Genomic DNA, 72,089 nt, shown 5'->3' on the forward strand with positions numbered 1-72,089 from the left:
AAGAAGAGAACCAACAAATTGGACATACCCTCATTTTATGCTTAGAACTTTGAACTGGAACTGTTCGTAATTTTCCATCAAAATTTTAAGAGAAGATAATTTAAAAAACAGTGCCGTCCCTCAGTTTCATCATTTTATGTCTTAAAACTAATCACTCAATATCGGATAGCAACAGTATCTATCTCAAAGTCATGAGTATACCTTGGTTATTAAGATAATTCAAATTAGCCCTTCCAGTGAAGTTGACATCACTTTTACTGTTTTTAGAAACTTTGAAACTTAAGAAAATGAGTTGCCTCCTCACTGCTACACTTCCACGTTCTGCACCAAGCCTTGGGCTTGCCCTTAGGCTTTCCTTTTTAGAATGTTCGTTTTCTGTGAGGCAGGCCTTTTCTGTTACTCTCCATGCAATGCGTTAGTTGTGGCTTTAAAGAGAAAAATTAGCTCCCAGTTTCTCCAGAGCTACAAGTTACCTGGTAAGAAAGAAAAGTCAAAAAGTGAAATAGTCTCAGAATTTGGAGTTTCTGTATGAATATTCCATAGGTTTCTTAAACATTAGGAAAAGATAAAAAGACAAGCAGCCAGGGGAGGTGAAATTGGTAACAGAATGAGAGGAGCAAAGCATGCTAACTTAGTAAATAAAACACTTGAATAACTTTGCCAAATCAGAGCAGGTATTTCTATATCTGCATGCTCACGAGTTTTTAGAAAAGGCTAATGAAATTGCTCTCCAGATGGGAGTTGATGTCAAGTCTTACGGCAGGTGACAATGCTTTCGGCATTATCACAATATCATGTCACTTCACCTAAAAGGTGAAGAATCTACAATAACTCTGTTTGCTGAAGATCTTGAAAGTAGGAAGTGAAATCTCAATAGACGTACCCTGGGGCACATCTACTACACCTCTGTAATCTGCAACCAAACCAGAGGCATTCTCTGACAGAAAAATATTTCTTTGGACAAAAATAAATATATAAAGAGAGTTGGGTCATCAGCCTTCTTTCTTTTGCCAGAGTGCTGAGAAGAACGAGAAATTTAAATCACCTATATGAAGAATTTAAAATTTCCTTTATATACACAATTTAACTGTGTGCATATAAAATTAACAAAAATGCACTGATATCTAGCAGGTTGTTTAGGGAATGGCTCCCATAATTAGAGAGAAAAATGGCTTGCCAGAACGTGAACACTCTATTACCAATAGCTGCACATAGTCATTGAAGGTTTAAATCAAACACATCTGTGGCCTTTAAAAAATTTTTTTGCCTGCCAGCACCATGGCTGCAAGCAGCTATTAAACTGAGATATAATAAATAATCAAAATGTGGATGCTGGAAGTGCTTGACACATTATGAGAAGCAGTGTTCCTATCACAGATATAAAGAAATGGCATGTTCTTGATGTAATGAGAAATCTTACTACTATGTGGAACACAGACACCTCAGAAGTAATTAGCTGGGGGTGGTGGCACGTGCCTGTAGTCCCAGCTACTAGGGAGATTGAGGCGGGAAGATCGCTTGAGCCCAGGAATTCAAGGCTGCAGTGAGCTGTGATCGTGCCACTGCACTCCAGCCTAGGCAACAGAGCCAGACCTCGTCTCAAAGAAAAAAAAGAAAAAAAATAATTATTCACAACTGCTTTGCAAAAGTTCATGTTAGAATCACAGATGGCTCAGATGAACAGAGGAAGATATGTGACGACTCTAACTGGAATAAGCTGCAACGAAAAATATGTCCCATACTCAAATGTCAATTATTTTATAGCTATTGATAATGTGTTAGCTCCCTCTACTGATTGTGAATTTCAAACGAGAACAGGTATCCTTGATGTAGGTCTGTTTTGAGCATAGTATAAGAGGAAGAAAAGTTGCCTAAGTCCAAACATCCAGGAGAAAAGAAGCATGAACAGCAATGGCAATCAGTAATACACTGCAATCATGTGATTTTGATTCAAAAGCAACAGAATCACTAGATTTGTTTGTAAACCACAAAATAACACATCACATGAAGCTGGAAGCCATTATCATCACCAAACTAATGCAGGAACAGAAAATCAAACACTGCATGTTCTCACTTGTAAGTGGGAGCTAAACAATGCGAACACATAGACACAGGGAAGAGAACAACACACACTGGGGCCTGTCGGGGTGGGGTTGGGGGAGGGAGAGCATCAGGAAAAATAGCTAATGCATGCTGGGCTTAATACCTAGGTGATGGGTTGATAGGTGCAGCAAATTACCATGGCACACGTTTACCTGTGTAACAAACCTGCACATCCTGCACATGTACCCCAGAACTTAAAATAAAAATAAGTAGGTTAGAGGACAAACTGCTAAATCTAAGATGCATATTTGCAGCACTGCCTAGCATAGTAATAATTTAGAACATCTGGCAGCCCTTTAAAAGTCAACAGACTGCTTTCATCTCTGTTATCTCATCTGATCGTCCTAGGGCTTGGTGGATAGAATTATCTCCATTTTACAGGGGAGAAAACTAAGGCTCCAAGATTTAGTAACTTACTTCAGTCCCATCAAGGGAGAACAGGATCAGATTCCGGATCCAATTGCCAGGAGGCAAACCCTGATCCAATTGCTAGGATCCAATCTTGATCCAATTGCCAGGAGGCAAATATTTCTGCTGTCCCACTGGAATATAGGGCTTTCCTGGCCTGCCCTTCTAGGGTCTGCATTTGCCAGCCCCAGGATGAACACTTATACAGGAGCTATTTCTAAATGTCTAGATAGCCATGTTTATCAGTGCCCCACCATTCACTACGGTAACCCTAGATGCTGAAAATAACCATATTAAGGAAATTAGCCTGTGTACATTCACTCTCGTCGTCATCTTCGTTTTGGTGGGTTTTGGCGGGCTTCTTTACCGCAATCTGTTTTATCAGCAAGGTCTTTATGACCTGTATCTTGTGCTGACCTCCTGTCTCATCCTGCTACTTAGAATGCCTTAACTGTCCGGGAATGCAGCCCAGTAGGTCTCAGCCTTATTTTACCCAGCTCCTATTCAAGATAAAGTTGTTCTGGTTCACATACCTCTGACAGGGAGGCCTCAGGAAACTTACAATCATGGTGGAAGGCAAAGGGGAAGCAGGCACATCTTACATGGCCAGATAATTACACTACAAATTTTAGGGTATAAATAAGATTACTTTAGGAGAGAATATGGAGTAACAGGGGGCTTTGCTAGAGTCCTGAAAGCTCTAAAGAGGCAATATTTAGAGTTCACACAGCTTAGTAACTCAGATCTCTCTGACTCTAAAACTCATTCTTTTTCTAAGATACTATGCTGCCTCTTAAAGAATAGATATTGAATACAATATAATTAAGTTAATATTAATACCAAATGCGAATCTTTGCAAAGGGGGAGATAAAGCAAGGGGAATGACTAAGATCACCAGGAAGAGTGTGAAGAGTAAGAAGAGAAGATGGCACACGGCAGAACCCTATGGAATGTGAACACTTCTAAAGAAAATGAAGAGCTGCCACAGAGGTGGGAGGAGAACCAGGAGGGTGTAGTGTCTTGGAAAGAGCTAAGAGAATAAAGGGGTTCAAAAAGGAGGGACTAAGGGCCATGTGCGGTGGCTCATGCCTGTAATCCCAGTACTTTGGAAGACCGAGGCGGGTGGATCATGAGGTCAGGAGTTCGAGACCAGCCTGGCCAATATGGTGAAACCCCGTCTCTACTAAAAATATAAAAAATTAGCTGCCTGTGGTGGTGCGTGCCTGTAGTCCTAGCTACTCGGGAGACTGAGGCAGGAGAATCGCTTGAACCCGGGAGGCGGAGCTTGCAGTGAGCCGAGATCGTGGCACTGCACTCCAGCCTGGGCAACAGAGTGAGATTCCATCTAAAAAAAAAAAAAAAAAAAAGGAATAATCAAAGTAAAGTCCTGCAGAGTTGAAATATGGTAATGGCTGAAAAGTATCTATTTGTTTTAGCAACACTGTTGAGAATTTTGTCTGTAAAGGAGAGGTGAGAGAGAGATCACTAGCTTATCTGTGTTTGGTCTGTGTTTGGTGAGGGGGCTTGGGGTTAAGAAAGGTGACTTTGGAATGTTTTAGATGAGAGAAATTTTGACAGCCTTTAAGTCCTGATAGTAAAGAGCGAGTTAGCAGAGAGCCGTTGAGGAGTCATGCAAGGAAGGGTTCATCAGAGGAGCTTGACTCTGAGTTGGCAACAGGGAATAGGGATGGAAGAGGGCTGGCTTAGATCAAAGGAGAGTAGTCGTTTATTATTATTATTATTGCAAAAAGAATAGGAGAAAGGATTGGTGAGGGGTACAAGAAAATTAGAAAATTTCATGGCGAAAGTAGAGGCAGTTCCTCTCAGATGAATTCTATTTTGTCTGTGAGGAAACAGGCGACGCTGCCTACTGAGACTAAGCAGGAGAGACGGGGCAAGCTTGGCTCTTCGTTTATGCCGCCTACTCGTTGCTGGTAGATTTTTTTTTTTGGGGGGGGTTAATAATACATTTATTGCACTTGCTTTATCACTAAAATATCAGGTCCACAGTTAGATGGATTTTCTAAGTATAACTTAGTATTTGCTTACCAGCAAGAAGTGGGCAACCCTAGGGAGGTATATTTCTTTTTTTTTTTTTAATTATAATTTAGGTTTTAGGGTACATGTGCACAATGTGCAGGTTTGTTACATATGTATCCATGTGCCGTGTTGATTTCCTGTACCCATTAACTTGTCATTTAGCATTAGGTATATCTCCTAATGCTGTCCCTCCCCCCTCCCCCTACCCCACAACAGTCCCCGGAGTGTGATGTTCCCCTTCCTGTGTCCATGAGTTCTCATTGTTCAATTCCCACCTATGAGTGAGAACATGCGGTGTTTGGTTTTTTGTCCTTGCGACAGTTTACTGAGAATGATGGTTTCCAGTTTCATCCCTGTCCCTACAAAGGACCCAAACTCATCCTTTTTTATGGCTGCATAGTATTCCATGGTGTATATGTGCCACATTTTCTTAATCCAGTCTATCGTTGTTGGACATTTGGGTTGGTTCCAACTCTTTGCTATTGTGAATAGTGCCGCAATAAACACACGTGTGCATGTGTCTTTATAGCAGCATGATTTATAGTCCTTTGGGTATATACCCAGTAATGGGATGGCTGGGTCAAATGGCATTTCTAGTTCTAGATCCCTGAGGAATCGCCACACTGACTCTGCATCCTCTCATTTTCCTGGATCCCTATAGGGCATTTGACGCTGTTTTACCACAAGAGCTGTCGAACGAACGTGAGACGCTCAGCGATACTCCAGTCGGAACTACTACTCCCAGAATGCAGTACGGCTCCTGGGAAGCGCGGGGGGTGCTGGGAACGCAGCAGGTCTAGCCCTGTCGCCCGCTGCCATTGGAGGAGCGCACCCACTCCCAAGAGGCCACGCGTAGGCGGGGCGCTTCATGCGGAAGTCAGCGGCTTCCGGTCCCAGCCTCCTCTGGGAGCTGGCAGTTGGCGACTCTGCGCTGACCCGCGCCCCTTCCGTCCCGAGCCCGCGCGCCCTCAGAGGGTGCCCGGACAGGTAAATAGAGTGTGGGGCGCGCCCTGCGGGAGGCGGGGAGAGAACTGCGGAGGGAGGGAGGGAGGGCGGAGGTGTCGACGGAAAGGTGCCGGGGTGGAGCGAGGAGGCAGTGCCAGGGGTGACTTGGTCTTCTCTGGTGTCGGGACAGTTCCAGTTGTCGGGACAGTTCCAGTTGTCGGGCAGGACCAGTTGTGGCAAGGTGCGTCTTAGGCCACTGGAAAGGCCTTGAGTTAAAGAGTGTCAGAATGCGTCACTGAAGCTGTCATTACAGGAGGAGAAAAAAAAATGTTAACTTTCTCTCAGTTTGCATTCTACAAGACCTTTCTGTAGCATTTAAATCTCTTGAGATCGCCCGAGTCTTCTAAAAACTCTCTGCGTCCTTATTCGATGACGTCACTTTCTGCTTCACCTTCTACTTCTGGCTGTTTATGCTCTTTCGTGGGTTCCTAGCCCCTTATTCGCCCTTCTTCCACTGCTCAGGATTGACAGTCCCCTTCTTCCTCTGTTCAGGAGCTGTATTTCTGCCTAGACCCGTTTCCTCAGCTTCAGACCTGTCTGGTGTTTTCATTGATGGCCAATGTTTATCAAATTCTGACCGCGTACTTTGGTAAATGCTTTACATCTCCCTCTCCCATAACTCTCACAAAGAGACGATACAGTCATGTTTGGGATATTAATTCCCTTTGAATACCTGTGGCTGAGAGCAGATCCATTCATATATTTAACACATATTTATTGAACGGCTGGTATATGCTTGACACTCTTTTAAGTGCGGGGGATACAGCTGTAAACAAGACTTAGGAGGTTGCTACTCTCAGGAACTTACATGTTTGTGCCTAGAGGGGAAAACAGGAATAATCAGGATTATGTTATATATTGGTTAATGCAGAATAAAACAGGTGGTTGACTTGAAAGGGTGGGATCCTATCCTAAGAAAGTAAGAGGGATCGGACTCGGTCTCAGGGCATCGTCCAGAAAGAATAGTTGTAAGACCAACAGGAGTAATCTTGATCTGTAACATGACTTTTCGTAAACACCTCTTCTTTCCCCCTGTCTAAGCAGTGTTTATTCTTCATTCTTCTATCTCCTCCAAGGTTATTGCATCAGAATTCGTGGTTTATCTGTAGTTGGTTTATTCCTTCTAAGACCCAGAGAGAAGACTGGGGGTTTGGATTACTATTAGCTCAACTGCTTTATCTTACTTAGAAAGATAGTTTGGTTGTGAAAATATTATTCTTACCAGGTCCTTCTGAATATAAAGTTATCTACCACTTATAGTATATTTAAAACCAAAATATGCTCAATGTTCACTCATTTATTCAACAAATATTTGAGGGAATATTAGATGGTAGGCACTGTGCTGAGCACTGGGAAAATAGGGTAAAATAGACACTTTGACCTCTCTTCCAAGGAGAAATAATCCTAACAATATACTGAGGAAATTCCTAAGGCATAGGCTGACACCTGCATTCCTGTTCTTCATCCGAGGTGAGATCATCACAAAACATTAAGACATTTCCTGAGCAATTGTGGACATTCTTAGATTATTCACTTATTATACTTTATTGCATTTATTTATATCTGTCTTCCCCATTGTTCTATGGCTCCCTCAAGTATAGGAGTCCCTTCTTCCTTAACTTTATACCTCTAGTGTCTATTTTGACTGTCATATAGTAACCCGCCAGTACATACGTGTTGAACTGAAATAGAAAGACTCCCTATTTGATCAAGTTTAAATGACATGATTTGTACAAGGCCTTCTTTATGTAAGGCCATCAGCCTTATTCCTCAACCTTCTCATTCACCAAAGGTGGACCATTCCATCTTATCAGGCTAGCTTATGTACCTTCTTTACCTTGTTCTCACCTCTATACCTTCTCTTCTTCCATCTATCCCTCCTAAAAGGATCTCCCATCTCTTCCCAAGCACCTTGTGTACCTCCTTCCATTAATTTAGTGGGCCAGTTAATTTAATAATCTCATGATACAGGGGTGGAAATTAATTTCCTTTTTATATTTTCTATGAAACATTCTGCCAATGAACTCTTGCAAGAATTAACATAATAGATCCTCCTGCAATAATATAAATAATGATACAGAATACTTTAAAAATTTTACATTGACTATCACCATGTGCTATGTAATGAGTTAATTCTACTACTTTATTTGAACAGTTGTATAACCTCTGTTCACACAGCGTGTTTTGGTATCATTTGGTTTCTACTTGGTAGAAACACATCTTTTTTTTTTTTTTTTTTTTTTTTTTGAGACGGAGTCTCACTCTGTCGCCCGGGCTGGAGTGCAGCGGCACGGTCTCGGCTCACTGCAACCTCCGCCTCCCAGGTTCAAGCAGTTCTCCTGCCTCAGCCCCCCGAGTAGCTGGGATTACAGGCGCGCACCCTAATTTTTTTTTTTGTATTTTTATTAGAGACGGGGTTTCACCATTTTTGGTCAGGCTGGTCTCGAACTCCTGACCTCAGGTGATCCACCTCGGCCTCCCAAAGTGCTGGGATTACAGGCATGAGCCACCATGCCCGGCCAAGAAACACATCTTTGAGTATTACTTTCTCCTTAGCCTGAGGTAATTTAAGTGGTAATGTTATTCTGCCACATTGTCATTTTCAGGATGTCAGATAAAAGCCTCAAATATTAAAATTAAAGTTTTTTTTTTTGTTTGTTTGTTTTTTGAGACAGAGTTTTGCTCTTGTTGCCTAGCCTGGAGTGCAATGGCGTGATCTTGGCTCACCTCAGCCTTCACCTCCTGGGTTCAAGTGATTCTCCTGCCTCAGCCTCCCGAGTAGCTGGAATTACAGGCGTGCGCCACCACACCTGGCTAATTTTGTATTTTTAGTAGAAACGGGGTTTCTCCATGTTGGTCAGGCTGGTCTCAAACTCCCGACCTTGGGTGATCTGCCCGCCTCAGCCTCCCAAAGTGCTGGGATTACAGGCATGAACCACTGCGCCCAGCCAAAATTAAAGTCTTATTCCATGCAGATGTCTTTAAATTGTGAATCATTACTGCAAAAGACAAATTTTGTCTTTATAACTGATTAAAAACAGCAGCAGTACAAGAGTGCTTGAGTCACGACGGCCATGAATTTAGGATGTGCCAACCTAAGATCAGCCAGATGCTTCTAAGATGTAAACATTAAGCATTGTCATTTTAGGTGATTTATTGACACCTATTTCTTTATAGACAGGAATGCAAGTGCAGTACTGAATTGTGTGCCATTGCTCATTTATAAGATACACATGTAGATGATCCAGAATATTCTTAAACATTTTTCAGTGTTATCAAAATACAAATGCAGAATTAAAAGATTTCTCAAAACACATAGACTTGGCCTTTCCCCTTACTCGGTTACCTGAAACTGTCTTCAGCCTCTACTTGAAGATGCTTCTGCTGAGGAGGAGCATTTTCATCATTGCTGTTCTATTTTATTACCAAATTTTTTTATACAGGCAATTTCTTACTTACAAATGGATATATACTAAAAGTACTGTTGTAAGCTTATTGTTTGGAACGCTGGATGCATTTTCTTCTATAAATAATGCTATCCATGATATTTACATTGTTATGCCAACCGGTATCATTTTATTAACTTTTAATTTAGTGGACTCGAAGACCTTCCCCACAATTTACAATAATTCCTCTATTAAAAAACTGCATTTATAATTCTCATTTGAATTCCCTTATAGCATATCTTTTTTTTTAGAAACCCAACAACTAGAACAAAAATATCTTTTCTTTAGTCCCTTAACATAGTAAAAACAGGCTTTTCTAAGTCCAGGCTGTTGTGGGTGACCCTTCTAGCCCTTAGCTCTAAGGACAGTCCTCCAATATGAGCAAGGAAAAAGAAGGGACAGAGGTTTTAGAGAGGGAGGCAAGTTGGGTGATATGAGTATCTGTAAAGGGAAGGGTAGGATTTATTTGGGATGAACAGTGAGTTTCTAAAATGGAAGTTTGCATTGCTTGTCAGCCGTTTGGCTAAGATCAGGTATAGTGTCAGTTTAAAATGGGGGTTTATTGTGGGTTGAATTGTGTCATCCAGAAAGCTGTGTTGAAGTCCTAACCCGTGGTACCCGTGAATGGGATCTTATTTAGAAATAGGATCTTTGCCAATGTAATTAAGATGTAATTGAAAAGGAGGTCATACTGGAGTAGAGTGGGCCCTTGATCCAATATGACTGGCATCCATATAAAAGAAGAGAAGAGAGACAGAGAGAATGCAGTGTGAAGACACAGATACAGAGAACACCATGTGACTGCAGAGGTAAAGATTGAAGTGCTGCACCTCCAAGCCAAGGAACACCAAGGATTGCCACCAAACTATCAGAAGCTAGAAAGAGATAAGGAAAGCTTCTCTCCTACAGGTTTCAGAGGGAGCATAGCCCTGCCAACATCTTGATTTTGGACTTTTAACCCTCAGAACTGGTAGGCGATACATTTCTGTTGTTTTAAGCAACCAAGTTTTTGGTACTTTATTACTGCAGCTACGGGAAACTAATACACAGGATTCTTAGCAGGAATGAAGTAGAATTGGGATGATGGCTGTGGGACCAAGTGAGGAGTGAATAGGAGAACAAAGAGGAACAGTGTTGATATGGGGCTTTCCTTTATGTTGCATTATCTTTTTTTCTTCCCTTCTCTCTCTGGCTTATCTTTTCATTCTTTTTCTTCTTGGATCTTACCTTTATATAGCACCTTATGGTTTATTGGGCATTTACATACTGCTAATAATTAGCAGAGCCAGGTTTTCTAACTTCAAGTGCAGTGTTCATTGTGCCACAATTGTTTCTGTTATCCCAATACTCATCAAGACGTTATGGATTCTATTACAAGACACTTACAATGGGGGCAGGTAAGACTTCATAGGTGGGATTTTTAGCAGTATAGGAGAGAGGAAGGAATTCCTGTTAGTGACATCTAGAAGGAAAGTAAAGTTTCTGTTGCTATGTACCCACTGTTTAACAGTCATTTTTAAGTTGGGGACTGCTTTTATTGAACAAAACACTACTTGCCTATAACTTATATCCATTGTTCTAGTTATATTCCGAATAATGTGCTCCCTGTTGCAGGTGACTGTACTTTATATAAACTCAAAAACTATGGTCATGTTCCCTCCAAGTCCTCTCTTTCTCATAGTCTTCAGATGACACAATCTCCGTGTCTCTCACCCATAGTGCCTCCCTTTTGTCCAGTCGTTAAATATTCTACCCAGAATTGAATTCAGTATTTTACATATGTTCTAACCAGCACAGAGTGTAATGGGACTAGTACTTAAACAGGTCAGGACACCCTATTTCTTAGTGTACTTTGAGATTATGTAAGCATTTTTAAGCAATATTGCATACCGTTGGTTCATAATGAACTTACGGTCCACTGAAACACTAGATCTTTTTGTATTAATTGTTGCCAAGCTCAGTTTTCTTCTTGAACCTGCACAGGGACTGAGGCTGCTACTTTTTCATCTCTCTGTTCCAGAGACCATATGATTTCTTATCTATGTTTCTCTTTGTGTTTTTGTTCCTCTCTACTGTGTCTCTTTGACCCTAAGCAATGACCTCCTTCCTTGTTATGAAATTTCACTGGTTGTTTTACAGTCTTCATTCTCTTTCTTTCCTTTCGGCTTCTGGGCCACCACACTTTTGGCTTTCCCATTTGGTCCTCCTCAGTCTTTGTGAGTCTCTACTTATCTACCATTCCCTCAACTGTTGGTTGTGCTTTGGGTTTTATCTTTGGCACTATTCTTTTTTTTCTGTATGCAATATATCTTCAGCAAATAAATCATGTTTAAAATGGCAGATCTAACTGAGCTAATCTAGGAATAAAAGGGCACAGAATCAGTCCTGGAGGAAAGTCAACATTTAGAGGTCAGGTAGAGGAGGAAGAGTCAGCAAGAAGACAGAAAGAGCAGCCGGAGATGTAGGAGCATTTCAAGAAGGAGGGTTGGTCAGCAGTGTTGACTGTGCCTGAGAGATCAAGTAAGGTAAGAATAGAGAAGCAACCACTGTATTTTGCAATATAGAGGCTGTTGGTGACCTTAGGAAGCATGGTTTTCTGGAGTTCTAAGGGCAAAAGCCAGATTATAGTAAATAGAAGAGTTAAAAGGAGTCAGAGGAGCAGAGATAATGCATAACAATGCTTTGAAGAAACAGGACAGGGCCAGGCACTGTGGCTCACACCTGTAATCCCAGCACTTTGGGAGGCCAAGGCAGGTGGATCGCTTGAGCCCAGGAGTTCAAGACCAGCCTGGGTGACATGGTGAAACCCTGTCTGTACAAAAAAATACAAAAATAGCCAGGCATGGTGGCACACACCTGTAGTCCCAGATACTCTGGAGGCTGAGGTAGGAGGATCACTTGAGCCTGAGAAGTGGAGGCTGTAGTGAGCCAAGATTGTGCCACTGCACTCTAGCCTGGAGCTTGGGTGACAGAGCAAGACCCTGTCTCAAAAAAAAAAAAAAAAAAATGAAAAGAAACAGAACAGTAGAACCCACAGTTGGGGAGGCTTTAGGATCAAGGGAGATAAAGTATAAGACAGCAATTTGGAAACTATAACTTATTATGTATGTGTAAGGAGAATTCTAGAAAGAAGATGGCTGGGGAACAACTTCAATTAGAGAGTAGGAATGAAAAAGAGACCCCCAAAAGACACTCAGCCCAAGAGACAGATGAGCACCTTCTGCTCTGTGTGCTGTCCTTCCATGCTGGGATTGCAATAAGGAATCTGCACATTCCTTGATCTCAAGCAGTTTATAGTTTGCTATTGTGTTTCACAAAGTATGTTTGTGTGAGTCACCTGCATCCAGACAGACTTGTATTAAATACAGATTCCAGGGCCCTACCTCAGGCCTACGGAATCAGAATTTCGGGAAGTGATGTCAAGAGTTTGAATTTTTAGCAAGTGACTCATACTCTGCCACACAAGACGATTTGTATTCCCACTACAGTTTGATAACCACTGGTATGTTGGGTACTGAGCATGTTAACAAATAAGAGTAGGTTTAACAGTTAATTGAAGACTAGTAAAGGATTTGTTCATCTCTTTTTATGTTTATGCCATTAAATAAGAGAAGCTGGGTTTGTTAGGTGGGAAATAATAGCACATATTCATAGGCAGACATAAGGAAAATAATCTTAAACTCATGCCATGTCGTTTTAGTAATGTTTTGTTTATGAAGGGTCTTACCATTCCTTTCTTGTGGAAGCGTTGAGTTATTTTCACTTTGTTTCTATTATGGATAATGCCTTTCTACTGGCAGTGTACAGTAAAAGGCTAAGATTATGAGCTCTAGAACCGTACTGCCTAGGTTTAAATTGCAGCTCCACACTTACTAGCTCTGTAATTTGGGGGAAAGTATTTAAGTCATCTGTGCTTCAGTTTTCTCAACTATAATAGAAGTATCATAATAGTGTATAATCTCATTGAGTTATGAGGATTAAATGGATTAATCATTATAAAGTACTTTAAATGGTACCTGGCACATAGTAAACAATAAATATAGGCTATCTTTATTGTTAATAGTTATCTTTGTGAATCTAGAGTCTTGACTTCTGTTGAACCATTTCTCTAGGATAAATTTTCAGGATGGAATTTCTACATTAAAGAATGAAGACAGCTTTATGTCCCTTTGCTATCTATAGTCATTGCTTTTCAAAAGGGTGATATCTGTTTGTGCTGTAATAATTTGTAAATGCAATCTATCAATGGTGTGTGTGTGTATATGTGTTTTGTATGTCTCTTTATATGAATGTATACAAGCATGGCTTAGGTTATAAGTTTGTAGAAAACTTTGACCTTCTTTTTAAGCCTGCTCTTAACTCTGTTGTTAAGTTTCATGTTATAGTGCCTCGTTAGATACTATCTCCAGGTAGTATGTTGATAAATGATAGTAAGTTACTTTTGAAAGATTATGTCAAAGAAACATTCTAAATCTGTGTCTTTTTCCTTTTGATAGACTGAAGCCATGGCGATTCTTTTTGCTGTTGTTGCCAGGGGGACCACTATTCTTGCCAAACATGCTTGGTGTGGAGGAAACTTCCTGGAGGTGACAGAGCAGATTCTGGCTAAGATACCTTCTGAAAATAACAAACTAACGTACTCACATGGCAAGTGAGTTCTGTTCTGCATGTGGTAAGGGATGAAAGAAGGGAATTCTGTTACTCTAATCAGAATGGTAGAAAAGTAGAAAACAAGCTTCTAGGTACATAATTTGAATAAGCTGACAGAATAGTAACCTTCACCAACTTAGAAAATATATCTGGTTTTGTTACTTATAAATTTAACTTGTAATTATTTTATTCTATTATTGAAGTGATATTTTGAAGAAAGATATGAAAATGTTAAATGTAAAAATGACTTTGCTCTAGAGCTGTGTGATATGTGAAATAATTCAGATAAGATAGATAATGTTCCTTTGTTCATTCTTTCAGTAAATATTTACTGAGCACTTAACTATTGCCAGGCACTTTGCTTGGTGCTGGGGATATAACAAGATATGTCGTATTTGCCCTCATAAGGGTTATAGTTTAATGAGGGAGAAAGTCAAATCCACGATGTCAAGGGTTGGTGGGGGTGGGAAGTAGTAGATAGGAGGATGGTATTCCAAGTAGAAGGAACAGCAGGTAGAGAAGTATGGAGGCCAGAGATCATAGGGCGGGCATATTTAGGGAACTGCAGACCATTCTCTGTGACTGGTGCCCAGGATGGTGAAAATAAAGCTAGAGAGATGGGTAGAAGAAAAGTCATGTAGGGCCTTGTAGGCCATATTAAGAGCTTGGACTTTACCCTGTGGGCAGTGGGAAGGCATTGAAGATTTTCAGCCAGGGTGTGGCACATTCAAGTTTTATTTATTTATTTATTTATTTAGAGGCAGAGTCTCACTCTGTCACCCAGGCTGAGAGTGCAGTGGTGTGATCTTGGCTCACTGCAACCTCCATCTCCCAGGTTCAGATGATTCTCGTGCCTTAGCCTCCTGAGTAGCTGGGATTACAGGCGTGCACCACCATGCCCAGCTAATTTTTGTATTTTTAGTAGAGATGGGGCTTCCCCATGTTGGCCAGGCTGGTCTCAAGCTCCTGACCTGAGGTGATTCGCCTGCCTTGGCCTCCCAAAGTGTTGGGATTATAGTCATGAGCCACCGCGCCTGACCCACAGTTTTTGCTTTAGAAAGATCACTCTGGTGGCTTATTAGAGTGGCCATAGATGGGAAATCTTAGTAATTAGTTTTGAAAAGTGCCTCAACCTTCCCCATTGGCACTTAAAAATCTTTTCTTACTTAACCCAGCCTTACTTCCTTAGTTCTTATCTCAGAATGAGGTCCTTATTACTTTCTATGGCTAACCCGTTATACAGTTTAAGGTCCACTCTAAGCTACTATGAGAGAGACCCCCAAGATACAGTATTAATTTTAATGAGATAGTCCAGAGATGAGTGGTTTGGGATGTTGGGGTGGCTCTGCCGTTTCCAGTTCCCTAATTCCCAAAGCAATTAGTGCTTTCCACTTCTGGCCAAGGCAGCTCCTTTGGTGCTTGTTATATCCCAGTGCTTGCCCAGTAATTTTAAAGGCAGGGCCCAGAAGTGGCCTGATATTGTTGAGAAGTTTCCACTTATGTCTTACTGTTCACTACACAGTCATGTAGCTAGCATAGCTAGAAGGGAGGCCAGGAATTGTCATCTCTGGCTATGCAGTCGTAGGCTCAACTAAAACACTGTTACTCTGGAGGAAGTTATAGGATATCAGGAGATGACTTGCAGCCTTCCAGTCTACTGTTCTGGCCACCCAGATATTTCAGTGAACCTTTCTTCCCAAACATAGAATACGTCTCTTCTCTGAGAGAGGTAGCTCCAAAGACCTATCTAGTCACTGTGTTTGGCTCCAAGTCCAGCATGTCTAGGTGGTACACAGTCCTCTCCATCAGGCCCTGGTGTGGCTCCTGTGGTCCACTGACCATAAAGTAAAAGTTAAGTCGTATGTTTTCCCTGTTTTCCCAGCCTAACCCAGTAGACAATGGTGAAATAAGAAAAGGATCATCACAGTGAGAGTTACAAACTCCCATTTGGAAAAGGGAAGAATGAGAAACATGTAGAAGTCGTTGCTTTCCAGTAATGATCAAATAATTGCCTCACACAATTTCAAAGACTCCCTATTCTGACCAGGAAGTGGTTAGTGGTTCTGCTTTCTTGGAGGAACTCCCTCACCTTTTTTCCCTGACTCCTGGCTTTGTTCTCCAGGAAGTTCTTCCTTTCTGGTCACATCCAAAATGGTAGTTAGAGAGTATATCATCTTTGAGAATTGTACACATTTTGTAGTCCTCTTGCTGCCAGCATAGGTTTGTGGGCCTAGAGGTTAGGGGGTTAAATAATCTTATCCTCTTATGATTTTGGCTTTATACTTTCTCTAAAAATGTATTAGACTTACAATCTGTGTGTTTCTAGGCAGTTCCTGGGAAAATGTCCAGGGAAAGCACATGTAGTCGTCCTTTTAGAGGCAAGACTGGGAAATAGGGCATATATCTTCCACTCATGTATTATGAGCCAGAATTTAGTCACAGCCATATGTAGCTTTAAGAGAGTATAGAACATGGAATCCAATTAAAATGCAGTTATAGTAAAAGGAGATGTTATCTGTCTGCCATGCCTCTGCCTTTGTCTCTGATCTAGCTGTGTTATTTCGAGCTTTGGTACCTTTGTTTCATGCTTTTGTTATCTTCTAGGAATGCTGTTCTCCTCCTAAGCCTCCTTGTAAACTTTTGCGCACTTGACAGGTCCCAAGTGAAATACTTTCTTAATTTGTACTTTAATGCCTCTAAAAGGGCAGTTCTGATCATGTTCCTTCCTTTGACAGATACTGTCTGCCCTCAAGGTAAAATTCCTTAACAGGACTTGGAATATTATTCAAGATCTGCCGCTTTTTCCTTCTCTGGACACATCTTTTACTACTTTAGTCCTCAGTTTTGCTTTCCAGCCATACTTCATACTTAGCCATTTACAGTTCAATGCTAGGTTCTTTCTCTCTTCCTAGCCTTTGCAATAGCTGTTACCTTTTACTGGAATATATTTATCTACTTAATTTTTTAAAAATCTCACTTTGTGTTCCTGAGCTTAGATGTTTCCTTTTCCGGAAACCCCTGAACATTAACACTGAGTCAGTAGCATCTAGTTTGTTCATATTGTAACACTTTTCACACTGTATTATTATTATTATTATTATTATTAATTATTGAGATGGAGTTTCGCTCTTGTTGCCCAGGCTGGAGTGCAATGGCGTGATCTCAGCTCACCGCAACCTCCACTTCCTGGGTTCAAATGATTATCCTGCCTTAGCCTCCCGAGTAACTGGGATGACAGGCACACGCCACCACGCCTGGCTAATTTTTGTATTTTTAATAGAAATGGTGTTTCACCATGTTGGCCAGGCAGGTCTCGAACTCTTGACCTCAGGCGATCCGCCCACCTCGGCCTCCCAAAGTGCTGGGATTACAGGCATGAGCCACCGTGCCTGGCCTCAGACTGTATTATAGTTGAAATGATTGTTTATTTCTATACCCTGACTGTAGGCTTCTTGATGGCAGGGATCATACCTTTTGTGGCCTGTGCACCAAGTGACTCACAAGTCTGGTTTAGGAGAAACAAATTTTATGGGGAAAGTGATGACTTTCATTTTGGGCATGTCATGTTTAAGCTGTCTATGGTATGTCCAGTTGGATATGTCTAGTAGACAGTAGTGTAGGTAGTCCTGGAGCTCAGGAGATAGGTCAGATGTAGATTTGGGAATCATTAGCATAATTGTGGTAGCTGAAAACAAACTACAACAAAACATGAGAGTGCATGCTGCCCTCCAGAGAGTAAGTGTGAAAAAAGCAGGAGGCTAAGGAAGCTAGAAAACATTAGTGTAGAGGGAAAGGGACTATGATATAAACCAGGTATATTAGCCTGCTTGGGCTGCTATAACAAAATACCATAGACTGAGTGGCTTGAACAACAGATACTTGTTTCTCACAGTTCTGGAAACTGGGTGAGGTGCCCGCTAATTCAGTTCTTGATGAGGGCCTTCTTCCTGGCTGGCAGATGGCCAGCTTCTTGCTGTGTTCTCAGGTGGTGGAAAGAGAGTGATCTCTTTCTTCCTCTTTTAAAGCCACTAATCCCATCATGAGGACCCCACCCTCATGACCTCATCTAATCTTAAGTGCCTCCCAAAGGCCTTGTCTCCAAATATAGTCACACTGTAACATGAATTTCAAAAGGACACGGTTCAGTCTATAGCACCAGGCAAGCCTGATGTCAAGAAATCTAGGGAAGATAAAACATTTTCCAAAAGGAAGTGGTCAACACTATCCTATATTTCAGAGAGAGCCACTGGATATGGCAATGTGGAAGTCATTGGTGGAAATGGTGCAAATAGTTTTAGAGGATTGGAGGAAAAGATTTTGCCTGAGTTCCTATATCTCCTTGTAATTCATGTCAGTCCTCTGTGAACATTAATATAATTCAACAGGTACCCCTATCTATCCACTTGCCCAAGGTACAAATGTGGGAGGCAAAATTCAGTTAACCTGTCTCGTGCCAGTCACCAAGTTCTATAAATGCTACCTCCTATCTCTCTTCTCTGTCCCTTTTTCTTTATTACCCATTCTACTTAGTTTATTTCCCTCCTCATTTCTTACCCGGTATACTGCAGTAGTCTCCTGTCTGGTCCCCCTTTGAGTCAGTTTTCCACACTCTAGCCAATGTGTCCTTTTTTTTTTTAATGTGTCCTTTTTAAAGTGCAAATCTGATCACGCCCTCTGTATGCTAAAACCTTTGGATGTTTATTCATTATTCTTAGGATAATGCACAGTGTGGTTTATAAAGTCTTGTATAACCTGGTTTTTGCTTACTTCTCTAGCCTCGTCTGTCCAGATAATTTACTTTTTCTTCACATTCTGTACTCTAGTCATGTGAGCCAATTTTACTTTCCTAAATCTATTACGTGCTGTTTTACCTCTAGGCCCTTATGTTTGCTGCTTCCTTTCTGGAAAAACTCTTAGCTCACTTTTTTTGTTTGTTTGTTTTTTTTTTTTTTTTTTTGAAACAAGGTCTCACTTTGTTACCCAGGCTGGAGTGCAGTGGTGCAATCTCAGCTTACTACAGCCTCAACCTCCTGGGTTCCAGCGATCCTCCTGCCTCAGCCTCCCAAGTAGCTGGGACTATAGGCGTGCGCCACCACACCTGGCTAATTTTTGTATTTTGTGTAGAGACGGGGTTTTGCCATGTTGCCCAGGCTGGTCTTGAACTCCTGAGCTCAAGCAATCTGCCTGCCTCAGCCTCTCAAAGTGCTAGGATTACAGGCATGAGCCACCACGCCTGGCCTTTCGCTCACTCTTTACCTTGCCATCTGTTACTTATTCTTCAGGTCTTAAATCAGACATCACTTGTTCTGGGAAGTCTTTCTGGTTACCCTTTGGCAAATCTCCATTTCGTGCCTCGTCTGTTAATATGTCCCCAGAGCACCATGTACTGCCTTTAACTTTCCTGTCATCCTGTTTGCCATGCTGCACTGTAATTCCTTACACTGTGATCCCTGTGAAGACTGGGACTTGGTGGTTTTGCTTTTTTGTATCCTCAGCATCCAGCACAGTAACTAACTCAAAGTGGATACTCAAATGTTGAGAATTTGGTAGAAAAGATGTTTGCTTTAAGAACTTAGGAAAAAGCAAAAACCATATGGCCTATTGGGAGTTAATCTTAATTACATGCTCCTCCTAAGATGTCATCTCTTGTTCATGCTTTAAGAGTCCAATTATGCTTTTGCAGCTATCATTCTAATGGGTAATACACATGCTGTTGTGCTATGTAGCTAGAATAGAGATCTTCTTTTTATTTCTTACGTACTTCTATCAGTTTGACTTGAAAGAAACAGGTATATTGGGAAGGGGAAGAGGGAGAATAGACTGTATCCATAAGTAATATGGTGACATTGGCAGTACTGAACGTGCTTATACGTAGATAGAAGATAGAAGTAAAAGTGATGTTGCTTATAACCACAGTAAGTTTTATATCTTTTATTCTACAGTTATTTGTTTCATTACATCTGCCAAGACAGGATTGTATATCTTTGTATCACTGATGATGTAAGTAACTTGAAGACATATTGCTATTTAACTATGTGTACTATTAATACAGCCAGTTCTTAATTATACCAGGGGTCCCCAACCCCCAGGCTGCAGACCGGTACAGGTCTGTGGCTTGTTAGGAACCAGGCCACATAGCAGGAGGTGAGCGGCCTATGAGCATTACCACCTGAGTTCCGCCTCCTGTCAGATCAGCAGCAGCATTAGATTCTCATATGAGTGCGAACCCTGTTGTGAACTATGCATCCGAGGGATCTAGATTGCATGCTCCTTATGAGAATCTAACTAATGCCTGATGATCTGAGGTGGAACAGTTTAATCCCGAAACCATTCCCCCTCCCCCAGTCCTTGGAAAAATTGTCTTCTACAAAACCGGTCCCTGGTGCCAAAAAGGTTGGGGACTGCTGATCTGTACCTGTGATGGGCAAAGGTGATGCGAACTCTACATAGCTGGAATTGTTAATATTTTGCATTTGTCATATACAGCAGCAAATGTTAAGAAAACTTGATACTGGGGTATGTGCAAATCAACTCAATTTTGGTAGAGTTTTAGCTTAGCCTCTTGCAACTTCTATATTTATTCTATTTTGTAGTGAGAATTGATGTTCATAATTATAATTCTTTGATATCAAAACCTCTCAAAAATTGTTTACCTGGAATGTTAAATTAGATAATGTCATTCCTTCTATCAGTAGTTAATGAATTCTTTAATGTATGTGAACTTTGGAAAAACAAAATTACAATACATTATGATCAGGTATATAAACCTGTAGTTTACATTGGTTAGGTATGACTATTTTTCGGCTCTCAGCCCAAAATTCTCAGTAACTTAATGATGTCATTAAGGTCCTTTCTCTTCTCTGCTTTCCTCCGTGTCTCCTTCTTCCCAGACAGGTTGCCATTATGGTTACGTAGAGCTACATACTTATTTATTCATGTCCAGAGAAGAGGGACTGTGTCTTCTTGAGTGTCTTATTGTAGGAATGAGGAAGCTTTTCCCAGCTGCATGCCCTCCCCTCCCCCTGCTTTCAAAGTGAACTTCCTTTCATGTCTTATTGGCTGCATGCTCATTTCTAAACTGCCTACTGACAAAGAGACTTGGAATTGGCATGGTTGCCATAGATCAGGGTTCCTAATCTTTATTGTATCACAGACTCATCACTTGTGGGACACTCCCAGAATGTTTTTGTTTTCTTTTTTTAATTTTCCTTTTCCAGAATGCCTTTAAATGTATAAAACACAATTCTAACAAAGCCAATTATATTGAAATATATATATATAGTATTCAAAATATTTTAAAAACTTGATGTAGTAATATATATGATTCTTTATGAACTCATTAACAACATCTAGTCATGGGTCTAATAACTAATAATCTTGATGTGATGGGTGTTGACAATATTTTGAGATATCTATAACTGTGATGGTATATGAAAAAAGATTTCTGTTGGTGACAGTTACAGGTACTGTTTAATACTACCTCGATTATGAATATACTACCTATATTCACAATTGAAATATAAGTTAACGATTGATAAAAATAATGATGTGATTTTCTTTTTTTCTATCCAAGTTCAAAGGCCCCTTGAATTTGGACCATTGACCCCAATTTAAGAACCCTTGGCTTAGACTAAACATCTTGGGTGAAAGGGAAATGACTGTCAACCATAGTGAGCATCACAATGACTTTTATCTCTGGCTTCACAATATTTTCCAAAAGTATGAAAAAATCCAGCTATATGTGAAATGACTGATGTGAAAGAGCTTGGAGTAGAAGAAAAATAATAATGAAATCTGGGATAGAGCCGAGCCTCATATTTCTCGAGCTATAATTTGATACACACATACACATATATACATAAACACACATACACATTCATTTTTTTCCTCTAAGGTATTCTTCTAGAGAACACACATACTTTTTGGGTGGCTGGGATTAGACATGAGTATGTCACTTGATCTTTTCAAATATACCACCACTATTGAAAAAATTCAATTTGAAGTTAATATCAGTAGTATTAGCTGTATGTGTGAAAGACTCTATGATTATTATGGGATTTATTAAACATATTCTTGTGCTGGGCCTTCTAATAGATCCTATGAAATATATGGAGGAAGTAAAATCCAATTCCTGATGTCAAGAAGTTGATAACCTAGGTATCATTATCTTCAGTTGTCAATGACCAGATACATCTGGATTCACTCTCAGTTCTTTCATTTACTGGTCGTTGGACCATTGGACAAGTTAGTTACTTTTTCAGAGCCTTCCTTTACTTATCTTTAAGATAGGATCAATGCTAGTTCCTCCTCAGAGAATCATTGCTCAGTAAATGTTAGCTGTTTTTTATTGTTGTTCTTAATCACTCACATCATCTTTGTTTAGTTTCTAAATGTGAGTTCTGTGTTGATCTCTTTTCAGGATTTTGAACGTTCCCGAGCCTTTAATTTTCTGAATGAGATAAAGAAGAGGTTCCAGACTACTTATGGCTCAAGAGCACAGACAGCACTTCCATATGCCATGAATAGCGAGTTCTCAAGTGTCTTGGCTGCACAGCTGGTAAGATCTTTCTCAGGATAAGGTATTTTGATTTATATCTTCTTTATTACCTTCAAACACTATGAATCTAGGGGGCCCTGACCTGCAATATAGTTTTCTGATTGTGTCACTGTAAGTCAACATAATAAAACTTCCCTGATTAAAAAAAAATGTAAAGGGGCCATTTTAGGGTAGAAAACAGTGATATTCTTTATTATCTCTGTATTCTCTATTAATAGTGGTCACAGTGTCTCACGATTGGAAGAGCATTAAAGATCATCTAGTTCAACTACCCATCTGATGCGTAAATGTGTTCAACATGCCAAATGATCTTTTAACCTGTACATAAACCTTCTACCCTTCTATGAGGGAAATTTAATTTTCTGACAACCCAAATTAATAATTTGAAACTCTCTTCATCCGTATGAATCCCTAATTGTCAGCTTAGTGAGGTTTTACATGTGTATATACCTGTGAAATACCACTGTACTCAAGAGAGCATTTTAATCACCCTAAAAATTCCCTCATATCCCTTATCAGTTGGTCCCCTCCCCCACACTTTGCCCCAGGCAACCACTGATCTGTTTTCTATCACTACAAATTAGTTTTGTCTTTTATAGAACTTTCTGTAAATAGAATCAAAAAGTATGTACTTTTTTGTGTCTTGCTTGTTTCAGTCAGTGTAAGGCTGTTGATACTCTTCCATGTTGTATAAATCAGTAGTTTTTTCCCCTTTTTGCTAAGCAGTAGTATATGCATATACCACAATTTGATTATCCATTCACCTGTTGCTGGATATTTGGGTTGCTTCCAGTTTTCAGCTATCATGAATAAAGCTGCTGTTAACCTCCATGTATAAGTCTTTGTGTGGACATATGTTTTTATTTCTCTTTGATAAATACCTAGGAATGGAATTGCTGGGTCATATGGTAGGTGATGTGTAATTGAAAAAAAAAAAAAATCACCACTTTTTTTTCCAAAGTGTTTGTAACATTTTATATTCTCATCAGCAGTTCCAGTGTCTCTGCATCCTTGCCAATACTTGATGTGGTCTTAAATTTTGCCATTCCAGCTGATGTGAAATGGTATCTCATTGTGGTTTTAATTTATGTTTTCATGATGTCAGACACCTTTCAAAATGCTTCCCTTTTATCCATGAAACTGAGTATTAAGACCTAAGCTCTAGCTATGATTCTGTTGTGAGTTAAAAAAAAGCTGTATTGTAATTGAATACTTTCACTTCTCCTGTGTTTTTAATACTCTGGGTATTACATTTCTAAATTTGACACACACACACACACACACACACATACTCTTCTGGCAATAAAGTCCCTTTAAATTGGTTACTTATAAACCTTTATTATTCAAACAGTTGGTTTGTTTCATACTCCCCACTAGGAAATGTTCATCTATGTAAAACTGTATAAAACACTACCAACAACAAAAATACCAGTACTTAGTCAAAAGTAAATAGGGTCAGCTAGAAACAAAACTTTCAAATTAACCAATTTATCATTAGCTCCAGATCTGTGTGACCTTCTGAACAAAATCTGTACCTGTTCTTTCATCTGTAAATAGAGATAATAATAGCATCGTTTCATAGAGTTTTGGGGTGGATTAAATAATATCCCGTTTAAAGCACTTAACACAATGAAATGACTGGAACATTGTGTATTAAGCAGCCCATAATTTCTAGCTATGGATAAATAATTTCAAAATATATATTATCAGTGTCTTAGATTCTAGATCCTATGAGAAGCCAATAAAAATAGTTTATATGCTGTGATCCTGGCAGATACAAGAACAGATGCTGAGAAGCTGGGCCAGCCCCTACCTCATCATACTCAAGAAGTGGGGAACAGTTTTGCAGCATTCTTCCCCTACTGCCGCAACTACAGTCTTCTTTTTCTCCTTTCTTCTTTGTCTGAGCACAGATTATATATCTCCCCCAATCTCTGCCCCACAAGTCACATGTATGTTTGATATAATGTTTATTTTTATTTAAAATAAGGTAATTTTTAGACTACATACTTATAGTTTGTATAGAAGCATTTTTTATGCTGCCCATATTTTTTCCTGGGTATTGTAACATTTTTCCAGTGAAGTGACATGTATCTTTTATATCAATAGAGACATAATTTTATAGCATTCCTCAGTGTAAATTGTCATTCCCCTTATTTTTGTTTTCCTATTGTAAATAATGTCTGGGTACCATAAGTTAAAACTTATTTTCTTATAGAAGCATCACTCTGAGAATAAGGGCCTAGACAAAGTGATGGAGACTCAAGCCCAAGTGGATGAACTGAAAGGAATCATGGTCAGAAACATAGGTATGTTTCATGCATGTGGGCAAAAATGATAAAGATTACTTGACTGGGGTCAAATTATTCTAGAGAAGCCAAAATAGCACTTCCTTATTCTTACCATTGGAAGTTAATTGTCAGCTGAGACACCTATGATACTGTCTGCTTGTGCAAATGGTTTCTTCTTTGTCCTTGCAACTATTCTTCATTCTAAATTTACTAGTTTGCTTAGCAAGACTAATTTCTAAGAACCTTATGATAATTCAGCAGTTTAGAATAATTTGGTCAGTTTGATCGTACAGTGTTTCACTGAGTTAATGTATCACGGGTTACCTAACCTTGCCTGAATTTTGGACGCATAGGTTATTTAGCACAGTGTTACTCAGAGTGCTGTTTTGCAACCAGATAAGGAGCTTGCTGAAGAATGTCAATGTTGTGCTTCCTTCACTGAGGCCCTCTTGCTATGAAAATGTCAGTTGGACTGAACAGTATGCTTAGAGACTTAGTCAACCAGTTGCGAACACTCTTAAGTAGGACTGGTTTAGAAGTTTATCCTACAGTAACAGTACTGTTATGTTTTTGTGCCTATTATGTTTTTCTTATTTTCTTGAGATCAATTATCAGGAATGGGATTAATAATCAAAATGCGCAAACATTTTCATGGTTCTTGATATGTACGTCTCAGCTATTTAAAGTGATTTCCTTTGATTGATTTTAGTTTTAATTATATATCTAGATAGAGACTAGAGAATCTGTTGAGACAACTACTATTTATTTTTACTCTTTTTTTGTCACCAAATGTATTTATTTTGCCCGAAAGTGGAGGCAGACAATTGCTACAATATTATTTATTGCAGATGCATAGTTTCCAGAAAAATCAACATTTTTAATCGACTCCTTTTAAATGACTTATTTATTTTTAGAGTTATAGAAACAGCAAATTTAAAATGTGACAAGAACATTCCCAGTTAATTCCCTTTAATTTTTTTAAAAGCTTAATTGAAATATAATTCACATATCATATAATTCACCCATTTAAAGTATACAGTCAGTGGTTACTATATTCACAGAATTGTACAACCATTGCTGCAATCAATTTTGTAACATTTTTATCATCCCTAAATGAAACCCTGTACCCATTTGCAGTTGCTCCTCATTTCTCCTCAACTCTCAGACCTAAACAACAATTAATTCCCTTTTCATCTTCATAAATTTGCCTATTCTGGACATTTTGTATAAATGGAATCTTGTAATATGTGGCCTTTTGTGTCTTTGTTCACTTAGCGTAATGATTGTGAGGTTCATTCATGTCGTAGCATAAATCAATACTTAATTCTTTTTTACGACTAATAATTCCAATGCATTAATGCATTTTATGTGTCTACTCATTAGTTCATGGTCTGGTTATTGTAAATAATGCTGCTATGAACATTTGTGTACTAGTGAAATGGTACTTTATTGTTATTTTGATTTGCATTTCCCTGATGACTAATGATGTTGAGCATTTTTTCATGTGCTTATAGGCCATTTGTATATTTTCTTTACCTTTGGAGAAATGTCTATTTAAAAATACTTTGTTGTTTTTAAGTGGGTTGTCTTTTTATGGTTGAGCTATAACAGTACTTCATATATTCTGGATACTAGACCCTTATCAGATACATGATTTTCAAATATTTTGCTCTATTCTGTGAGTTGTCTTTTCATTTTCTTGATGGTGTTCTTTGAAGCACAACAGTTTTTATGAAGTCCGATTTATTTTTTTCTTTAGTTGTTTGTGCTTTGAGTATCATATCTAAGAAATCGTCGCCTAACCCAAGATCACGAAGATTTACTCCTCTGTTTTCTTCTAAGACTAGTTTTAGCTCTTACATTTCTATCTATGATCTATTTTGAGTTAATGTTTGTGTATGGAATAAAGAAGAGATCCAACTTATGTCTGTTGAATATGTATATACAGTTGTTCCAGAACCATTTGCTGAAAACGCTTTTCTTTCCCTGTTGAATGATCTTCGCATTCTTATCAAAAATTAGTTATCAATGGATGTATGGCTTTGTTTCTGGACCTTCAGTTCTGTTCAATTTATCTTTATGCCAGTACCAGACTGTCATGATTATTATAGCTTTGTAGTAGGTTTTAAAATCAGGAAATATTCATCTTCCAACTTTATTCTTTCTCAAAATTGCTTTGACTATTCTGGGTACCTTTCATTTTCATGAACTTTAGGATGAGCTTGTCAATTTCTGCAAAAAAAGCTATCTGGGATTTTGATAGGGATTGTGTTGAATCTGTAGATCAATTAGGGGAGCCATTTTAACAATATTAAACTTCTGATCCATGAACATGGGCTTTCTTTCTATTCATTTAGGTTTTCTTTAATTTTTTCCAACCATGTTATGTAGTTTTCAGTGTGCAAGTCTTACATGACAAAGACTCTGCTTCAGCAAATTTTAGACAAGCTCCTCTGAGCACTCTGTTAAACTAGGTCTCATCCTTGGGCTCTGTCCTTGGCCTGCCTAAGGAAGTCTTAGCAAAGAATCCTGCTAATACCCCACCCTTGATCAAGTTCCTCGTCCCCTATATTTGATATATAAGTCCAGCCAGCTTTTAGCAGGAATCCTGTTAGGCCAGTTTAGAGAGAATCCCCTTGCCCTTGATGTCTCCTCTTAGTAATTTTCCATCCTCTGACCCCCTCTGTTCATTGGCCACAAATCCCCACTGGTCTTGGTCGCATTAGGAGTTGAGCTCAATCTCTCCCCTCAATTGTGATAGCCTTGACCCCTATTGCAGTAATCTCAAAATCTGCCTTACCATTTTTTAACCAGCGTCAGAATAATTTTTCTTTAACAATATCTCTTCTAACATCCTTCTTGCCTTGTTCCTAAGTATTTTTTATGCTATTGTAAATGGAATTTTTCTCTTTCATTTTTGGATTGTTCAGTACTAATATATAGAAATTTTATTGATTTTTATAAATTGGTGTTGTATTATGCAACCTTGTTCTCATTTATGAGTTCTAATAGCTTTTTAATAGTTTCGTTAGGATTTTCTCTATATAGAATCATGCTACTTGCAAATATAGTTTTAATTCTTCCTTTTCAATCTGGATGCTTTTCATTTCTTTTTATTGCTTAATTGCCCTAGCTAGAACCTCTAGTATAATGTTGAATAGAAGTGGTAAGAGTAGACACCATTGTCTTATTCCTGCTCTTAGGGAGATCTTGAAGAATCTTCCACAATGAAGTATGAGGTTAGCTGTGCGTTTTTCATAGATGTCCTTTATCAGGTTGAGGAAGTTTCTTTTTCTTGTTTGTTGAGTGGTTTTATCATTAAACAGTGTTGGATTTTGTCAATTTTTTTTACATCTATTGAAATGATGGTTTTTGTTCTTTAGTAATATGATGTATTATAATAATTGATTTTCAGATATTAAATCAGCCTTGTGTTTCTGAAATGAATCCCACTGCATCATGGTGTATAGTCCTTTTTGCATATTATTGGATTCATCCTGCCAGTAGTCTGTTGAGGATTTGTTAAATGTCTGTATTTTTAAGAGTTGTTGGTCTATCATTTTCTTTTCTTGTGATGTCTTTGTTTGGTTTTGATACCAGGGTAATGCCGGGCTCATGGAATGAGTCAAGAAGTGTTCCCCCTTTCTTCTATTTTGGAAAGATTTGTGAAAGTTTTATATTAATTCTTCTTGAAATGTTTGGTAGAATTCACCTTTGAAGCCACCTGGGCTTGGGCTTTTCTTTGTGTGAAGCTTTTTTGGTTCTGTTTTTGTTTTTTGAGATGGGGTCTGTCTGTCACCCAGGCTGGAGTGCAGTGACACGATCCTCTCTAATTCCTCTTTCATTCCCTTGGTGGGAGGGTTACCTGCAGCCTTGACCTCCTGGGCTCAGGCAATCTTCCCACCTCAGCCTTCCAAGCAGCTGGGACTGCAGGCATGTGCCAGCACGCCTGGCTAATTTTTGTTTTTCAGTTTTTTTGTAGAGACAAGGTCTTGCCATGTTGCCCAGGCTAGTCTCAAACTCCTGGGCTTAAGCCATCCACTTGCCTCAGCCTACCAAAGTGCTAGGATTACAGGCATGAGCCTCCATGCCTGGCCTGAAGTTTTAAAATTATTGATTTAGTCTCTATACTTGCTGTAGCTCTATTCAGATTTTTTAATTTCTTCTTGAGTCTGTTTAGCAGTTTGTATCTTTCTAGGAATTTGTGCGTTTCATCTAAGTTACCTAATTTATTTACATATTCCTGTTGATAGAATTCCCCTAAGATCCTTTTCATTTTGTAAGTTTGGTGGTGATATCTCCTCTTTCATTCCTGATTTTAGTAATGTAAGTTTTTTCTCTGTTTTACTTGGTCATTCTACGTAAGGGTTTGTCAATTTTATTGATCTTTCTAAAGAACCAACTTCTGGTTTCATAGATTTTTTTGTCTATAGTTTTTCTGTTCTCTATTTAATTTGTTCACCCTAATATTTATTTCCTTCCCACTGCTAGCTTCAGATTTAGTTTACCCTTCTTTTCTAGATCCATAAGGTGAAAAGTTAAGTTGTTAGGTTATTAATTTGAGATCATTTGTCTTAGCTCAGGCTGCCATAACAAAATTCCATAGACGTAGTGGCTTAAACAACAGAAGTTTATTTTCTCACATTTCTGGAGGCTAGAAGTCCAAGATCACGGTGCCAATTCTGGTAAGGGCTCTCTTCCTGGCTTGCAGACAGCATCTTCTCTCTCTGTTCTCCCATAGGGCAAGGAAAAGAGAGCTAGCTGTCTAGTGTCTTTTATTTAATTGATACATAATATTTGTACACATTTATGGGGTACGTGTGATACTTTGTTACATGCAAAGGCTGTGTAATGATCAAGTCAGGATATTTGGGGTGTCCATCAGCTCGAGAATTTATTTCTCTGTCATGGGAACATTTCAAATTCTCTCTTCTAGCTATTTTGAAATATATAATACACTATTGTTAACTTTAGTCACCCTACGCTGCTATCAAACATTAGAACTTATTCCTTCTATCTAACCATATGTTTGTACCTATTAACCATCCTCTCATATTCCCTGCTCCGCCCCACATACCCACACTCTTCGTAGCCTCTGGTATCTATTTCGCTATTGTCTATCTCCATGAGATCAACTGTTTTAGTTCCCACATGTGAGTAAGAACATGTAATATTTGTCTTTCCATGCCTGCCTTATATCACTAAACATAATAACCTCCAGTTACATCCATGTTGCTGTAAATGACATGACTTCATTCTTTTTCATGGTCAAATAGTATTCCATTGTGTTTATAGACCACATTTTCTTTATCCATTCATCCATTCATGGACACTTAGGTTGACTCCATATCTTTGCTATTGTGAATAGGGATGCAATAAATATGCAAGTGCAGATATCCCTTTTATACACTGATTTTTCCTTTGCATAAATACCCAGCAGTAGGATTGCTGGATCATATGGTAGTTTAATTTTTAGTTTTTGGAGTAATCTCCACACTGGTTTCCATAGTAGCTGCACTAGTTTACTTTCCCACCAACAGTGTGTAAGTGTTTTTTTTTTTTTTTTTTCCTTATCCTAGCCAGCATCTGTTATTTTGTATCTTTTTAGTAACCATTCTAACTGGGGTAACATGATATCTCATTTTGGCTTTTATTTGCATTTCTATGATGTTGAGCATTTTTTTCATATACCTTTTGGCCATTTGTGTGTCTTCTTCTGAGAAATGGCTATTCATGTCCTCTGCCCACTTTTTAAGGGGATTATTTGTATATCTCCTGTTGAGTTCATTATATATGCTGGATATTATTCCCTTATCAAATGAATAGTTTGCAACTATTTTCTCCCATTCAACTGGTTGTCTCTTCACTCTGTTGATTATTTCCTTTGCTGTGCAAAAGCTTTTTTGTTTAATATAGTCCTATTTGTCTATTTTTCTTTTTGTTACCTGTCCTTTTGAGGCGTTAGCCATAAAATCTTTTCCTAGAGCAGTGTTCTGAAGTGTTTCCCCTATGTTTTTTTCTAGTAGGTTTATAGTTCTGGGTCTGAAATTTAAGTCTTTAATCTACCTTGGTTGATTTTTGTATGTGATGAGAGACAGAGGTCCAGTTTAATTATTCCACATACGGATATCCAGTTTTCCCAATACCATTTGTTGAAGACAGTGTCCTTTCCCCAGTGTACATTCTTGGCACCTTTGTTGAAAATCAGTTGCCTATATATGTGTGGCTATACATACGTGGATCAATGTCTGGCTTTTCTATTCCATTCCATCGACCTTGTGTCTATTTTTATACCAAATCATGCTGTTTTTGTTACTGTAGCCTTGTAATATGTTTTGAAGTCAGGTAGTGTGATGCCTCCAGCTTTGTTCATTTTGCTCAGGATTGCTTTGGCTATTTGGACTCTTTTTTGGTTCCTGAAATACTAATTTTAGGATTGTTTTTTCTGTTTCTGTGAAAAATGACATTGGTACTTTGATAGAGATTGCATTGAATCTGTAGATTGCTTTGGGCTTATGGTCATTTTAATAATATACATTCTTATGATCCATGACCATAAGATGTCTTTCTGTATCTTTGTGTCATCTTCAGTTTTTTTCATCAGTGTTTTGTAGTTTTACTTGTAGGAGTCTTTCACCTCCTTGTTAAATTTATTCTTCAATATTTTATATGTTCATAACTATTATAAATGGGATTGCCTTCTTGATTTCATAAAGTTTTATTTCACCAAGTTCATTATTGATGCATAGAAACATTACAGATATTTGTATGTTGATTCTGTATCCTGCAACTTTGCTGAATATATTTATCAGATCTAGGAGTTTTTTGGTGGAGTCTTTGGGTCTTTTAGACATAAGATCATATCATCTGCAAAGAGGGATAATTTGACTTCCTCTTTTTCAATTTGGATGCCCTTTATTTCTTTCTCTTGCCTGATTGTTCTGGCTAGGACTTCCAGTATTGCGTTGAATAGGAGTAGTGAAACTGGGCATCCTTCCAGTACTGTGTTGAATAGGAGTGGTGAGAGTTTTCCAGTTCTTAGAGGAAAGGCTTTTAGTTTTTCCCATTCAGTATGTTGTTAGCTGTGGGTTTGTCATAAATGGCCTTTATCATGTTGAGGGATATTCCTTCTATGCCTAGTTTTTTGAGAGTTTTTATCATGAAGAGATGTTGAATTTTTTTTGATACCTCGAACTATATATTTTTATTTGAATATATAAAAGTAGAATATCCTATTTTCCTTTTGAGCTGTGTCATCATACTGCTAAAATTATGGATGAAAATGGAAATACTTCAACCTGACCCATTGCAATTTCTATGTCACACATTTGCACTTTTTTTTATTATACTTTAAGTTCTGGGATACATGTGCAGAATGTGCAGCTTTGTTACATAGGTATACACGTGCCATGGTGCTTTGCTGCACCCATTAACCCATCATCTACATTAGGTATTTCTCCTAATGCTATTTCTCCCCTAGCCCCCCCACCCCCCAACAGGCCCCAGTGTGTGATGTTCCCCACCCTGTGTCCATGTGTTCTCATTGTTCAACTCCCACTTATGAGTGAGAACATGCGGTGTTTGGTTTTCTGTTCCTTTCTTACCTTGCTGAGAATGATGGTTTCTAGCTTCATCCATGTCCCTGCAAAGGACATGAACTCCTCCTTTTTTATGGCTGCATAGTATTCCATTGTGTATATGTGCCACATTTTCTTTATCCAGTCTATCATTGATGGGCATTTGGGTTGGTTCCAAGTCTTTGCTATTGTGAACAGTGCTCCAGTAAACATACGTGTGCATGTGTCTTGATAGCAGCATGATTTATAATCCTTTGGGTATATACCCAGTAATGGGATTGCTGGGTCAAATGGTATTTCTGGTTCTAGATCCTTGAGGAATCGCCACACTGTCTTCGACAATGGTTGAACTAATTTACACTTCCACCAACAGTGTAAAAGCATTCCTATTGCTCCACATCCTCTCCAGCATCTGTTGTTTCCTGACTTTTTAATGATTGCCATTTAATGATCACCATTCTTACTGGTGTGAGAGGGTATCTCATTATGGTTTTGATTTGCATCTCTCTAATGACCAGTGATGATGAGCTTTTTTTCATATGTTTGTTGGCCACATAAATGTCTTCTTTTGAGAAGTGTCTTTTCATATCCTTCACACACTTTTTGATGGGGTTGTTTTTTTCTTGTAAATTTGTTTAAGTTCCTTGTAGATTCTGGATATTAGCCCTTTGTCAGATGGATAGATTGCAAATTTTTTCCCATTCTGTAGGTTGCCTGTTCACTCTGATGATAGTTTCTTTTGCTATGCAAAAACTCTTTAATTAGATCCCATTTGTCAATTTTGGCTTTTGTTGCCATTGCTTTTGGTGTTTTAGTCATGAAGTCTTTGCCCATGCCTGTGTCCTGAATGGTATTGCCTAGGTTTTCTTCTAGGCATTTTATGGTTTTAGGTCTTACGTTTAAGTCTTTAATCCATCTTGAAGTAATTTTTGTATAAGGTGTAAGGAAGGGGGCCAGTTTCGGTTTTCTGCATGTGGCTAGCCAGTTTTCCCAACACCATTTATTAAATAGGGAATCCTTTCCCCATTGCTTGTTTTTGTCAGGTTTGTCAAAGATCAGATGGTTGTAGATGTGTGGCGTTATTTCTGAGGCCTCTGTTCTGTTCCATTGGTCTATGTATCTGTTTTGGTACCAGTACCATGCTGTTTTGTTTACTGTAGCCTTGTAGTATAGTTTGAAGTCAGGTAGCGTGATGTCTCCAGCTTTGTTCTTCTTGCTTAGGATTGTCTTGGCTATATGGGCTCTTTTTTGGTTCCAAATGAAATTTAAAGTAATTTTTTCTAATTCTGTGAAGAAAGTCAGTGGTAGCTGGATGGGGATAGCATTGAATCTATAAATTACTTTGGGCAGTTTGGCCATATTCTTCCTATCCATGAGCATGGAATGTTTTTCCATTCATTTGTGTCCTCTCTTATTTCCTTGAGCAGTGGTTTGTAGTTCTCCTTGAAGAGGTCCTTCACATCCCTTGTAAGTTGTATTTCTAGGTATTTTATTCTCTTTGTAGCAATTGTGAATGGGAGTTCACTCATGATTTGGCTGTTTGTCTTTTATTGGTATATAGGAATGCTTGTGATTTTTGCACATTGATTTTGCATTCTGATACTTTGCTGAAGTTGCTTATCAGCTTAAGGAGATTTGGGGCTGAGACAATGGGGTTTTCTAAATATACGATCATGTCATCTGCAAAGAGAGACAATTTGACTTCCTCTCCTCCTGTTTGAATACGCTTTGTTTCTTTCTCTTGCCTGATTGCCCTGGACAGAACTTCCAATACTATGTTGAATAGGAGTGGTGAGAGAGGGCATCCTTGTCTTGTGCTGGTTTTCAAAGGGAATGCTTCCAGCTTTTGCCCATTCAGTATGATATTGGCTGTGGGTTTGTCATAAATAGTTCTTATTATTTTGAGATACGTTCCATCAATACCTAGTTTATTGAGAGTTTTTAGCATAAAGTGGTGTTGAATTTTATCAAAGGCCTTTTCTGCATCTATTGAGATAATCATGTGGTTTTTGTCATTGGTTCTTTTTATGTGATGGATTACGTTTATTGATTTGCGTATGTTGAACCAGTCTTGCGTCCCAGTGTTGAAGCTGACCTGATCGTGGTGGATAAGCTTTTTGATGTGCTGATGGGTTCGGTTTGCCAGTATTTTATTGAGGATTTTCGCATCAGTGTTCATCAGGGATATTCGCCTGAAATTTTCTTTTTTGGTTGTGTCTCTGCCAGGTTTTGGTATCAGGATGATGCTGGCCTCATAAAATGAGTTAGGGAGGAGTCCCTCTTTTTCTGTTGTTTGGAATAGTTTCAGAAGGAGTGGTACCAGCTCCTCTTTATACCTCTGGTGGAATTCGGCTGTGAATCCTTCTGATCCTGGACCTTTTTCGTTTGGTAGGCTATTAATTACTGCCTCAAGTTCAGAACTTGTTATTGTTGTATTCAGGGATTTGACTTCTTCCTGGTTCAGTCTTGGGAGGGTGTATGTGTCCAGGAATTTATGCATTTCTTCCAGATTTTCTAGTTTACTTGCATAGAGATGTTTATAGTATTCTCTGATGGTAGTTTGTATTTCTGTGGGATCAGTGGTGATATCCCCTTTATTATTTTTTATTGTGTCTGTTTGATTCTTCTCTCTTTTCTTATTAGTCTCGCTAGCAGTCTATCTATTTTGTTAATCTTTTCAAAAAACCAGCTCCTGGATTCATTGATTCTTTTTGAAGGGTTCTTCATGTCTCTTTCTCCTTCAGTTCTGCTCTGATCTTAGTTATTTCTTGTCTTCTGCTAGCTTTGAATTTGTTTGCTCTTGCTTCTCTAGTTCTTTTAATTGTGATATTAGGGTGTCTATTTTAAATCTTTCCCACTTATTGCTGTGGGCATTTAGTGCTATAAATTTCCCTCTAAATACTGCTTTAGCTATGTCCCAAAGATTCTGGTACGTTGTGTCTTTGTTCTCATTGGTTTCAAAAAACTTATTTATTTCTGCCTTAATTTCGTTATTTACCCAGTAGTCATTCAGGAACAGGTTGTTCATTTTCCATGTAGTTGTGCAGTTTTGAGTGAGTTTCTTAATCCTGAGTTCTACTTTGATTGCACTGTGGTCTGAGAGACTGTTGGTTATGATTTCCATTTTTCGCATTTGCTGAGGAGTGTTTTACTTCCAATTATGTGATCAACTTTAGAATAAGGGCGATGTGGTGCTGAGAAGAATGTATATTCTGTTGATTTGGCTTGGAGAGTTCTGTAGATGTCTATTAGGTCCTCTTGGTCCAGAGCTGAGTTCAAGCCCTGAATATCCTTGTTAATTTTCTGTCTCGATCTAATATTGACAGTGCGGTGTTGAAGTCTCCTATTATTGTGTGGGAGTCTGAGTCTCTTTGTAGGTCTCTAAGAACTTGCTTTATGAATCTGGGTGCTCCTGTATTGGATGCATGTATATTTAGGATAGTTAGCTCTTCTTGTTGCATTGATCCCTTTACCATTATGTAATGCCCTTCTTTGTCTTTTTTGATCTTTGTTGGTTTAAAGTCTGTTTTATCAGAGACTAGGATTGCAACCACTGCTTTTTTTTTTGTTTTCCATTTGCTTCGTAAACAATCCTCTATCCCTTTATTTTGAGACTGTGTGTGTCTTTGCACATGAGATGGGTCTCCTGAATGCAGCACACAGGTGGGTCTTGATTCTTTATTCAATTTGCCAGTCTGTGTCTTTTATTTGGGGCATTTACCCTATTTACATTTAAGGTGAATATTGTTATGTGTGAATTTGATCCTGTCATTATAATGCTAGTTGGTTATTTTGCTTGTTAGTTGATGCAGTTTCTTCATAGTGCCGATGGTCTTTACAGTTTGATATGTTTTTGCAGTGGCTGGTACTCGTTTTTCCTTTCCATATTTAGTGCTTCCTTCAGGACCTCTTGTAAGGCAGGCCTGGTGGTGACAAAATCTCTCAGCGTTTGCATGTCTATAAGGATTTTATTTCTCCTTTGCTTATAAAACTTAGTTTGGTTGAATATGAAATTCTGGGTTGAAAATTCTTTTCTTTAAGAATGTTGAATATTGGCCCCCCACTCTCTTCTGGCTTATAGGGTTTCTGTCGAGAGATCCACTGTTAGTCTGATGGGCTTCCCTTTGTGGGTAGCCTGACCTTTCTGGCTGCCCTTAACATTTTTTCCTTCATTTCATCCTTGGTGAATCTGACGATTATGTGTCTTGGGGTTGCTCTTCTCGAGGAGTATCTTTGTGGTGGTCTCTGTATTTCCCAAATTTGGATGTTGACCTGTCTTGCTAGGCTGGGGAAGTTCTCCTGAATAATATCCTAAAGAATGTTTTCCAACTTGGTTCCATTCTCCCTGTCACTTTCAAGTACACCAATCAAACATAGGTTTGGTCTTTTCATATAGTCCCATATGTCTTGGAGCCTTTGTTATTCCTTATTCATTATTTTTTCTCTAGTCTTGTCTTCACACTTTATTTCATTAAGTTGATCTTCAATCTCTGATATCCTTTCTTCCACCTGATCAGTTCGGCTATTGATACTTGTGTATGCTTCACAAAGTTCTTGTGCCGTGTTTTTCAGTCCCGTCAGGTCATTTATGTTCTTCTCTAAACTGGTTATTCTAGTTAGCAATTCCTCTAACCTTTTTTCAAGGTTCTTAGTTTCCTTGCATGGGGTTAGAACATTCTCCTTTAGCTTGGAAGAGTTTGTTATTATCCACCTTCTGAAGCCTGCTTCTGTCAATTTGTCAAACTCATTCTCTGTCCAGTTTGTTCTCTTGGAATTTTCAGCCTTTTTGCACTGGTTTTTCCTCATCTTCGTGGATTTATCTGCCTTTAGTCTTTGATGTTGGTGACCGTCGGATGGGGTTTCTATGTGGATGTCCTTTTTGTTGATGTTGATGCTATTCCTTTCTGTTTGTTAGTTTTCCTTCTAACAGGCCCCTCTGCTGCAGGTCTGCTGGAGTTTGTTGGAGGTCCACTCCAGACCCTGTTTGCCTGGGTATCACCAGCGGAGGCTGCAGAACAGCAAAGATTGCTGCCTGTTCCTTCCTCTGGAAGCTTCGTCCCAGAGGGGCACCTTCCAGATGCCAGCCGGAGCGCTCCTGTATGAGATGTCTGTTGACCCCTGCTGGGAGGTATCTCCCAGTCAGGAGGCATGGAGCTCAGGGACCCACTTGAGGAGGCAGTCTATACTGTAACAGAGCTCCAGCACTGTGCTAGAAGAGCCACTGCTCCCTTCAGAACTGGCAGGCAGGAACGTTTAAGTCTGCTGAAGCTGAGCCCACAGCCACCCCTTCCCCCAGGTGCTCGGTCCCAAGGAGATAGGAGTTTTATCTATAAGCCCCTGGCTGGGGCTGCTGCCTTTCTTTCAGAGATGCGCTGCCCAGAGAGGAGGAATCTAGAGAGGCAGTCTGACTACAGGGACTTTGCGGAGTTGCAGGTTCAAACTTCCTGGCCGCTTTGTTTACACAGTGAGGGGAAAACTGCCTACTCAAGCCTCAGTAATGGCAGACGCCCCTCCCTCCACCAAGCTCAAGTGTCCCAGGTCGACTTCAGACTGCTGTGCTGGCAGTGAGAATTTCAAGCCAGTGGATCTTAGCTTGCTGGGCTCCGTGGAGGTGGAATATACTGAGCTAGACCACTTGCCTCCCTGGCTTCAGCCCCCTTTCCAGGGGAGTGAACAGTTATGTCTCACTGGCATTCCAGGCACCACTGGGGTATGAAAAAAAAACTCCTGCAGCTAGCTCGGTGTCTGCCCAAACGGCCGCCCAGTTTTGTGCTTGAAACCCAGGGCCCTGGTGGCATAGGCACCCAAGGGAATCTCCTGGTCTGCAGATTGCGAAGACTGTGGGAAAAGCATAGTATCTGGGCCAGAGTGCACCATTCCTCACGGCACAGTCCCTCAAGGCTTCCCTTGGTTAGGGGAGGGAGTTCCCCGACCCCTTGTGCTTCCTGGATGAGGCAACGCCCCACCCTGCTTTGGCTCACCCTCCGTGGGCTGCACCCACTGTCTAACCAGTCCCAATGAGATGAGCCAGGTACCTCAGTTGGAAATGCAGAAATTACCCATCTTCTGCATTGATTTCACTGGGAGGTGCAGACCAGAGCTGTTTCTATTTGGTCATCTTGCCAACCACCCTGAGATGTTGAATTTTATCAAATGCTTTTTTTTATCAGATGCTTTCTCTGCATCTATTAAGGTGGTCATGTGGCTTTTGTTCTTTATTCTATTGATGGAATGTTTCATGTTTATTGATTTGCATGCATTGAATCATCATTGCATCCCTGGGATAAATCCCACTTGATCATGGTGTATTATCTTTTTGATGTGATGTTTGATTTGGTTTGCTAGTATTTCGTTGAGGATTTTGCATCTGTGATCATCAGGGATGTTGGCCTGCAGTTTTGTTTTTTTGTTGAGTCCTTATCAAGTTTTGGTATCAGGATAATGCTGGCCTTATAGAATGAGTAGGGAGAATTCCCTCCTCTTGAATTTTTTGGCATAGTTTGAGAAGTGATATTAGTTCTTCTCTGTAAGTTTCCTGGAGTTCTGCAGTGAAGCCAGCTGATTCTGGGCATTGTTTTGGTTTTGTTGGGAGACTTTATTACTGATTATACTTTATTACTGATTCAATCCCATTACTCATTACTGGCCTGTTCAGGTTTTCTATTTCTTCCTGATTCAGTCTTGGTAGGTTGCATGTGTCCTGGGATTTATCCATTTCTTCTGGGTATTCCAGTTTATTAGCATATAGTTGTTAATAATATTTCTGTGGTCACTTCTTCCAATTTTTAGATTTGCTTTAATATGCAAGGACTTTTTCTTGAGGATGTATCTATGGTGTTGGTTGGGCAGGGCACTTTGACTTTGATTACGGGTACATTCAGTAGTGTAGTCTGTATAATTTCTTCAGCTATAAACAGCATCAACCATGTCTGTATTTTTCTTAGTGGCTTAGGGTGTAGTTGTTATGGAGGCTGTGGTGAAGTTTTGATGGGCATGGGGACTCCAGGCGGGCTAGTCCTTGTTTTCGAGTGGTGTCACCAGTGGGTGAAACATGCCTGTCCTTTGGCCCCAGGACAGTGTATTCGTTAAGTTATATTACTTTTTTTAAAAAAGTTTATTTTATTCTACAATGTAAAACTTGACCTTTTCTATTTTTCCAATATTTTCAGATCTGGTAGCTCAGCGAGGAGAAAGATTGGAATTATTGATTGACAAAACAGAAAATCTTGTGGATTCTGTAAGTATAGAATCTGATAATATGGAATCTGATGTAAAGTGGAGAAACTATGGATGATGGCTAACATAATTGGGAAATACCTTAAATTCAAAAAATTGGTGGTTTTTTTTCCTTTCTCATTTCCATTATGTGATTACTTTGTAATAATGAGGATAACAATGAGGCATAGAAAAAAAACATCATCCCCTAATAGCCATTAAGGTAGCTTTGGTTTGGAAAACATACTCAGTATACAGAAACAATTTTCTAAAGCTTTGTATTGAGGCCTGTATAATTTAGCACCTCAACTGCACGTACCAGTCTGTTCACTTTACAAATTTGTAAAACATGAAACAAATGTGAAAGCCGTTTGTGACCCAGTATGAATCCTGAAAACTGGACAATTCACTTTCTTGCTTACACTGATAGTTTCATCTTGCCTTGTATCAATCAAGAGACATGGATTGGAAAGGGCCAATAAGCCTTAAAGGAGACAGTGTGTCCTTGTGAGCTGCTTATACTATGGTTCCGTATGTCCTCACATTTTCAATGCAGTTACTGTGGATGAAAGTTTTAAAGAAAGATGACAGATACATGGTGAAGCGAAGGAGGGCAGAGATCAGCTACAATTTGGGTCTACACAATTATAAATTTAAATGTACAGTACAGGTTTACACCTTGAAACAAAACAGTGATGATTGATTATGTTCGTTGTGACTGACAGCTGGATTGTAGTGGTTAAGAACACAGGCTCTAATATCAGGTTGCCTGGATTTGAATCCCACCTCTGCTACTTACTAGTTTTGTGACCTTAGGCAGATGACTTAACCTCTTTGTGCCTCAGTCATCATCTTCTGTAAAATGAAGATGTAACCACTTCAGAGCATTTTAAGGATTAAATCAGATAATGCATGTAAAGTGCCTAACACAGTATTTGATACATAGTAAGAGCTATTTAAATGTTCATCATTATTGTTAATTTTACAGGGACATCTATTAGCAGCAGGTTTTACGATATACAGTCTACTATCAGGTTTTCTAGGAGTTTATAAACAGTTTTTTCATCAAAGCATGTGGTAATTGGAGGAAGGATACTACCATACAGGAAGTCAAAACACCTGGGTTCTAGATCTCACTTTGTGACCCATTGCTGGGGAGCAAAGAAAACAGAGAAGTATCTGATTACAAATCTGCAGACCAATGTCTTTGATACTTCCAGGCTGTCTCTTAGTTATTCTTAATTCTTGAGGATTACCCTGCTTAGCTGGAATGGTCTGTCTTTGACCAATAGTAGTATAATCTGATAATCTGTACTTTCCAAATAAATGTCTTAATTTTGTTGACTTCATGACTGAAAATAGAAGGTACTAACGAACTAACAGGTATCCCTCTTTATGGTAGAATAACATACGTGCAGCAAATTGTATCAAGTGTACTACTTTTAAGTGTATAGCTCAATTATTTTTTATGTATATCTATACCCATGTAACCACCACGCAGATCTAGATAGAAAACATTACCAACACCCCAGAAGGCTGCCTTATACCCCTTCCAGTTAATAATCCCCAATAGGTGTAATTATGTCTCTGACTTACATCACCATAGATAGTGTTTTGCCTGTTCTTAAAATTTATTTGTGTCTGGCGTCTTTCACTCACTATTATGCCTGGGAAATTCATCCACGTTTTTTATTATAGTAATCACTTATCTTTTTTATTGTTTTGTATTATTCCGTTATACAAATCTACCACAATTTGTTTATCCGTTCTTCTCTGTGGGGCTTTATTTCTGGATTCTCTATTTTGTTCCACTGGTCAGTTTGTCTGCCTTTATGCCAGTACCACACTGTGTTGATTAGTATAACTTAATAGAATTCTTGAAAGTAAGTAGTGTAAGTCTTCCAACTATATTCTCGTTGTCCAATATTGTCTTCACTCTTTTAGGTGCTTTGCATTTCCATATATGTTTTAGAATAAGCTTGTTTTCCATCTCTTAACCCCACAACAATGTGTATCTTTGTGACTGCATTTAATATATAGGTCAGTTTAGGGAACATTGGTATCTTGACAGTATAGAGTTTTTCGGTCCATGAACATGACATATCTCTGCTTTTGCTTAGGATTTAAAAAATTTTTCTCAGCAGTGTTTTTTAGTTTTTGGTGTATAGGTCTTGCACATATTTGTTAAATTTACCCTTGAGAATACCATGCTTTTGTATTGTGTAACAAATTTTTTAATTTTGTTTCTAATTCTTTATTGCTAGTATATGGAAATAAAGTTGGTTATTGTATATTGACCTTGTTTGTATTATGCAACCTTAGAAAAATTCATTTACCAGTTCTGGTTACTGTTTTGTACATTCCTGCCTTTTATTTTCCTTGCCTTATTCTGGCTAGAACCTTCTACACAATACTGAATACAAGTGATAACAGTGAACATCCTTGCCTATTGACCATCTTGTGGGGAAAAATTCAATACTTTTTGAAAAAAATAAATTCAGTGCTAAGTTTGTGGTTAACTGTAGATTTTTTGTAGGTACCCTTTAATAGGTGGAAGAATTCCCTTTAATTCCTCATTTGAGAGTTGTATTCATGATTTTATCAAATGCTTTTTCTCCAGTTATTGAGATCTTTGGTTTTTCTCCTTTATTCAGTTAGTATGGCAAATTACATTGATTTTTCAGTGTTAAACCAACTTTGCATTCCTGCAAGGTCATGACTTATTATCCTTCTTATATAACACTTTATTGGATTTGCTATTGTTTTGTTCAGGAATTTGGCATCTATGTTTATAAGAGATAGTGGTCTGTAATTTATTTTTCTCTTTAGGTTTTGGTATCAGGAATATGCTGGCCTCATTAAACAAGTTGGGAAATCTTACCTCTCTATCTTCTGAGTTTGGGTACTATTGGTATTATCTGTCTTAGATGTTTGGAAGAATTGACTAGTAAAGCAGATTGGGCCTCGAGTTTTCTTTGTTGGAAAATTTAAAATCTGCCGTCTTGCTGTTTGTTTCCTATTTGTCCCATCTAGTCTTTGTTCCCTTTTTTTTTCCTGCCTTCCATTGGATTTAGTACATTTGTTATTCCATTATGTCTCCTTTGTCAGTTTATTAGGTATAGCTCCATTTTGTCCCTTTCTGATTGCTTTAGGGTTTACAGTATGTCTTTGATTTATAATCTCCCTTAAAGTGGCATTTTTCCACTTCATGAATAGATAAGAACCTTATAATAGTATACTTCTATCTGTTTCTTCTTGGCCTTTATACTATTGTTGACATATTTTTATTTACACATGTATTAAAAACTTCAGAATACATTGTTAATGTTTTTGTTTAAAGAGTTGATTATCTTTTAAAGCAATTTAAATAATAAGAGAAGTCTTTTCTATTTACCCATGTAGCTACCATTTCAGTGCTCTTAATTCTTTTGTGTAGGCCGAGTTTCTATCTGATGTTATTTTCTTTCTGCCTGTATGCTTTAATTTAACATATAATCTTCCATTGTAGTTCAAGTGTGTAGGTCTACTGGAAATGAATTCTTTCAGGTTTGGTATGTCTGAGAAGTTTTTATTTCACTTCCTTTTTTTTTGAAAGATATTTTCACTGAGTATAGAATTCTAGGTCAGTGATTTTTTTTTTTCTTTTAATACTTGATGAACGGTGGTTCATCACTGTCTTTTACATTGTTTCTGACAAGAATTCTGCTGTCATTCTTACATACATAAAGTGTATTTCTTTTTCTTCTGGATGCTTTAAAGATTTTCTCTTTATCATTGGTTCTAAGAAATTTGATTTTAATATATATGCCTTGGTATATATTTCTTTATGTTTCTTTGGCTTTGAGTTTGTTGTAGTTTTCATCAAATTATGAAAATGTTTAGCTCTTTCTAGGCTTCCAGTTACATCTGTATTAAGCCACTTGAAGCTGTCCCACAACTCACTGATGCTTTGTTCATTTTTAAGTCTTTTTTCCACTGTGTTTCATTTAGAATACTTTCTATTGCTATGTCTTCAAGTTTACTTACCTTTTCTTCTGCAGTTTGCCATCTGCTGTTTCTGTCTTGTGTATGCTTCATCTTTACAAGTTTGTTTTGGATCTTTTTATATCTTCCATGTGTCTCCTTAACATGTGCATACTTTCCTCTACCTTCTTGAGTATATGAAGTATATTTATAATTGAAGTGCTTATTCCACTTACATGTAATGCAAATTTTGATAGAGTTAGGTGTAGGTATCTTGCTCTTTGTTTTTTATTTGCCCCATCCCCATCCTCTTCTTTTTTTTATTTTGATTACTCAAGTACTTTTTAAATTGTTTTTTTTTTAACCATCTCTATTTGTTTTTTAACACCTCTATTGAGAAATAACTCACAGGCCATACAAATTGCCCATTTAATGGGTACACTTCAGTGGAATTTAGTATATTGCATTATTAAAATTGTGGTAAAATATGTATAGCATAAAATTTTGCCATTTTAACCTTTTTAAAGTGCACAATTCAGTGGTGTTAATTACATCCACAATGTTGTGCATCCATCACTACTAGCTATTTCCAAAACTTTTTTATCACCCCCTAACAAAAACTCTGTAACCATTAAGTAATAATAACTCCTCATTCCCCTTACTCTCAGCCCCTGGTAACTCTAATCTACTTTCTGTCTCTGTGAATTTGCCTATTCTAGATATGTCATATAAGTGGGATCATACAAAATTTGCCCTTTTGTGTCTAGCTTACTTCACTAAGCATAATAATTTATTGCTTAAAAAAATGCTAACAATCACCTGAGCCTTCAGGGAGTCTTAATCTTTTTGCTGGTGGACGGTCTCACCTTGATGTCGATGGCTACTGACTGATCGATCAGGCTGGTGGTTGCTGAAGGTTGTGGTGGCTGTGGCAATTTCTTAAAATAAGACAACAGTGAAGTTTACCACATTGATTGGCTCTTTCGCAAAAGATTTCTCTGTAGTATGTGTTGCTGTTTGATAGCAATTTACTGGCAATAGAACTTCTTTCAAAATTGGAGCCAATCCTCTCAAACCCTGCTACTGCTTTATCAGCTGAGTTGATGTAATTTTCTAAAAAGTTTTATCAAGAAACTGCAGCAGTTCAGTCATGTCTTCAGGCTCCAGTTCTAATTCTAGTTCTCTTCTATTTCTAGCACATCTGCAGTTACTCACTCCACTGAAGTCTTGAACCCCTCAAAGTCATTTGTGAGGGTTGTAATCAGCTTCTTCCAAACACCTGTTAATGTTTATATTTTGACTTCCTCCCACAAATCATGAACGTTCTTAATGGCATCTAGAATGGTGAATCCTTTCTAGAAGGTCTTCAATTTACTTTGCCCAGATCCATCAGAGGAATCATTATCTATGGCAGCTATACTAAATGTTTTTCTTAAATAATAAGACTTGAAAGTTGAAATCACTCCTTGATTCATGGGCAGCAGAATGGATGTTGTATTAGCAGGTGTGAACCCCGAAAGTCTGAGACAGGTTTCAGTTGATTTAGAAAGTTTATTTTGCCAAAGTTGAGAGTGCGCACCCGTGACACAGCCTCAGGAGGTCCTGACAACATGTGCCCAAGGTGGTCAAAGCCCAGTTTGGTTTTATACATTCTAGGGAGACATGAGACATCAGTCAACATATGCAAGATGAACATTGGTTCGGCCTGGAAAGGTGGAACAACTCGAAGCAAAGGCGGGAAGGCTCGAAGTGGGGAGGGGGCCTCCAGGTCTTAGATAGATAAGAGACAAATGGTTGTATTCTTTTGAGTTTCTGATGAGCCTCTCCAAAGGAGGCAATCAGATAGGCATTTATCTCAGTGAGCAGAGGGGTGACTGAATAGAATGGGAGGCAGGTTGGCCATAAGCAGTTCCCAGCTTGACTTTTCCCTTTAGCTTAGTGATTTGGGGGCCCCAAGATTTATTTTCCTTTCACAAAGGCGTGAAAACAACATTTATCTCCTCATAAGTCTCCATCAGAGCTCTTGAGTGACTAGGTTCATTGTCAAAGAGCAGTAATACTTTGAAAGGAATCTTTTCTTTTTGAGCAGCAGATCTCCACAGATCTTCTGTACACCATCCTGTAAACAGATGTGCTATCTTCCAGGTTTGTTGTTCCATTTCAAGAGCACAGGCAGAGTATATTTAGCATAATTCTTAAGGGCCCTAGATTTTCAGAATGGTAAATTACCATTGGCTTCAACTTAAAGTCATCAGCTGCATTGGTCCGTAATAAGAGTCAGCTTATCCTTTGAAGCTTTGAAGCCAGGCATTGGCTTCTCTCTATGAAAGTCCTAGATGGCATCTTCTTCCAAAAGAAGGGTGTTTTGTTTACATTGAAAAATCTGTTGTTTAGCATAGCCACCTTTATCAATGATCTTAGCTAGGTCTCCTGGGTAACTTACTGTGGCTTCTCTCTCAGCACTTGCTGCTTCGCCTTGTACTTTTATGTTATAGAGATGGCTTCTTTCCTTAAACCTCATGAACCAACTTCTGCTAGCTTTAAACTTTTCTTCTGCACCTTCCTCGCCTCTCTCAGCCTTCATAGAGTTGAAGAGTTAGGGCCTTGCTCTGGATTAGGCTTTGGCCTAAGGAAATGTTATAGCTGGTTTAATCTTCTATCCAGACCTGTAAAACATTCTCCATATCAGCAGTAAGGCTGTTTTGCTTTCTTATTTGTGTGTTCACTGGAGTAGCTCTCCTGATTTCCTTCAAGAACTGTTCTTTACATTCACAATTTGGTTAACTGTTTGTCACAGGACACCTAGCTTTAGGCCCATCTCAGCTTTCGACATGCCTTACTCACTAAGCTTAATTATTTTTATCTTTTGATTTAAAGCAAGGGATGTGTGACTCTTCCTTTCACTTGAATACATAGATGCCATTGTAAGGTTATTAATTGGCCAAATTTCAATATTGTGTCTCGGCAAATAGGGAGGCCTGAGAGGGAGAGAGATAAGAGAATAGCTGGTCAGTGGAACAGTTAGGACACACAACATTTATCCGTTAGCTCCATCATCTTATATAGGCACAGTGTATGGCACCCGAAAACAATCACAATAGTAACATCAAAGGTCACAGATCGTCATAACAGATAGAGTGAAAACAATGAAAAGTTTGAAATGTTACAAGAATTACCAAAACACAGACATGAAGCGACCACATGCTGTTAGAAAAATGGTGCTGCCGCATGTTCTCACTCATAAGTGGGAGTTGAACAATGAGGACACATGGACACAGTGAGCGGAACATCACACACTGGGGCCTGTCGGGGGGTGGTGGCTAGGGGAGGGATAGCATTAGGAGAAATACCTAATGTAGATAATGAGTTGATGGGTACAGCAAACCACCATGGCACGTGTATACCTGTGTAAGAAACCTGCACGTTCTGCACGTGTATCCTAGAACTTAAAGTGTAATAATAATAATAAAAAGAAACAAAAAGTGCAGGCCAAGCAGAAAAACAAACAAACAAAAAAACCAGAAAAAAACACAGAAAAATGGTGCCGCTAGTCTCATCATGGGGTTTCCACAGACCTTTGATTTGCCAAAAAAAAAAAAAAAAAAAAAAAAAACAAAAAAAACCCAGCATCCATGAAGTGCGCTAATGTGAAGTACAATAAAAGGAGATATGCCTATAATTCTTTCTGTTGTTGTTTATTGTTTTCTGCAGTTCTGTTTCAGTGTACGATTTTGTTTGCTTCAAACTGAAGAAGTTCTTTTATTGTTTCTTGTAATGTTGATCTACTGATGAGAGATTCTCTAAGCTTTTGTCTGAAAATCTGTTTCATCATTTTTTTAAAGAATACTTTCTTTGCATATGGTTTTTTAGTTTTTCACAATGGCAGTTTTTTGTTTTTTAATTTCAGTGCTTTAAAAATGCCATTCCATTTTTCTTTGGTTTTCATATGTTCTCGAAGAGATTGTCATCTCTCTTAGTCTTGCTTGAAAAATAATGATTCTTAGCCCACCTTTGGCTGTTTTTATTGTTGTTGTTGTTGTTTGTTTTGTTTTTTTAAGACAGAGTCTCTCTCTGTCACCCAGGCTGGAGTGTAGTGGCACGATCACAGCTTACTGTTGCCTCCACCTCCCAGGTTCAAGTGATCCTCCTGCCTTGCCTCAGCCTCCCAAGTAGGACCACAGGCATGCGCCATCACACTTAGCTAATTTTTTAAATTTTTCTTAGAGACAGGGGTCTCCCTATGTTGCTCTGGCTGGTCTCAAATGCCCAGGCTCAAGTGATCCTCCCACCTTGGCTTCCCAAAGTGCTGGAAATACAGGCATGAGCCACCACACCTGGCCCCCTTTGGCTGGTTTTAAGAGTGTCTTTTTAGATTTGGTTTTCAACTTTTTATATATGGTTATTAGCTTTCTGTGGCTGCTATCACAAATTATCACAAACTTGGTGGCTTAAAACAACAAAAATTTATTTTCTCCCACGACTGGATTTCAGAAGTTCAAAATCAGTTTAACTGGGCTGAAATTAAGGTGTTAGCAGGGCTACACTCCTTCCAGAGGCTCTAGGAGAGCATCCGTTCCATGCCTCTTCCAGCTTCAGGTGGCTGCCAGTATTTCTTGGCTTGTGACTGTATCATTGTAGTCTCTGCCTCCATGTTCACATCACCTTCTCCTTTGCATGTGTGTCAAGCCTCCATCTACTTTCCTCCTCTAGAGACATTTGTGATGTCATTTAGGGATCATATGGATAATCTGGGATACTCTCTTCATCTCAAGATTCTTGACATAATCACATCTGTAAAGACCCCTTTTTTTGGTTGGTAGGCTATTAATTATTGCCTCAATTTCAGAGCCTGTTATTGGTCTATTCAGAGATTCAGCTTCTTCCTGGTTTAGTCTTGGGAGGGTGTATGTGTCCAGGAATTTATCCATTTCTTCTAGATTTTCTAGTTTATTTGCGTAGAGGTGTTTATAGTATTCTCTGATGGTAGTTTGTATTTCTGTGGGATCGGTGGTGATATCCCCTTTTATCATTTTTTATTGCGTCTATTTGATTCTTCTCTCTTTTCTTTTCTTCTTTATCAGTCTTGCTAGAGGTCTATCAATTTTGTTGATCTTTTCAAAAAACCAGCTCCTGGATTCATTGATTTCTTGAAGGGTTTTTTGTGTCTCTATTTCCTTCAGTTCTGCTCTGATCTTAGTTATTTCTTGCCTTCTGCTAGCTTTTGAATGTGTTTGCTCTTACTTCTCTAGTTCCTTTAATTGTGATGTTAAGGTGTCAATTTTAGATCTTTTCTGCTTTCTCTTGTGGGCATTTAGTGCTATAAATTTCCCTCTACACACTGCTTTAAATGTGTCCCAGAGATTCTGGTATGTTGTGTCTTTGTTCTCGTTGGTTTCAAAGAACATCTTTATTTCTGCCTTCATTTCGTTATGTACCCAGTAGTCATTCAGGAGCAGGTTGTTCAGTTTCCATGTAGCTGAGCGGTTTTGAGTGAGTTTCTTAATCTTGAGTTCTAATTTGATTGCACTGTGGTCTAAGAGACAGTTTGTTATAATTTCTGTTCTTTTACATTTGCTGAGGAGTGCTTTACTTCCAACTATGTGGTCAATTTTGGAATAAGTGCGATGTGTTGCCGAGAAGAATGTATATTGTGTTGATTTGGCTTGGAGAGTTCTGTGGATGTCTGTTAGGTCTGCTTGGTGCAGAGCTGAGTTCAATTCCTGGGTATCCTTGTTAACTTTCTGTCTCATTGATCTGTCTAATGTTGACAGTGGGGTGTTAAAGTCTCCCATTATTATCATGTGGGAGTCTAAGTCTCTTTGTAGGTCACTCAGGACTTGCTTTGTGATTCTGGGTGCTCCTATATTGGGTGCATATATATTTAGGATAGTTAGCTCTTCTTGTTGAATTGATCCCTTTACCATTATGTAATGGCCTTCTTTGTCTCTTTTGATTTTTGTTGGCTTAAAGTCTGTTTTATCAGAGACTAGGATTGCAACCCCTGCCTTTTTTTGTTTTCCATTTGCTTGGTAGATCTTCCTCCATCCCTTTATTTTGAGCCTATGCGCACCTCTGCACGTGAGATGGGTTTCCTGAATACAGCACACTGATGGGTCTTGACTCTTTATCCAGTTTGCCAGTCTGTGTCTTTTAATTGGAGCATTTAGCCCATTTACATTTAAGGTTAATATTGTTATGTGTGAATTTGATCCTGTCCTTATGATGTAGCTGGTTATTTTGCTCATTAGTTGATGCAGTTTCTTCCTAGCCTCGATGGTCTTTACAATTTGGCATGTTTTTGCAGTGGCTGGTACTGTTTGTTCCTTTCCATGTTTAGTACTTCCTTCAGGAGCTCTTGTAAGGCAGGCCTGGTGGTGACAAAATCTCTCAGCATTTGCTTGTCTGTAAAGGATTTTATTTTTCCTTCACTTATGAAGCTTAGTTTGGCTGGATATGAAATTCTGGGTTGAAAATTCTTTTCTTTAAGAATGTTGGATATTGGCCCCCACTCTCTTCTGGCTTGTAGAGTTTATGCCGAGAGGTCAGCTGTTAGTCTGATGGGCTTCCCTTTGTGGGTAACCCGACCTTTCTCTCTGGCTGCCCTTAACATTTTTTCTTTCATTTCAACTTTGGTGAATCTGACAATTATGTGTCTTGGAGTTGCTCTTCTCGAGGAGTATCTTTGTGGCATTCTCTGTATTTCCTGAATTTTAATGTTGGCCTGCCTTGCTAGGTTGGGGAAGTTCTCCTGGATAATATCCTGCAGTGTTTTCCTACTTGGTTCCATTCTCCCTGTCACTTTCAGGTACACCAATCAAATGTAGATTTGGTCTTTTCACATAGTCCCATATTTCTTGGAGGCTTTGTTCATTTCTTTTTATTCTTTTTTCTCTAAACTTCTGTTCTCGCTTCATCTCATTCATTTGATCTTCAATCTCTGATACCCTTTCTTCCAGTTGATCGAATCGGCTACTGAAGTTTGTGCATTTGTCACATAGTTCTCGTGCCATGGTTTTCAGCTCCATCAGGTCCTTTAAGGACTTCTCTACATTGGTTATTCTAGTTAGCCACTCATATAGTCTTTTTTCAAGGTTTTTAGCTTCTTTGTGCTGGGTTCGAACTTCCTCCTTTAGCTCAGAGAAGTTTGATCATCTGAAGCCTTCTTTTCTCAACTCGTCAAAGTCATTCTCTGTCTACCTTTGTTCTGTTGCTGGTGAGGAGCTGCGTTCCTTTGGAGGAGGAGAGGCGCTCTGATTTTTAGAATTTTCAGTTTTTGTGCTGTTTTTTCCCTATCTTTGTAGTTTTATCTGCCTTTGGTCTTTGATGATGGTGACGTACAGGTGGGGTTTTTGTGTAGATGTCCTTTCTGTTCGTTAGTTTTCCTTCTAACAGACAGGACCCTCAGCTGCAGGTCTGTTAGAGTTTGCCAGAGGGCCACTCCAGACCCTGTTTGCCTGGGTATCAGCAGCAGAGGCTGCAGAACAGTGAATATTGCTGAACAGCAAGTGTTGCTGTCTGATCGTTCCTCTGGAGGTTTTGTCTCAGAGGGGTACCCGGCCATGTGAGGTGTCAGTCTGCCCCTACTGGGGGGTACCTCCCAGATAGCTACTCAGGTGTCAGAGACCCACTTGAGGAGGCAGTCTGTGTGTTCTCAGATCTCAAACTCTGTGCTGGGAGAACCACTACTCTCTTCAAAGCTGTCAGACAGGGACATTTAAGTCTGCAGAGGTTTCTGCTGCTTTTTGTTTGGCTATGCCCTGCCCCCAGAGGTGGAGTCTATAGAGGCAGGCAGGCCTCCTTGAGCTGTGGTGGGCTCCACCCAGTTCGAGCTTCCTGGCCACTTTACCTACTCAAGCCTCAGCAATGGCGGGCGCCCCTCCCCCAGCCTTGCTGCCACCTTGCAGTTCGATCTCAGACTGCTGTGCTAGCAATGAGCGAGGCTCTGTGGGTGTGGGACCCTCCGAGCCAGGCGCGGGATATAATCTCCTGGTGTGCCATTTACTAAGACTGTTGGAAAAGCACAGTATTAGGGTGGGAGTGATACGATTTCCAGGTGCCATCTGTCACAGCTTACCTTGGCTAGGAAAGGGAATTCCCTGACCCCTTACGCTTCCCAAGCGAGGCGATGCCTCACCCTGCTTTGGCTCACGCTTGGTGGGCTGCACCCACTGTCCTGCACCCACTGTCTGACAAGCCCCAGTGAGATGAACCCAGTATCTCAGTTGGAAATGCAGAAATCACCGGTCTTCTGCGTCGTTCACGCTGGGAGCTGTAGACTGGAGCTGTTCCTATTTGGCCATCTTGGAACAGGAATCAAAGGAAATTTTTTAAAAATCCCATTTGTGATAGCATCAAAAAGAGTACAAGAGTTAGGAATAAATTTAACCAAGGATGTAATAATGTGCACACTGAAAATTATAAAACATTGATGAAAGAAGTTGAAGAAGACACAAATCAATGGAAAGATACCTTATGTTTATGGATTGGAAGAATCAATATTATTAAAATGTTCATACTGCCCGAAGCAATACACAGATTCAACACAATCCCTATTGAAATTCCAATGGCATTTTTCCCAGAATAGAAAAAAAAATTCTAAAATGTGGGTGAAACTAGAAGACATTATATTAAGTGAAATATGCTAGACACAGATAGATAAATACTGTATGATTTCACTTATATATGGAATCTAAAAAAAATGTTCAGTTCATAAAAGCAGAGAGTAAAACAGTGGTTGCCAGGGGGTGGGAGACATGGAGAGATGTTGGTCAAAGTGTATGAACTTACAGTTATAAGATGAATAAGTTCTGGATACCAGACATACAGCATGGCAACTATAGTTAATAATAATGTATTGAATATTTGAAATATGTTATAAGAATAGATCTTAAGCATTCTCACCACATACCCAAAAAAGTAACTATGTGAGGTGATGGATATTTTACTTAGCTTGATTATGGTAATAATTTCACAATGTATACATATATGAGAATATCACATTGTATACCTTGAATATATACCATTTTTATTTGCCAATTATACTTCAAGGCAGAAAAAAATAAAATTAGAGTTGAAACAAAAGCTCGGAGGTCTGAAATGTTACTAAATGTTACTAAACATTTGCCTTTTTTTCAATATTCTTGCCACATGGTGGGTAGGTCCTTTTAGTCTGAAGATTCAAGTCTTTCTTATTTGGGGGATATTTTCTTCAGTTAGTCCCTTGATTATTGATCCTTCTCTTTTGGCTGTATTCTCTCCTGTGACTGCTAATAGGTGCGTAAATCAGTACCAGGCACATAATAAGCACATGTTAAATATCTGTTGATCGTATAAATTGTTCCTGGATTTGCTTGATCAGTTTTCCATGTATCTTACATCTTCTTTCAGAATTTACAACCTAGACATTTTGCTGTTTTCAGAGCAAATTTTTTGAATTGTTACTGCAGAAGCTGCTTTTGCTCATTTATGTTCTGCTTTTAAAAAATTATGCCATTTTATTAAAATATAGTTTTTGGAATGTTGTCTTATGTTATCTAATTTTTTATGTCCTCTCATGACTTTGTTTAAAATTAGTGCAATTATGTCTTATATCTGAGGATACTTATTAGAAATTGTTTTGTTACTATTATTCTATCTTGTTTCCCATATTAACTTTGTTCCATTAAGGACTGTTTGCCCCCATTGCTTTTTTTGTCTCCTCACTTTAACTGCTGTTTCTTCTCAAAAGTTCTAGTCAATGCATATATTCTATTCAACATATATATTTAGCTCTAGATATAATCAGTTTTGGTCTGTGCCTCCAGGTGGCATCCTGTGCACTCTTCATCAAGCGAAACCCAAAGACTGGTGCCCCTGTCAGTTGTTCTACTGCAGAGACTTTGTGGAGTATGTGGTTGGAGATGAATCTATGGTTAAGGGAGTGGATTTTTTAAAACCAATAAGTTGAAGTATAATATACATAAGTGCATCAACTGTAAGCATACAACCTGTTGTGTTTTCACAAAGTGAACATACCATGTAGAACCAATACCCAGATTAAGAACTAGAGCACAAACAGTACCCCAGAAGCTCCCTTCTGCCTTCTTTTAGTCACTACTCCTCTCCAAAGGTGGCCGCTGTCCTGATTTCTCCGCATAGATTAATAAAACATAGCAGGGGCCGAGAGTGGTGGCACACACCTATAGTCCCAGCTGCTCAGGAGGCTGAGGTGGGAGGATCGTTTGAGCCCAGGAGGTCAAAGCTGCAGTGAGTCGTGAGTCGTAATTGTGCCACTGCACTCCAGCTTGGGTGACAGAGCAAGACCGTGTCTCAAAATAAATAATAAAATATACCAGGTATTTTATGTCAAGTTTCTATTGCTCAAAATGGTGTATGTGAGATTCATCTGTGGTAAATTGTATAAATGTAGTAGTAGATTGTGAATTGTCATTACTGTATTGTATTCCATGTTATGACTCTCCTATAATTTATTTATGCATTGTACAGTTGATGGGCATTTGGGTGGTTTCCAGTTTAAGGTATGAAAAGTAGTGCTGTCCAAAACGTTTTTCTATATGTCTTTTAGTGAATTTGTGCATACATCTGTTGGGTACATACCCAGAGTGGAATTGCTGGATTATTAGGGAGTTTTGTTGGTTGGTTGTTTGCTTTTTTGTTTTAAACTCCTTGTGTCCTGGTCTGAATTGTTCAGTAGATACTGAGAAATGGATGATGCAAAAGAAAATGGATAGCAGAAGGAATGAAGTTCTATGGGTTTTGGCCCTCACAAAAGTAAATACATATCTTCCTACAGAAATCAAACAGGTTTTTATGCCTCAAAGCCCCAGAATTATACTGGGCAGAATAGGCGAATGTGCTTGCAGTCAGCTGGTGTTAAAAGAGCCTTTCTTATTGGAAGTATAGAGAGGAAAATGCTTTTCCAATAGTGGGAAGAACCAATTCTGGTGCTCAACATCATGTGCATTGCTGCAGTGGAGAAGAAAAAAGAGGGAAGCCTTTTCATTGGGCTGATACTGCTTATGATAGGCCTGGCAGAGTCTTGCTTTTGGCAACTAGTAAGTATGAATGGCCAGTCTCTACTTGTAAAGAGAGATCATTGGACTTAAACAGAATTAATGGAAGTAAAATGTTCGCAGGTTGTTACTGCAAATCATTCATGTAGTCAGTGCCAGGGGTTAAACAATTCTCGCCTCTTTTCTAGTCTGTCACCTTCAAAACTACCAGCAGAAATCTTGCTCGAGCCATGTGTATGAAGAACCTCAAGCTCACTATTATCATCATCATCGTATCAATTGTAAGTTTTTGTCCTTTTAGTGTATGGCTTTATTTTTCAATCTCTAAGAAATTAGGTACTAGAATTATTTCTCAGTGATTAACACTCTGAAATGAGCTACATATGTCTTTTAATAGTGAAACACATGACCAGGCAGTGGCTTTCCTGTGAAGTCACTATGAAATGTCTCTACTTAAACCCCTCTTTCCTATTGAGAATTATTATATATATGAAGAGACATATAAAACTGACCTCACAGAAATGTAGTTATTTTAAATAAAGACATTTCTGTTTATATGTAATGGGTTTATTGTTTTTATTTTTAAGTTAATTATGTATTTTTAAAGTTTTAATTTCTAATATGGCAAATGCTGATAATTATAATCCCCCTTAAACAAGAACTCTTTGGAGTCCTCAGTAATTTTTGAGGGTGTAAAGAGGTCCTAAACCACAACTTTAAAAACTATTGCTAACTGGTGGGGGGTGCTTTACCCTGTTCATGGTCAGATAAAGCTGCCTTTCCTCCCCATCCTCCAGTCATGTCCAGAAGCCCAAAGTTACCTCCAAGCAGATACCTCTGACCCTGCTCCTCCTCTACCACAGCTTGAGGGTCCTGTGCCTTAGACAGCTGGATTTATCTAAAAGAGAAGAGCAGTCATAGATCTGTAGATTTTATACTGGAAGTAATTGTTATGGCCTTGAATGGTTCCTTGCTCAGGTTTCTCTTCCTAATATCACATTTTAGGCTCCTGAGCTTAGCTTCTTACTTATTATTTGGTCTGGGAGTTTAGGTTGATTTGTGCAGCTGAATTATTGTTAAATTCAGAATATATTTACTGATTACTTATTACATGCAGAGCACAGCTCTAAATGCAATATCAATCTTTGCCAAAAGCTGTTGTCACCTAACGAGATGTACTTCAGCTTGAAAAATCCTTATATTACAGCTGTGACAAATAGTCAACTTTACATCAAGTTGGTAAACTTTACATTTGTGGCATATGTATGTGTGAGTATGTGTGTGTATGTGTGAATATGATGTCAGAAGTTCAACCTATTCATTAATAAACAGAATCTGCTGTAATCTGCCCCCCAACCCTGGCAATATTTATAGTTCCCTACAAGGCAAAATGCTTTGCTCACTTTTGGAGCAAAGGGCATGCAGTTCATAAATGCATCCTTTTCCAAGCTTGCAAGTAATGAAATCAGTCACTTAAAGATCTCAAAAAGTTGTAATTTAAAGCAAAATAAAGCCAGGCATAGTGGCTTATGCCTGAAATCCCAGCACTTTAGGAAGCTGAGGCAGGAGGATCGCTTGAGGCCAAGAGTTTGAAGCCAGCCTGATCAACATAGTGACACCCTATCTCTACAATAAAATAAAATAAAATAAAATAATAAATAAAATAAAATATAAAATAAAATGTAAAATAAAATGTAAAATAAAATAAAATAAAATAATAAAATAGTGACTAATGCAGTGAAACTAATGTTTAAAATCTATTTTTTGTGATACAATAATGTGAACAAGTAGTGACTATTTTATAATATAATTTAAAATTATAATCTAGAATTAAAAAGCAAACACATCTGTAATAGCACCAGTATTTTTGCAGTGTTACTTACATCATCTGCTTTTCTTTGTTTGGGTCATCGTAATTATTGTGTCATTATGCACTGAACAGTTCATAGCAGTGTTCTTGCTCATAAGTGATATAGATGAAAGCCTTCTACTCAGGCTTTTAAAATATATTCTTATATTAATCAAAAATAAAATTCATGTGCAAAACCTAAAAATATAATTAATGAAATCATACTTCAGGAGAATTTTGGTTATTTGTGAATTTTTTATGACTTGTTAATGACACATCAGTAAGAGTTGCTCATTTAGCCTTGATTCTGCCGAGTTACCAGTGAAGAGCAACAACCCCACTGCTTTCTCTCCCATTGAAGGAAACGCTAGAATTCAAGTGGGTGTGAGTTATACCAAAAAGGACAGTTTTAACTACACTTCTGTCTTGGAAAATACTTGATTAGTGTGTTCCATTACTACATAACTGCTACTCTAATGGAATCAGGAGTATTTCTTAATAAGGGTCTACTTTCCTATGTATATTATTTAGAATAATATGATTGATTCAAGAAAATAAAATTGCTCTCCTCCTCCCTCCAGGTGTTCATCTATATCATTGTTTCACCTCTCTGTGGTGGATTTACATGGCCAAGCTGTGTGAAGAAATAAGAAAGAAAAAGTTATCATTAACCAAGGATATGAGAGAACAAGGAGTTAAAAGCAATCCATGTGACTCAAGCCTTTCACTTACTGACAGATGGTATCTGCCAGTCTCTTCAACCCTCTTCTCACTTTTTAAAATCTTGTTCCATGCCTTCAGGTTTATCTTTGTCTTATCAACCGATTTATTCCCGTGAACTTCAGACTGAACCATTCATTGCAGCAGTAGCCTTAAAAAGGCTTTTGTTTCTTTGATTTGTTAACTAGTGTCATCTATTTAGAGAAACATTTTTGTTCTTAATTGCACAAAGCTGTCGCGACTAGTCTTATGAGCTATCTACTAAAACTATGGAGAAACTTTGTATGTGCACACAAAAGTATTCAAGAGACAGTATTGCTAACATCTCATCTTAATGTCTTTTGTTATTGAGAAGTTTTAGGTGCTTCAAAACAATATGAATGGATAATAGTTGTTATTTGGGGAATTGTAATGACGTTGGTGCTGCTTCCTTCTAAGAGCTCAGACAAGTAAAGTATGAAACCTTCTTATTTCAGTTAGATGGGGAACATTTTGGTAGCCCATTAGAAGCACACATAATTATCCTTGTCCTCCTAATATTGACTTTCAGGAATAAAGTTCAGTGTGCTGATCATTCACAATACAGTGGATAGCTTGATATCTTCTGTTTTCCCATTGCAGTTGATTTGGGAAGATGAAGGTTTAAATATTGTTGAAGGTTGCAGTTTTTTAAATGTGTTCCTTTTTCTTCTGTGAATATTTAGGGCAATCGTGTCGCTAATAGAATATGTAGTAGAGGGGGTGGGGAGGTAAATTCCTCTGACTTGCCAAAGAAAGAAGGGAACCACAGTGGATATGCTAGCATTTTAGCTGTGCAAAGGGAGGTAGTGTGGGAAAAGTGTTTCCATTCTGGGAAAAGCCCAAACCGAATACGGTCAGCAGTCAACTCCAGGGTTTGGGCTTGACTCCTGTTGAATAATAGTTTGAGCATTCTTTGTGGTTAAATAAATTCTTAAATCTGCCTAGTTTTGATGACTTCTTTTGTGAAACTTGAAAGAGAATAGACAGTATGACATATAGAATTAATACAAAACAGTTTAACAACCATTTAACTGCAGTGTAAGAAAATTGGACTGTCATCATATTGCTACTGGCATCTGTTATCTAGTATGCATTTCTGGTGTGTATCTGAAAGGAAGACATTTTCTACCCTAGATCCAATTGCATTTATTTATCAATAAGTGCCATTAAATTGAAATTATATTACATTTTACACTTTCTCAATGAATGAACAAATTAGTCTGTAGAATCTAGCCACCTGTTTAGCCTGGTCATGTGCCTTGAACATATATGTGTCCCCATAATCTGGCTCATGGTACCTGTTCTTCTATCCAAACCTTTCAATTCATGCTACCTGATTCATTTATTTGACATAGATCTTAGGCCCACTTGAACTCTTTTCTTGTTTATCTAGCATAGCACAAATGTTTTTCCAGTCTTCTTTATCAACACTAATGCCTCTTAATTGCATCAGCATTTCCTATTGGAAAATACATCTGTTCCAGAAAAACATTTGGCATTCCTGAATAATTTCCAAATGTTTTTAATCCAAAGAAAAAGGTTTAAAGCTTATTTCCCTTTCTTATACACACCTGAATAAAATTGATGTGCATGTTTTAGGGATCAATTACCTAACTGTTCCTTGGTCTATTTATGTATAAGAATGCTTTTTAAAGCACATGTCTCATTTTAAATGACGCACAAACTGAAGACGTTAATAAAATTTAAGAGTAATACAATGATTTGCTTGTTTTAGAAGTTCTTTCTGAAACCTAATTTCTTCTGATGACATTTGCCATTGTTTACAGAACAAAAGTATTTTACTTATGCTGAAAATATATTAAGAAGTGTTACCTGGAGACTTTCAGTAAAGATCTGTAGCATAGTCTCAGGTGTGTAGAATTTCTTCAAAAGACACAAATGAACTTAAAAAATACATAGCCCATGCTGAAACCAATGAAAGATTCTGAAATGATCACACAGCCTTCACAGAGCCCATGATTTAGACAGAACTGAAAAAGAACCCCAGGGATTTTCATCCAGTTTAGCACAATTCTGAAAAATCTTTCTATCTAAAGTTAAATGACTGGTTCTGAAAGAGACTCAAGGGGAAGGCATAATGGTGGGAGGGAATAATTCATTATAGCAAACAGGGTTACCTAAACAGAAATAAAAGAAAAACAGGCACAAATCAAATATACAAATAGATAGGTCACAACAAAATAATCACTTGGGACCTCTGAACGTAAGGTGGCCGAAGTCAGGTATAGGATATGTTTTCGTACAGGCTGCAGTAACATAAAAACAGCCTATTTAAGTTCTCCCTAGGCTTTATCCAGATTTCAACTGAAATATGCACTTTCTAACAGACACTTAGAGAAAAATAAAAGATGGTTATTTATTCGGTTATGAATAAAGAAAGAAGTGACACCAGCTATTTCTCTTTACTTCAAACCCTTGGCAAAAAATAATAGTGTCACAATCCAAAAGTTTCCTTAATAGTGAATGTAGGTGCCTTTAGATAATGGTTTCTTCTTGCTTGACTGACTCTGTTGGTATCTGTCTTTTCTGGCCTCAAGATAGACAAAAGATACTGGGTTGCTTCCCAGGGTATCTTGATGGAAATGAATGTAACAACAATAACAGCAGCACCCTAGACCCTACCAAAGTGTTCTACATTAGAAGCAAGTCTATGTCTTGCAATGCCGTCTTCTCAAGTAGAATAAACAGGGTGGAAGTAGTGGTTGTGGTTGCCATGTATATCAGTGTGAATCCAGTGAAGACAGCAGAGCCAAGACAAGTGTTAGGGAAACAAAGAGTTTAATATAGGATTCAAGGTTACACAAATGTGTGACAAACTGGGAAGTGAAGGTCTGGAAGGCAGGTACCAGAAGATCAGAAGAACAGTCCTAGTGCTTTCACTTGAGGCAGTGACATAGGCAGACAGGTCAGAGCTTGCTGGAAAACCTAAGTATCCCTGTATGTCTGCTTGCTGATACGGTTTTGCTGTGTCCCCACCCAAATCTCACCTTGAATTGTAATCCCTATAATCCCCACATGTCAAGGGAGAGACCTGGTGGGAGGTGATTGGACCATGGGGGCAGTTTCCTCCATGCTGTTCTCATGATAGTGAGGGAGTTCTCATGAGATCTGATGGTTTTATAAGTGTTCGACAGTTCCTCCTTCACACACTCACTCTCTCCTGATGCCTTGTGAAGAAGGTGGCTGCTTCCCCTTCCACCATGATTGTAAGTTTCCTGAGGCCTCCCCAGCCATGTGAAACTGTGAGTCAATTGAACCTCTTTCCTTTATTAACTACCCAGTCTTGGGTAGTATCTGTACAGTAGTATGAAAGAAGACTAATACACTTGCCAAAGTTGGTGTGTGAAGAGAGACATGTGGAAAGGTTTATGGAAGCCACAGCTTCAGTAGATCTGATGCCAAGTACCAAGTAGTAGGCTTGCAGCCCCAGTTGGTTAGCATGACTAACAGTCCACAGAATGAGTTGGATGTGGAATGGAAAAGATTGAGGAAAAGCTGTGACACACCAGGCACCTAAGCATCTTTGTATCCTTTGAAGGGTACTGGCCTCTACTTTTGTTTTGCTTTCCAAGTCTCATATAAGTGCAACTCACTGAGAAAAGCTAACCCTAAAACCATCTAGGGTAAGGGGATTCTATGAAATTCTCAGCTTCTGGCAAAAGCAATGGTGCCAGTCTAGCATAGCCCAGTTCCTTCTAGACTCATTCATAGTATTGGCTCTACTGCTTTATCAAGACAATTTTGGTAAGTTAAAGCATTCTTCTGGTCAGAATACACTGTACAAAATTATTTTGGGTTCGTGCTATTTATTAAACCCAAACAATCTAAATCCAAAATGCTGTGACTTTTTACATCTCTTCCAAAGAGAAAAAAAATCATGGCAATATTCTGTATAAGAAAACTAACATGCACGGGCTGACACCATGTTTTTTCTTTTTAAATCCCCATTGCAAGTTTAGAAAAGCACAAAGAAAACTTTAAAAAGTCTCATAGAGAATATTGAACTCAAGACTGCAACTTACAGAGTTTCACTGCTGGCCAAGATGGAGTAACAGAGACAGGGCATTTACCTACCTGCGTGAAATAACACCCCTAGAAAGACAAAATATATGAAGCAACAGTTTTCAAGACACTGGACACTAGGCAACAAAGGACAGTGATATTTCGAAGAGTTGAATCCTACAATTGTACCAGCTTATTCTGTTGAGAGAGTAACTAGGTCATAATACAATGAGGAGGAACGCAGGCAGAGCCTGGCAGATTCCCTGGGTTGAGATGTGACTTGAGATTTCCAGGAAGATCAAGACAGATGTCTTTGCAAGATAGAGTACTGGAGAGGAGAGAGCTGCACAGAAAGGACTCTAGATCTGAGGAAAGTACTCAATGGCAGAGAAAGAACCACCCGAAGAAAGATGAGAGGGAAGAGTTTCCTGCACTCAACGCAGGACCAGAAGTAGTGCCTGTATGTGCATTCAAACTGGAAAATTTCGTGAGTCACAGAGTATTTGATAAAGTCCCCAGAAAGGTCTTACCTCAGTAACGGAGAATAAATAGCCCTAGGCCAGAGCTTCTCAACCTTGGCACTGTTGGCATTTGGAGCCAGATATTTTTTGTCATGTGGGGCTGTCCTGCGCTTTGTATTATAGCATTTTGCCAGCGTCCCTGGCCATCAAACTACCAGATGCCAGGGCCACTGTCTTCCCAGTTATGACAACCAAAAATGTTCCAAATTATTTCACAAAGTTGGGAAGACATAATTGTCCCTGATTGAGAACCATTGCTGTAGACTAAACACACCTCTCATCCAGCTTGATACATTTTAAAAGTAAGACCTGAGAGGATCAAACTGTTTTCCAGGTAACTGCATCCCAGAACAAACCTCAAGAATATATTTATGGAAACACAAACACAACACGCAAATTAAAATTAAACGTGTAAGGCAGCAAATACAAAATTACCGGTCACACAAAGAAGCAGGAAAATATGACCAACAATAAGGTAAAAAAATTTATCAATTTAAATAAATGGAGAACTGACATGTTAGGATTAGCAAAGACATAAAAACAGCTATTAATGTTGTATTCCATGTGTTCTAAAAGGTAAGCAGAGACATGAAATAAAAAGGCACATTTAATTTCTAGAAATTAAGACTAGGATTTCTGAGATGTAAAATACACAGGATTGGATTAATGACCTAGTAGACATAGCAGAAGTAGAAATTACTGACCTTGAAGACTAAACAATAGAAACTCTCCAAATGAAACACACCAATTAAAAGATAAAGTGTTAAATGTCAAAGTGTATTTTTAGAGTCAACTCTTTAAGAAACTCACTTAAAACATTAATACAGGTTAAAAGTAAAAGCATGGGAAAATATACCATGCAGACAGTAATGAAGAGAAAACTGCAGTAGATGTCAGAGCAAAGGATATTGCCAGGGATAGAGAAGATTGTTTCATAATGGTAAGTGGATAAATTCATCAGGTGTCAGGGTTTTTAGGGTTTAAGGTTGGGGATTAGGATTACCAGTTTAAAATCTAGGAGTTAGGTTTTGGGCTTCCTCTGGAGCCTACGTGGTCTGAGAAGAAAAAGAAATGAAATACTTCAGGCTTGGTGGTACTTCAGATTCTGATCTTCAATCTGCCTGTTAACATACATTTTTAGTCTTCAAATTAGCTGCTCTGTACATTCCACCTAGGATTTATAGTTGTGGGAGAGACACAATAGAGTGTGCTTTCTCCATCTTGCCCAGAGTTTGAACTCCAGTGCAAAATAACCCTAACCCCAAAACTTGGTGTTATAAAACAATTGCGGTGTTTTATTTCCTAAGGTTCAGGTTCAGGTGTCAGCTTTGGGATTAAGAAATTGAGTTCAGGTTAGGGTTTGAGTTCAGCTTGAGCTTCTGTTTTAGAATTAGTGCTGACATCAGGGATTGGGTTGGGATTATTGTTGAGGTTTGGATTCATACTCAGATTGAAGATTTTGGGGGTTTTTTTGTTTCAGTTTTTTTTTTTAGACAGAGTCTTGCTCTGTCACCCAGGCTGGAGTGCAGTGGCACAATCTTGGCTCACTGCAACCTCCGCCTCCTGGATTCAAGCAATTCTCCTGTTTCAGCTTCCCAAGTAGCTGGGACTACAAGCACACACCACCCCGCCTGGCTAACTTTTGTATTTTTAGTAGAGACGGGGTTTCACCATCTTGGCCAGGCTGGCCTCGAACCCCTTACCTCAAGTGATCTGCCTGCCTCGGCCTCCCAAAGTGCTGGGATTATAGGCATGAGCCACCGCACCCAGCCAGATTGAAGGTTTTGAATTGGAATCAAGTTCAAATTTAGGATTGAGGTCATAGTCAGGGTTTGGTTAGGTTTAGGGTTGATCAGGTTACAGGCATGGGTTCAGGTTTAGGGGTTTTGGTAAGGTTCTAGCTCAGGTTTGAGTTTAGGCTTAGAATTTAGGGGTTCCATTTCAAGTTAAGACTGGCTCAGTTTTATGGCTTAGGGATTTGGGTTCAAGTCTGGGTTAGATTTTGAGTTTGGAATTAAAGGTTTATATTTATGGTTAGGGTTTAGGGTATAAGGCTTGGGTTAGGGTTAGTGTGGATGTTGAGTCTGAGGTTTGGGCTTAGTTTGAAATTTGGTTTGGGCTCAGGCTTGTACTCTGACTTGAGTTTGATTTTAGGGTTCAGGTTCAGAGTTTGGATTTGTATTTGGGTTAGGATTTGGGGTTGGATTAAAGGACATTATTGAAATGCAGTTTGGTTCTGGGCTGGAGTTAAGGTAGGGATTTGGTTCAGTTTGAGGTCTGCGTTGAAGCTCGGGCTCTGAGTCCAGTTCATGATGGAGCTCTGACTAGAGCTTAGTCTGGGCTAGAGCTTAGGCTCTGGCTGAGATTGAGGTTAGGGCAGGGGCTTAGGATGGAGCTAGGTGCAGGATAGTTCTCCAGATATCCTTGGACCATCCCAGTTCTCCCTTCTTTCTCACTCGTAATTTTCAAGAATAATTGTAGAATGTGTGGGAATGCAACACCCTGAGATAAGGAAGAGCTAGTTGGAACAGCCCAGGCTCTGTTCCAGTGCCCCTCACCCAGAACAGGATGTCATACGATGCTTTAGACGAGTAGTTCCTGTACTCCCCAGGGTATAAAATCCAGAGCCTCCACCTAGATTTCAGAGGATATATGGAAACACCTAGACACCCAGGCAGAAATCTGCTGCAGGGGCAGATGTTGGGGTGATCAGACCCAACATCAGGTCATGGGGGTGACAAAGTCTGGTGGAGTCAAAGGAATGAGAAAAGACAGTTTGAGAGAGAATTGGGTCCAGGGGGCCAACGTGAGTATGGAGGCTGTGACGGCCCTGAGCTCTGGAAGCCCAGACTATTTATTGGTGATCAAACAAAGAAACAGTTGGTGAGAATGTGGGGTTGAAAGGGCACATTGCATTAAGCACATGATTTACAGTTCTGACGATTTAGCATATGCTCTGCTACTTGAGATAATGGAGAGCAGGTTCTTTTAACTCAAGATACAATCAATCCTGGGAGAGCAAGGAGAAAGCAGCCAGCAAGTCTAGACACATTCCAGAAGCCATGAGGGGTTTTATGCTCTGAGCCCTGGATTCTATCCAAGCCATGAGGGGTTTTATGCCCTGGGCTTAGATTATGGTGCATCAGGGTAGCCTTCCACCCTTTAGCACAGAGCTTGGTGTTCCAAAGGCCACAAGGGGTTTTAGACCCTGGACCTCGGACATGTTCCAAGACTCTTTTACATTATTTCAGACATGCAAGCCCTGCCTCTGTTTCTCCCAACACTCAGCTTCTCCCAACAGGCAGAGCCCTCATGGAGAACCTCTACTAGAGCAGTGTGGAGGGGAAATGTGGGATTGGAATCCCCACACAGAGTCCCCAATGGTGCACTGCCTGGTGGAGCTGTGAAAAGAGGGCCACCATTATCCAGACCTCAGAATAGTAGATCTACTGATGGCTTGCACCATGCACCTGGAAAAGCTGCAGGCACTCAACACCAGCCCCTGAAAGCAGCTGTGGGGGCTGTGCCCTGCAGAACCTCAGGGGCAGAGCTGCCCAAGGCCTTGGGAGCCCATCCCTTGCATCAGTGTGGCCTGGATGTGAGACATGGAGTCAAAAGAGTTCATTGTGAAGCTTTAAGATTTAATCACTGCCCTGCTGGGTTTCAGACTTGCATGGCGCCTGTAGCCCCTTTGTTTTGGCCAATTTCTCCCATTTGGAATGGGAACATATACCCAATGCCTGTACTCCCATTGTATCTTGAAGTAACTAACTTGTTTTTTATTTTAGAGGCTCATAGGCAAAAGGGACTTACTTTGTCTCAGGTGAGACTTTGTACTGAGCATTTTTGAGTTAATGCTGAAATGAATTAAGACTTTAGGGGACTATTGGGAAGGCATGATTAGATTTGAAATGTGAGAAGGACATGAAATTTGGAAGAGGCCAGGGAGGAATGATATTATTTGCCTCTGTCCCCACCCAAATCTCATGTCAAATTGTAATCTCCATGTGTCAGGGAGGGATCTGGTGGGAGGTGATTGGATCATGGGGGCAGATTTCCTCTATGTTGTTCTTGTGATAGTGAGTTCTCACAAGATCTCATAGTTTAAAAGTGTGGCACTTCCTGATTTGCTCTTTCTCCTGCCACCATGTAAGATGTGCCTGGTTTCCCCTTCACCTTCCACCATCATTGTAAGTTTCCTGAGGCCTCCCCAGCCATGTGGAACTGTGCGTCAATTAAACCTCTTTTCTTTATAAATTACCCAGCCTCAGGTAGTTCTTTATAGCAGTGTGAAAATGGACTAATGCAATACCCGTGAGGAAAATGAAGGACTAGCACATTGGGCCTTAATAAACATTTAAAGCTGAATATCTGGCCCCCATATCTATAAGGAACATTACCTCTGGTTCAGTCTCAATCAGATTTGCCTGAGGCTCATCCATACAGATGGAAAAGATAAGAGCCTAGACGGCCTCAATGCCCCATCAGTCATCTAGAGGATGACTTTTAGAGGCTTGATCATAATGCAGGAATAGAGTTAGAGGTGCTTGTTCTTGCCCTTGCCCTCGTCCTTGTCCTGCGTGACACCCCTGTCAGATAGGTTGGTGATGTTGTGGCTGTAACAGCCTAGAAGGAAGAGGTGGCCCTCTCCTGAGAGAGAGAGGGACACTTACTCTTCTAATGATCCTCTTGTTTGCAATGAGGACAGGGTCCTGGGGGTGGCTTGTAATTCAGAGGTTTGGGATATTCTCTACTCTAGTGTACTGGATTCCTGCAGCGATGATAGGCCCCCATTCTGTTAGTACTATAGGGATGAGTCTTGGGTTTATTAGCTAACAAAAAATAATGTATCAATGCCGTTGCCATGTAATTCGCTTGGCAATGGCATTTTTCCTCCTCCAATTGAGACTTTTTTTTATTTTTGAGGTTGCCTCCCAGTCGTTGAAAACCTTAAAGGCTGTATTTAATAAAGTAGAAAATGGAATGTGAGTGCCTTGCTCTAATTTTTGGAGTTTTTGTCTGATGTCTGGGGAAGCCTGACCTATAAGGTGTACAGCCAGAGTGGATTGGCCCTCAGGGCTTTCAGGGTCTGAACTTGTATATTTATGCATTGCCTCCACCAGTCCAGCTTGGAAAAGGGTGGAGTTCTCAGATGGTTCCTGAGTGATTTCTCGTAACTTAGAAAAATTAACAGGTTTTATCACAGCCTTTTTCATTCCTTCCATCAAGGACGTTATTATATAATCTCATCTGCCTCATGTTTGTTATTGCCAATTGGGTTCTCTGTCGAGGACAGCTTCTGCCCCAACCCTTTTATCATTAGGATTATGAGCATGAGCTTTATTTGTCTACGCTTGAGCTAAAGACCATATGTGTGATTTTTCTTTGTGGGAATGGCATGAATATGTCTTGTCAGGTTAAATCAAGGGAGTTCTTGAGTGAACTTAGAGGGATCCTGGCTAAATTAATGCAATGTGGGTTGAATTTGTGAAAGATCAGACATTGGAAAAGGGACATGAACTCAAATTGTTCCCAAATCTCTATTTGCCATCTTGTGGAGAGGCAAAACATTTTTGGGATTTTTGGAGGAATCTTAAGAGTTGCTTATGTGACTCCCAAGTGAGTATGTGAGGGGGATAAAGTATCTGGTTATGGGAAGGGTTGATTGGGGGATGGAGCAGATGGAGAGGTTGTAGGTGAAGCAGGAGCAGGCTGAGGAGAGTGTGGTATGCAAAAGGAAGGATCGTCTAAGACATCAGAATCAGGGAGAGAGGAAGTTCCTTGGAAGCATATATGATAATTTTTATTTGGGGGTTTGGGGATAAAGCCAAAAAGACCTGAACATATGGTACCTCTGAATGCAAAAAAAATTATACACTTCTTTTTGGGACTTTGTGGGTTAAAATGAGGTCAGTTTTTAAGACTGCAACCCAAGGGCGAGTATGAATGAATTGGAGAACGAATTGGACCCGTGTTGGGTTTAGATAAGGGATTACAAGATCCCTGAGGTGTCCTTGAGGGATTTGGACCTCCCTTTTCCCTGTGGCCCACTCTATTCAGGGGTGTCCCAACATGGAAAGAAGGCTTGCCCTTGTTTGAGCGGTCAACTCAAACCTAATGTGAAGGAGAACTCACCCGTAACTTGGGACGTGGTGCCTCTGATGTTGAATTCAAAATTGTGTCCACAACCAGTGGAATGTGCAGAGTTGAGATTATTGTTTCCAAGGCATGGGTTACAGAGTGTTCAGTGAAAGTGGACTTGCCACCACAAATGGCTAATTATTATGTTTTTATTTTTTTATTTTGTAGAGATGGAGTTTTTGGTTTTGTTTGTTTGTTTGTTTGTTTTGATACTGAGTCTAGCTCTGTCACCCAGGCTGGAGTGCAGTGGTGTGATATGGGCTCACTGCAACCTCCACCTCCTGGGTTTAAGCAATTCTCCAGCCTCAGCCTCCTGAGTAGCTGAGATTACAGGTGCACACCACCATGCCAGGCTAATTTTTTTTTATTATTATTTTTAGTAGAGACAGGTTTCACCTTGTTGGTCATGCTGTTCTCAAACTCCTGACCTCACATGATCCACCTGCCTCGGCCTCCCAAATTTCTGGGATTACAGGTGTGAGCCACTGCACCTGGCTATCAGTAGATTTCTAATCATAAATTTTGGGGAATAGAAGGTAGTGGGCTGATATATTTAAAGCAATGGAAGAAAATAGCTGTCAACCAAGAATACTGTACTTAAGAGGTGAGGGAGAAATTAAGACATGCCCACAGAAACAAAAGCTGAGAGAGTTCATTACCACTAGACCTGCCCTGCAAAAAATGCCAAAAGGAGTCCCTCAGGTTGAAATGAAGGGACACTAGGCAGTAATTTGAAGCCATGAGAGGAAATAAAATTTTTTTTTGAGACAGAGTCTTGCTCTGTTGCCCAGGCTGGAGTGCAATGGTGCGATTTTGGCTTACCACAACTTCCACCTCCTGGGTTCAAGCAATTCTCCTGTCTCAGCCTCCTGAGTAGCGCCACTGCACCCAGCTAATTTTTGTATTTTTAGTGGAGATGGGGTTTTGCCATGTTGGCCAGTCTGGTCTTGAACTCCTGACCTTAGGTGATCCTCCCACCTCGGCCTCCCAAAGTGCTGGGATTACAGGCATGAGCCATCTCACCTGGCCGGAAATAAAGATCTTAGTAAAGGTAAATACATGAGCAGTTATAAAAGCTACTATTAACTTTGGGCTGTAATTCTATTTTTTGTTATTTTACTTGATTTAAGAGCCTAATACATGAAAAAATGAGTATTAGTGTAAAAACTAGTATTACTGTAACTGATTTGTAACTTCACATTTTGTCTTCTACATAATGTAGGAGATTAATGAATTTAAAATTATTAGTTTATATTTCTGGACATACGATGTATAAATATGTAATTTTGTAACATCAGTAACTAAAAAGGAGTGGGGATGGAACTGTATAGGGGCATAGTTGTTTTTTGTTTTGTTTTTTTTTTTTTTTTCGGAGACAGGGTCTCACTCCATCACCCAGGCTGGAGTACAGTGATGCATTAACGGCTCATCGCAACCTGAACCTCTCGGGCTCAGCTGATACTCCCACCTCAGCCTCCTGAATAGCTGGGACTGCAGGCATGCATCATCATGCCTGGCTGATTGTTTTTGCTTTTTTTTTTTTTTTTTGCGATGGAATCTCACTCTGTCACCCAGACTGGAGTGCAGTGGCGCGATCTTGGCTCACTGCAAACTCTACCTCCCTGGTCTAAAAGATTCTCATGCCTCAGCCTCCTGAGTAGCTGGGATTACAGGCGAATGCCACCACACCTGGATAATATTTGTATTTTTTCGTAGAGACGGGGTTTCACCATATTGCCCAGGCTGGTCTCAAACTCCTGGGCTCAAGTGATCATCTTGCCTCGGGCTCCCAAAGTTCTCACAGGCGTGAGCCACTGTTCCTAGCCTGGTTTTTGTATGTTATTGAAGTTAAGTGATATAAATTCAAATTGGAGTGTCTTAATATTAGGAGGTTAAATGTAATCCCGTGGTAGCCACAAAGAAAATAGCTTAGCTATAGAATATCCACAAAATGAAATGAGAAAGAATTTAGATGTTTCCTGGAAAAAAAAAATCAACTAAACACAAAAGAAGACAGTAATGCAGGATATAAGGGACCACAAAAAAAGCCATAGGGCATATAGAAAACACACAGCAAAATGACATAAGTGAGTCTCTCCTTATCAGTAATTATTTTGAATGTAAGTGGATAAACTCTCCAATCAAAAGATAGAGATTGGCAGAATGGATTAAAAAAACATGATCCAGGTGGGTGGTGGAATGGGGAAGATATTGGTCAAAGAGTATAGTTTCAGATGGGAGGAATAAAGTGTTTTACTTGAAATTTATTGCACAGCATGGTGAATGTAGGGTTTTGTTTGCTTTTTTTTGCCTTTTTTGCAACAAGGTCTCACTATTTTGCTTAGGCTGGAGTACAATGACACAATTACAGCTTACTGTAACGTTGAACTCATGAGCTCAAGGGATCCTCCCACCTCAGCCTCTTGACTAACTAGGACTATAGGCACCACACCTGACTGTTTTTTTAATTTTTAACTTTGTAAGAGATGGGGTTTTGCTGTGTTGACCAGGCTGGCCTTGAACTTCTCACCTCAAGTAGTCCTCCCACCTTGGCCTCCCAAAGTGTTGGGATTACAGGCGTGAGCCTTCCTGCCCAGCCATAAATGTAATTTATTGCACATTTCAAAATTGCTGAGTAAATGTTCTCACAACAAAGAAAAAATATATGAGGTGATGGGTATGTTAACTACTTTGATTTAATCATTTCACCTTATATTCCTAAATTCTAATATAACGTTGTACTCCGTAAACATATACAATTATAATTTGTCAATGTACCACTTAAATAAATGATCCAAGCCTGGGCAATGTGGCAAAACCCTGTCCCTACAAAAAAAACAGAAAGAAAAAATAGCCAGATGTGGTGGTGCCCACTTGTGGTCCCAGCTACTTAGAAGGCTGAGGTGGGAGGATCACTTGAGCCCAGGATGTCAGTGAGCTGTGATTGCACCACTGCATTCCAGCCTGAGCAACAGAGCAAGACCTGTCTCAAAAAATAAATACATAAATAACATTTAAAAATGATCTAAGTATACACTGTCTACAAGAGACTCACTTTAGGTCTAAAGACACAAATAGGATGAAAGTGAAAGGATAGGGAAAGATATGTCATGCAGATAGTAACCAGAAGAGATCAGGAGTTGCTATATATAAATAATCCAATCACAGAAAGATTAATACTGTATGGGCTGAGTGCGGTGGCTCACACCTGGAATCCCAGCACTTTGGGGGACTGAGGCAGGCAGGTCTCTTGAGTCCAGGAGTTCAAGACCAGCCTGGCCAACATGATGAATCCCTGTTTCTACTAAAAACACAAAAATTAGCCGGGTGTGGTGACAAACGCCTGTAATCCCAGCTACTCGGGAGGCTGAGGCACAAGAATCGCTTGGACCTGGGAGGTGGAATTTGCAGTAAGCCATGATCGTGCCACTGCACTCCAGCTTGGGCGACAGAGACTCTGTCTCAAAAAAGAAAAAAAAAAGACTTGGGAAAAAAAATTAATACTGTGTAAGTCCACTTATATGAGGTACCTAGCATAGTCAAATTCATAGAGACAGAAAGTAGAATGGTGGTACAAAGTTCCAGTTTTGCAAGATGAAAAGGATTGTGGAGATGGGTGGTGATGGTTGCACAACAATATATTAGTACTTAATATGTTAATATTACTGAACTGTGCACTTAAAAATGGTTAAGATGGCCAAGCACTGTGGCTCACGCCTGAAATTCCAGCACTTTGGGAGGCCAAGACAGGAGGATCACTTCAGGCTAGGAGTTCAAGACCAGCCTGGGCAACACAGTGAGACCCATTCTCTAAAATAAAAGCAAAAAATTAGCCAGGTGTGGTGGTGCACACCTGTAGTCCCAGCTATTCAGGAGGCTGAGGCAGGAGGATCACTTGAGCCCAGGTGTTTGAGGCTGCAGTGAGTTATGATTGCATCACTGCATTCCAGCCTGTCTCAAAAAAAAAAAAGTATAAACCTATGGAAGCATGCTGGGTCCATACAAATGTATAAACCATTCTTAGCTCACAGGTTTTAAAAACTAGGCTAGATTTGGCCTGTGTCATTTGCTGACCTCTGTTCCACCTCATAGGGCTGTGACAATTTATGTAGTTTAACACATAACAAGTCCTCTCTGTATCCATCTTACAGATAAGGAAACTGAGGCTCAGAGAGGTTAATGTTTCTTCTCGTTGTATGCAGTGTTATAATTTATTCCATATTTGAGACAGGGTCTCACTCTGTTGCCCAGGTTGGAGTTCAGTAGACTGATCATGGTTTACTGCAGCCTCAATCTCCCCAGGCTCAGGTGATCCTCCTACCTCAGCCTCCTACTGGGACTACAGGTGCATACCACGATGCCCAGCTAATTTTTGTTTTTTTTTTTTTTTTGTAGAAATGGGATTTCACCATGTTGCCCAGGGTGGTCTTGAACTCCTGGGCTCAAACAATCCACCCACCTCAGCCTCACAAAGTGCTGGTAATACAGGCATGAGCCATCATGCCTGGCCTATTCCTTTTATTTAAGATGCACTTTTTGCTTATATT

General features: G+C 39.3%; 1 protein-coding gene across 3 annotated transcripts; it reads left to right on the plus strand.

The window, feature by feature from the left end:
• Positions 1 to 5,372: 5,372 nt before the first annotated feature.
• Positions 5,373 to 58,578, plus strand: VAMP7 (vesicle associated membrane protein 7). 3 transcript variants are annotated; one of them, XM_003279346.2, is made up of 8 exons: positions 5,373 to 5,538; positions 13,499 to 13,588; positions 19,595 to 19,652; positions 22,072 to 22,209; positions 24,428 to 24,518; positions 39,247 to 39,314; positions 54,456 to 54,548; positions 56,698 to 58,578. In XM_003279346.2, exons 1-8 carry the CDS (start codon positions 5,420 to 5,422, stop codon positions 56,764 to 56,766), a joined length of 726 nt encoding a protein of 241 aa, XP_003279394.1. In that variant the 5' UTR covers positions 5,373 to 5,419; the 3' UTR covers positions 56,767 to 58,578. The 3 variants fall into 3 exon arrangements, with proteins under 3 accessions (XP_003279394.1, XP_003279392.1, XP_030662870.1); XM_003279344.2 differs by having other exon boundaries at positions 5,375 to 5,538; positions 13,499 to 13,653; XM_030807010.1 differs by having other exon boundaries at positions 5,434 to 5,538; positions 13,499 to 13,674.
• The last annotated feature ends 13,511 nt before the right edge of the window (positions 58,579 to 72,089 follow it).

Source organism: Nomascus leucogenys, chromosome X (assembly GCF_006542625.1).
Source record: "Nomascus leucogenys isolate Asia chromosome X, Asia_NLE_v1, whole genome shotgun sequence".
NCBI lineage: Eukaryota > Metazoa > Chordata > Mammalia > Primates > Hylobatidae > Nomascus > Nomascus leucogenys.

Excerpts from the sequence above, each read along its gene's own strand:
- VAMP7 (XM_003279346.2), top strand. The coding sequence starts at position 5,420 with ATGCGGAAGTCAGCGGCTTCCGGTCCCAGCCTCCTCTGGGAGCTGGCA. Across the intron at positions 19,653-22,071 it reads ATCTTTGTATCACTGATGAT|GATTTTGAACGTTCCCGAGC; the intron begins GTAAGTAACTTG and ends ATCTCTTTTCAG. Across the intron at positions 54,549-56,697 it reads TCATCATCATCGTATCAATT|GTGTTCATCTATATCATTGT; the intron begins GTAAGTTTTTGT and ends TCCTCCCTCCAG.